Genomic DNA, 72,089 nt, shown 5'->3' with positions numbered 1-72,089 from the left:
AACCCCAAGCCAGGTGCAATCCCTCTCCCTGTCATTTCCATCCTTCTCCATGTGTTTCCTGCACTTTGTTCTCTTTTCTAATGTCTTTATTTTCTCTCAGGTTCTGTTTGGTCTTCCTTCTGCTCTCTATTTTTCTGAAATTCTTTGCTGTATTTCATCTGCTCCTTCTGATGGCCAGGACTGCAAATATCACTCCAACAAGCTACATTATTCCAAGATTCTTTCAATCCCTTGAAAATCTTATGAGAACCACTGTTGACACACTATGTTGACACATTATGTGAGGGAGAGTGTGCTGAAGAATGGAAAATGTTGATAGATATGGAACACCTGGTGGTGGTCTGATGGGAAATTAAACCTTGGATATGGGTTTTTGTGTGTCTCCTAGAGATAATAATTAATTGTTGCTCCCTATAAGCCAAGCTATAACCTAAGAAAACAGCTGAAAGTATGGGGCTTTCCAGAGAGGGCTGAGGAAAAGGTCTAGTCCATGTTTACCTGAATCTTTAGGGCCTGATCCTAAATTCTCAACAGCTTCATTGCTCCAAGCATGTGCAGAATCCTCGTTGGGCACAGTCCTGGAGTCCTTACTCAGTAAAAACTCCCACTGAAATCAATTGATAACTTTCTTTTAGTAAGGACTTCATAGGTTGGCCTCCTTGTTATTTTAGCTCAGCTACTCCTCCTGTTACTTTTCAAAATACTGAGCCACTAGTTTATTCCAGAAAAGGAACCTAGGGCTTGACCCTACAAGCATTTACTTCTGTGATAAGCCCTGGGTATGCTCTGTTGACTCCACTGTATCTGTGACCAAAAGCAGAATTTGGCCCATTCCCATTGATTTTGCTGTACACCCCATCTTATCAATTCATGCCAAACCTTCAATTCCTCACTGTATCCTGGCTATACATTCTGTGAATCTGTTAGTCAACATGGTGTTATTCAGCAGCTGAGATTGGGGAGTGTACGTTATTTTTACCACCTTTTGAACAACCTTTATTCATTCTCTAATAAACTTTTTTAAAGGATTGTGCAATTGCTGACATAAGCATGAGTGCAAAATCAGTGCCACACTCACACATACAGAACCAAAGAACCTGAAATACTCTTCGCCTGTCCTAGTCACTGATCTTTCACTCCACAATGAAAACTTTGCAAGGTTTACCTCTCTCTCACCCATGAATCTACTGTAGGCAGAGGTGATCTGGTTGCCAAGAGGGATGGCAAAGGGTTTTGATCCAGAAAATGAGATTAGTTCCACTGCAGTACATGGGAACTATTAGAAGGGTGGGGGTTTACCAGAGCATGGCTACTCGTCTTTTAATAAAGTAATGAAATGGCCTTGTATCATTCAGATGAACATAATTTCCTCTGGGACAGAACTTTGGCTAAGAAGTTATAATTAGATATGAAATCTTCCATGAGCCTTTGAAAAAGAACAACACAGCCCACCTGGAATGGCTTAAATAAAAATTAACAACCTCAGGTGGAGCTGAATCCCGTGTTTGCATTTTCAGTTAATCTTAAATAAAAAATGTAGTAATGCTAATTAGGATTGTTTCCAGTGGATACTAGAACTCAGTGAAGCAAACCGTTCCTGTAATGACATGAGATATTTTAATAAGAATAATGTGTGCATTGACAGATGTTTTCTTTACCATAACAATTTGTCCTGTTAACCCCATGCTGTATTATTAAATGGAGCAGATTTGCTTTCCCTTGGCAGGCTCTGGGATAATGCATCAGTGTATTCATGACCCTGTGAACACTGTGTACACTGGATCTAGATTCCACAGCAAGGTTCTCTACGTTAGTTCTGCAGCATAGTGTAATGCCATGTCCCTGTGTGGGTCATCAGTAGAGGGGACTGAACCTAAGACTTCTGCATCTAAATATATGAGTGTCTACTGCCCAAGCTAAGAGATTCATCTTTGTCAGCCAAGAGTGTAACAGGCTTTCATATGTGCACTAGACACCACTAGAAGGAGACAGAGTGCCACATTGTGTGAGGGCAGGTTACAACAGGTTTGCTGAATTCAGCAATGAGCTAGAAACTCTAAGGAAGGGTGAAATGCCTAGAAACCCTTTAAGAAAATCAGCCTTTTATTTTTTAAATCAAATTATATGCAACAATATAAATTTGACACTGAGGTCAGAATGGTTTTAAATCAGCCTTGCACTCACTTTGTACAGGTGGAAATGACTTGGCAAGGTGCAAAGTCACAGAGAATCAGGGGTGAGAGGAAAAATCTTGCCCCCTTGTGTGCCAGCTGAAAGTGGAGTTGTCTGGAACTCAATAGCCCATCTTGATTGTTAGCGCATAATTGTAATCCTGCATGGGGATTTCTGGCAGCACAAAATCTCCCATAAGTGGAGAGAGTCTCCTCCCTCCTCCCCCGTTTGAACTCAATCCTCTTGGTCCCTTGGTGTAGGGGACATTTTGGAGTAGGAAAGGGTGGCTGGCACACACACTGCAACTATCTTTGCTGGTGTAATGCCCACTGGTGGGATGGTGGAGGTGTTACACAAGAGCTCTGCTTAGAGCAGGACTGAGGTTGCTCTAAGTTTTATCAGACTGAAGTGGTTCCCTGACTGTCCCCAGGATCATACGTGTGAGGGGAAGAAGAGGTAGCAGAAAGTCACTGTTGCCACGTACATCCCCAGTCTGCCAAGCACTCCTGTGGTGCGCCTGGGATTTTGGCCCCTCAGGCAGTGCTTATATGAGAGGTAGGGGAAGAGAAAGGTTTGCAGTACCAGCAAAAAACAGTTTTTTAAAATTGAGCTGGTTTCCTGAGGGACAATCTTTAAACACCGTTTTACCAAAGCTGCTGCTCCCATTTTAAGCACCTGGGGCCTAAGCATAAGTTATTAAAAACTCTTAAATAGACTTCCAGAACAACACTGATTCACAATTGTTGCATATATGTACAAACATGCCTCATACAAGCCAATAAATACAACTACGCCAGAAGTATGTACAGGGCCTATAGTACCTTTCAGAAATAATTTACTTTTATCCAACCATTAGGGCAGGTTTTGAGTCTTTTAGTCATTTGTCCTTTATTTTTCCACCTATCACTGTGAGAAAAACTTCAAAGCTAGCAAACAAGATAAAAGAGAAGAAAAAACCTTGCCAGAAATGAAACAGCAGGTCAGTCATAAAATAGGAAGCTGATCATACCTACATTTTCCCCCTCTGAGCCCAGTAGACAAATAGCAGCATTTCTCAGTGGGATAAGAACCTTTCCACATTTCATGCACATCTAACAAAATACATTCATGTTTCTTCTTTTTTTTCTTCTTGACATTATCTCAGCTACTTTTGCGCCAAACAATTCCTCCAATATTTTGCAAACACACGTATGGGATGAATAGTACCCAATGGGGAATAATTCAAGCAGAGTTTATTTTAAGGTAACCTTTGCAGAGGATTGTGAATGCTGCATAGATAACAAGTAAGAATGATCTACTCTTACTAGAAAAAAGAACAGGAGTATTTGTGGCACCTTAGAGACTAACAAATTTATTAGAGCATAAGCTTTCGTGGACTACAGCCCACTTCTTCGGATGCATATAGAGTGGAATAAATATTGAGGAGATATATATACACACATACAGAGAGCATGAACAGGTGGGAGTTGTCTTACTAACTCTGAGAGGCCAATTAAGTAAGAGAGAAAAAACTTTTGAAGTGATAATTGAGATAGCCAAGTACAGACAGTTTGATAAGAAGTGTGAGAATACTTACAAGGGGAGATAGATTCAATGTTTCAGCCATTCCCAGTCCTTATTCAATCCTGAGTTGATTGTGTCTAGTTTGCATATCAATTCCAGCTCAGCAGTTTCTCGTTGGAGTCTGGTTTTGAAGTTTTTCTGTTGTAATATAGCCACCCGCAGGTCTGTCATTGAATGACCAGACAGGTTAAAGTGTTCTCCCACTGGTTTTTGAGTATTATGATTCCTGATGTCAGATTTGTGTCCATTAATTCTTTTGCATAGAGATTGGCCAATGTACATGGCAGAGGGGCATTGCTGGCACATGATGGCATATATCACATTGGTAGATGTGCAGGTGAACGAACCCCTGATGGTATGGCTGATGTGATTAGGTCCTGTGATGATGTCACTTGAATAGATATGTGGACAGAGTTGGCATCGGGCTTTGTTACAAGGATAGGTTCCTCGGTCAGTGGTTTTGTTCAGTGATGTGTGGTTGCTGGTGAGTATTTGCTTTAGGTTGGGGGGTTGTCTGTAAGCGAGGACAGGTCTGTCTCCCAAGATCTGTGAGAGTAAAGGATCATCTTTCAGGATAGGTTATAGATTTCTGATGATGCGCTGGAGAGGTTTTAGTTGGGGGCTGAAGGTGACAGCTAGTGGTGTTCTGTTATTTTCTTTGTTGGGCCTGTCTTGTAGGAGGTGACTTCTGGGTACTCGTCTGGCTCTGTCAATCTGTTTTTTCACTTCAGCAGGTGGGTATTGTAGTTTTAAGAATGCTTGATAGAGATCTTGTAGGTGCTTATCTCTATCTGAGGGAGTGGAGCAAATGCGGTTATATCTTAGAGCTTGGCTGTAGACAATGGATCATGTGGTGTGTCCTGGATGGAAGCTGGAGGCATGTAGGTAAGTATAGTGGTCCGTAGGTTTCCGGTATAGGGTGGTATTTATGTGACCATCGCTTATTAGCACAGTAGTGTCCAGGAAATGGACCGCTTGTGTGGATTGATCTAGGCTGAGGTTGATGGGTGGGATGGAAATTATTGAAATCATGGTGGAATTCCTCAAGGGCTTCTTTTCCATGGGTCCAGATGATGAAGATGTCATCAATGTAGCGCAAGTAGAGTAGGGGCGTTAGGGTACGAGAACTAAGGAAGTGTTGTTCTAAGTCAGCCATAAAAATGTTGGCATACTGTGGGGCCATGCGGGTACCCATCCTGTAGCCAACCCTCTCATTTAAACATCTGTTTACTTATACTTAGGACTACTTTTTCCTAGAAACACCCTCCCACATCTTAAATTACAAAATCTTAAATAAGTAAAATTTAATGTACAGCAGTTCTTTCTTAGACCTTAGCACACTGTGCACAACATGACACCCAGCAATCCTTTCTCAGAGTCATATTTGCATATTTGACTATTTAGCATTTATTTCCAGCAGTGCCAGCTGTTGGCAAATTCACTACAGAATATTTGAGTATTAAGAGCAAGCAATGGGATTAATAAATATAGGGCTGTTGGCCTTTGCACAGAACTAAATGCTAGCACTGGGATTTTCCCAGCCTAGAGAAACATGGACTAAAGCAATCGTCATGCCTTTCATGTATATTTTGACTGTGCTGTGTATGAGCCAGCTCCTGCTCCCATTGGTTTCAATGGACAGTTGTACTGACTTAAATGGGAACAGGAGCAGGCTTTTGGTAAAAGGAGATAGCTGAATAAGGACTGTAGGAGCCAGCCCTAACACTCAATCTGCATTTACTTGTCAGCAGATCCCCAAAAGGGTGGGACGGGGGGGACAATCTGCATGTGAGCTTGTCCCCACAGCCCTCTCCTCTTTCACACCTGGCCTTCCATAAGTGGATCCATGTGTTTTGATCCCACTGATTGCTCTTCACCTGGAGATAGAGAAGATGGTGGTGGTGTAACAATTGGAGCATAGCAGGCCTGCTCCAGTGGTGAGTCCAAGTGAGGAAAGTGGATGGAAGCTTATGAATGGTTCAGTCATCTGTATTAACAAATGGTGATGGAAAAAGGTAACAGAAGTCCAACTGCGATTATTACATAAGATTGTTTAAACAAATTAGTAAAAGTGAAAAATAGAAAGACTAAGTTAATCTAAACAAAAGGGCTTTACTGATATAATTCAAAGACTGTGTTGAGACCATACCTGGTAAACAAGAAGAGTGTTGTACTGGAAGTTAATGGACTATATGTGATATGTCAGAAGTTAGGTCTGCTGGTGAACAAATAATGAGAGGATGGACTATTCTGTCCATTAACCCCTTTTTCAGAGGTCTTAAAAAGAGACTTTTTGGGCTGAGGACCTGTGAACTGGCAGGAAATTCCTGAAGGAGGGAAAAGGCCTGTAGACCTCCACCCTACTCCCCTCCAGGGACTTCGTCCTTCACCTGTGGCCCCAGAAGGTTACCGCATCATCTTCAAGTCCACACCTTGGCACTTCCTCAGGGTCACGTGGTCATCACCACTCCATAAACCAGAGACACGTGAGATCCTGATTATTTCGCTTTCCCTTGCGTGTTCCCCTTTCTTCATCACTCTTTTCCTCCTATCTTCTTGCTCTCTTGGCTTTCCATCTGATTTGATCTTGAGGTCAGTTGTAGCACATGGCACCAGCACAATCAGATGAGACAGCCCATCCAGCTCTAGCCAGCTCTGCCCAGCCTGAGATAGACCAGTAGGAGAGGAGCCAAATCAACCAGATGACACCCCAGACCAGGAAATAAACCAGAGCTCAGAGCAGTGCTGTTGTGGCAGATTTGCCAATCCAGAGCATCCGTCTGTGACTGACCTGCTGCTGGGAATTCTCCATCAACAAAAGCTGTATTTTCTCCACCTTACTATCCTGTTTTTTCTTCCCCTCCTGTTGGTTGGTCAAAAGCAGAAAAAATGACCATCCTTCACAATACTGTTTAATGTTGGACAGTGACAGAGTCATGCTAACACTGCTGACTCTTCAGGCCCATTTATTCCATCTCAATTGATGTAACAGTGTCATAATGGCGGCTGCTCCCTTCCAGGATGGGAGAGGGAGGCTGGCTCATTGCAGCATGGTCCAGCAGTCATCAGTTTTAAGTATCCTTTTTTATTTTTGCTGCTGGACATGTTAAGATTAAGCGTTCATTGACATTATGCCCAAGTTCCCCCCCCCCCATGCCCATTTTAGGTAACAGTAAGGAATCTTTGAAGCACCGACAGAATTTGATAACATGCACACTTAATCTTTTGAATAAAAGATATTATTTTCATACAAAACTAAAAATATTTCTCGTGAAAAACAAAGTAGCCTTGTTGTGCATTACAAATTGTTTATTTACTCTTTCACTGGCAAACCATAACTTACAGTTCTCCAAGGAATAATGATTTTCCAGCTCTGAAAGCCAACTTTCAAAATGCCTTTATCTCATTTTTTAAAGATGTGGATTTATTGCAAAAATTTCCAGTGGGAAATGCAGCTGGAGCCCTTGGGCAAATCATTAAGCTGCAATAAACAACTCTTTTCAAATGTCTGGATTTTTTAGATGTATTAGGAGCCCTTAGAAATTTGGTCAATAAACAAGATATATTGAATGCATCCCACTGTAGGTGTGTCCCAATATACTTGACTCAATTTGATGTTTCTCTGAGCTCAGTTCCACAACTCCATTACTGAAAACAAAAATTCTTGATTTAATGTGAAGCTTTTTTTTTCTGCTCATAAAGATTTTGAATTCTTTAAGGAAATGTACTGGCTAGGATTAGCCTCTAGCTTTCCCATCACTGCTCCACTTGCTCAGTTTTAGCCCGAGGGAGTTTTGTCTTAACTATATTTGTTTTATACCTTTGAACTATATCTCCCCTAAGACCTCATATTTACAATTTTAGCATGTGACAGCCAAATCTATCATTCAACAGAAACGATCATTTTCAGACAATCTAGTCATGATAAATTGGCTCTGGTTTTGCCTGATTAACTAGGACAATATTGATGACACTGACTTTTGAAATTTTGGGTAAATAATAGTGTTATTTAGCTCCACTATAATGTAATAATTCTAGTGCCTGACTTTTATCGAAGTTGATGTTTTGATGCTGCTGTATGTACCAAATTACAATGGGAGAGGCAGAGCTGTCACATAGGTTGCTCCATCTTATCTGAGGCCTGATCACATTCCCATATTAAGTGAATGGGAGTTTTGCCATTATTCTAATGGAACTGTGCCCTTACTTAAAAATGCTCTTCTTAAGGAGATTAGGAAAATAAACTCTAAATGGTGCCATGGAGGGATTTCTAGATTGAAAATTTACCAAAGGTTCTGAACTCATGAATGTTTTATTATTAATATCACAGTAGAGCTATTGTGCTAGACACCATGCAAACATGCAGCAAGAGACAGTCCCTGCCCTGAAGGGCTTACACTTTACATAGACAAGACAGCCAAAGAGTGGCAGGGGAAATAGAGATACAGTGACTAGAGCTGGTCAGGAATTTTCTATTGGAATGAGTTTCCAATAGAAAATAGCCTTTTGGTAAGATTGAAATTTTTCATTTTGCCAAAAGATTTCAATTTTGCAGAAAATTTGATTTTCCATTAGGAAAATTGAAATGATGGCTCCTCATCTGCCCATCTGGAAGGCTCTTGTCAATTTCACTTTCTGCCTAAGGGAAAAGCAGGTGGCTGGGCACCCTGGCTCTCCAGCAGCCAGGCTGAAGTGGCTGTGCAGAGCCTGGGTGCACAGCCTCTGGCAGCCTGCCTTGAAGACTCTTGTCAATTTCTCTTTCTGCCTGAAGGGGGAAAGTGAAGTTGCCAAGAGCCTTCCAGGGAGGTACCCAAAAAGATTCCCCTGTAATTCTCCCCAAACGATATTTTTCTGGAAATCCCTTCCCATGAAAATTTTGCACTTTTAACTTTTCATCCTGATTTGGGAAAAATGGAAAAACATGTTTTTCAAAACATGAAGATTTTCACAGTTGGAGATTTCTGTTTTCTGGCTAGTCATAACAAGGATTTGTCCAACACCACATGGCAGCTCAGTGGCAGTGCTGGTTGCCAAACTCACATCTCCCGATACCCACTCCAGTGTCCTAGTGGTAGGACAGCTGGGCAACCAGCTGTGGCTGGAACAGGTGCTGGAGCAGGAGCAGGAGCAAGCACAGACTGAAGCCAAGGTCAGAAACAGGAGCATCCTGGAGCAAAAGCAGTCTGTCAGAATAACCAGGTAGCAGAGAGCATCCTCAACAAGGTTGCAACATTGGACTGCATTGCCTTGCTTTCATCAGGAGCCTATATACCTGCCTTGGGGTCACCTTTCTAGATCCTGGCTTATGGACTGGCTGGTCTTTAGGACTTGCCAATAATTATCTCAAACGAACACAAGAACACAATTTACTGATTAACCTTATATATTTGCACTGAAAAAAATGTTTCCTTTTCTCACTATATCCATTCACTCCTGACCCTTTCTGTAAAGAGTGGATTGTTGCCTTGTGGTTTCAGGAGAAGCAGGGAAGAATGTTTACCAAATAATAAAATGTCTCAAATATTATGGCCTGGAAAAGTATCACCCTGGATCATGCCCTGCTCTCACCTACTGTAAATCTGGACAAAGGCCATTGACTTTCATTGGTCAAATGTTGTTAGAAATCTGAGTACTTAACCCTTCTCTTATTCTTTCTGTTTTTGATCAGAAAAAGAAAAAACAAAAATGCAGAAACAAAGAGAGGACGAATTGATTCAGAAGATCCATAAACTGGTGCAAAAAAGAGATTTTCTTGTAGATGATGCAGAGGTGGAGAGATTAAGGTAAGGATTGAAAGTGCCTGAATTTATTTCAGAGACTTGGCCGGCCGAATAGAGTACCTGATACTATTCTCATTGTAGTGACAAAATTTCTATTGACTTTGGTGTCTTCAAACATTACATAAGGCTAAAAGCCTCTCTCTGGGACCACATGAAATGCATTCAAACTGAATCACTATGTCTTTTTCTCTCCCTATTCCATAATTTTACTTAATCTTCTGCTCATGGCTACAGAGGATTTATGTTCCTTTGAATTTATTACAAGAAAATATCTGAGCCCTTTACTGTTATGAAAAGAGCTGGGCTAGACCCACTCAGGCTGGTCTACACTAAAAATTAGATTGGCCTAGCTATGTTGCTCAGAGCTCAGAAAAAGTTTGCACCTTGAACACCACAGTTATGTTGACCCAACTCCTGGTGTAGACACAGGTAGGTGAGCAGAAGAATTCTTCCGTCGCCCTAACTACTGCTTCTCAGGTTATATTCCCACAGTAGAAACACTACAGCAGCATAGCTCTGGTGCTACAACTGCACCACTGTAATTCTGTAGAACAGACACACCTACTACAGCGATGGAAGAGGTTCTTCTGTCACTGAAGTAAACCCACTTCTCTGAGAGGCAGTAGCTAGGTTGATGGAAGAATTCTTTCATTGACCTAGTGCTGCCTATACTGGGGCTTAGATCAGCTTAACTACATATCTCATGAGTGTGAATTTTTCACACCCTAAGTGATGTTGGTCAAGCTAACTTTCTAGTGCAGACCAGCTCTCAGAGAGGTGGAAGGAAAAACCTTTTCCATCAATGTAAAAAATGTCTACACTATGTCGCTGGAGTGGCACAGCTGCAGTGCTGTAGCTGTGCTGCTGTAATGTAGACGTGGACTTAGGGCTAGTCTATTCTTGAAACACTACAGCAGTACAGCTGCAGTGCTGTAGCTATGCCACTGTAGCATTTCAGTGGAGCCACTTCCTACTGTGATGGGAGGAGTTCTCCCATCACTGTAGTTAATTCACCTTCCTGAGAGGCAGAAGCAGAAGAGTTCTTCCATCCACCTAGCGCTGTCTACACTGAGGGATAGGTTGACTTAACTATGTCGCTCAGAGGTGTGGGTTTTTCACGCCCCTGGGTGACGTAGCTGGGTTGATTTAACTTTTGAGTGTAGACCTGGCCTTAGATAGGGGAAGTAAACTTGAAAGAGAATTCTAACAAGAAATGATTTTCATACATGTATAAACTGGTCTTTGCACAGTCATAATGCTCATGTTATTATTAATTATTTGTATTACTGTAACACATAGATGCTCCAACCAAAATTGAGGTGTTATAAACATGGTAATGACAGTTTGAGTCCCAAGGAGCTTAAAGTCTAAGTAGCTCAGACAGGCAAAAGGTGGGAAGGAAAAGAGAGGTGAAAAGATTTGCCCAAAATCAAGCAGGAGATCAGCAGCTGAGCTGAGACTAGAACCCTGACTCCTAGGCCTGGTCTAAGCTGAAAAGCTACGTTGCTCAGGGTATGAAAAATCCATACCTCCAAGTGACATAGTTAAGCCGACCCAACCTCTAGTGTAGACAGTGCTAAGTCGACAGAAGAATTCTTCTGTCAACCTAGCTACCACCTCTCAGGGAGGTGGATTACCGATGTCGACAGGAGAGCCCCTCCTGTCAGTCTAGATAGTGTCTTCTCTGAAGCGCAATGGCAGTGCAGCTGCAGCTGTGCCACTGTAGCATTTCAAGTGCAGATAAGCCCTTAGTTCTGTGTATGAAGCATCATCTGTAGCCAGAGAATATAAAAGGCCTCAAAAAAGCCATTCTACTAGACTACTGAAAATACACTCAATACAATTGGAAATGCATTAGTGCTCTCTATTGCTCACATGCAACATTTATTGGTACATTTACTTTAATAAATCTGATTTTTCTACACTAAACTGAAATACTTCTTAATCAATATGCACTTTAATATTGAAAAAATGGAATAATAATGAAAATTCCATGAATGCTAAAGGCTAGCAAAGTGATGTTAATTTCCTTAAGGCCTGATCCTGCCATCCTCACAAAACCACAACACTAGTTGACTTCAGTGAGAGTTCTCGTAGCATGAGACAATAAAATCAAAATCTTCACTTAGACAGGCATTTAAACATAGAGAGCATTATAACACACCATAATGTTCCTTTGCTATTTTTTCTAGAAGGAGCCTAGTTTAGTGGTTAGAACAGGGGTGGGCAAACTTTTTGGCCGGAGGGAGACATCTGGGTGGGTAAATTGTATGCAGGGCCATGAATGTAGGGCTGGGGCAGGGGGTTGGGGTGCAGGAGGGAGTGCGGAGTGCAGGAAGGGGCTCAGGGCAAAGGGTGCAGGAGGGGACTCAGCAGGGGGTTGGGGTGCAGGAGGGGTGTGGGGTGCAGCAGGGAGCTCAAGGCAGGAAGTTAGGGGGCTCAGGGTAGGAGCTGGGGTGCAGGAGGGATTCAGGGTGCGGGCTCCAGTCTGGCACTGCTTACCTCGAGCGGCTCCAGGATGGCAGCAGCATGCAGGGGGGCTAAGGCAGGCTCCCTGCCTGCCCTGGCCCTGCGCAACTCCTGGAAGTGGCCAGCATGTCCGGCAGTGGCTCCTGGGGGTGGGGTGGAGTAGGCAGCTCAGCCGCGCGCTGCCCTCACCTGTGGGTACCACCCCCAAAGCTCCAATTGGCCACGGTTCCCCGTTCCCGGCCAATGAGAGCTGCGGGGGGTAGTACCTGCAGGCGGGGGCAGTCCACAGATCCCTCTACCCTCCCCTCCCCCAGGGGCCACAGGGACATAGTGCCAGCTGCTTCCGGGAGTGGTGCAGGACCAGGGCAGGCAGGGAGCCTGCCTTAGCGCCACTGCGCCATGGGGCCGGCAATCCTGTGGGCCGGATTTAAAGCCCTGATGGGCTGGATCCGTCCCACGGGCTGTAGTTTGCCCTCCCCTGGGTTAGAAGGGTGGGAATTGGGATTACAGACAATTGGGTTTGGTTTTTAGTTTGGACATTGATTCGCTGTGTGACCTTTTCAAGCCATTTAACTTCTCTGTGCCTTGGTTTTCCTACTGGTATAGGCCCTGATTCACCAAAGCATGTGCTTTACTTAAGTGCTTTGTTGAATGAGGGGCATAGTGGGGCTAATATTTGCCTGTCTCTCAGGATTAAGCAGTGAGCATTAGAATGAAACCCCAGTCCCACTGAAGTCAATGAGAGTTTTGCCACTGACTTCAATAGGGCCAAGGATTTCTCTCTCAATTCATTAAGTTTCTAATGAGCTTTGAGATCTTTAGATGAAAAGTGCTAAATAAGAGCCAAGAACTATTACTGCTATTAATAAGATTCTTATGGATCTTGCCTTTACACAAGGCACTGTTTCTCTTAGTTATGTAGAAATTGCTGCTTTTTCTTCTACAACTTTTTTTCCCCTTTCTCTTTTTGCACCAACAGAGAGCAAGAGGAAGACAAGGAGATGGCTGAATTCCTGCGGATCAAATTAAAACCCTTAGACAAAGTAACACGATCGCCTGCCAGTGAGTTTAACATTTAAAAACAAATGGGAAAGAAAAAAGTCTTTGAAAAACTCTGGCAAGGAAGGGGATAGATTTTCAAAGGCACAGAGGGCAGCTAGACACCCAACTCCCACTGAAAGTCAATGAGAGGTGGGCTTTTGCTCCCAATTGTATCTCTGAAAATTTTCCCAAAACAGCTTAGATCAAAACGAACTAATATAAAAATATAAAATTCCCCCCCAAAACATGAAATGCCAGTTTCTGTTTCTAGCCATTTCGGCTGAGATTTTGAAAATCACCTAGTGAACTTGGATTTCCAATTCTTATCAACATTAAATCCATATGTGCTAGGTGGCACCTCTCTTGATAGTAAAAAGAATGTGTTTTTCAATCATGTTAGTTCAATCAACTGAGCTTAACAGGATTTAAAAAAATCCTGTTAAAATGCAGATTAATGTGCTTGAAACCATTTTATCGGGCTGCGTTTCCGCCTATGAGGAGTCTAGAGTTTTAACTACTGCTAGCATGACTTCCTACGTGATAGTGACAGTTAGTCTATATGTTAATGATGTTTAACTGGGCTTTTCAGTCAGATAAAGCCAGCTTGCATGAGCTAACACAATTGAAAGACCCACCCTTTTGTCTATCAAGACAGGAACTACGCAGGTTGGAAGGTATCTTGAAAGTCTTATACACTACAATACCATATGTATTAGGGATATGGGTGTAATATGCTCTAGGTCTCTAGACAGGACTTTGTAACAACCCAAGAAGGGACTGCTATCAGAGAAGTCTTCCCGGGCTTTACACTAAGCCTAGTGCATGTAATTGAATAGTATGTAAAGAGGAACTGGAGTAAAGCATGAAGGTTCTGAGTGTCTGACAAAACCATATAAGTTGGGCACATCATTACCTACTGAAACCACATAAGGAAGGTATGAAGGAGACATTTAATTACTGAGAAGTCTGGCTATTTTAAAATGTACCATAGTTTCAATGGAAATACAATCAATCAAGTGCCAGCCACTGATGTTCTTCCTGAGTCCAACAAAGGGAAAGTGCTGTTGTCAGGGTTCTCTCCCCACTCAGAACTCTAAGGTACAGATGTGGGGACCCACATGAAAGACCCCCTAATCTCATCTCTACTAGATTAGGTTAAAAACTTCCCCAAGGCACAAATTCTTCCTTGTTCTTGGAACGGTATCGCTGCCACCACCAAGTGAGTTAGACAAAGATTTAGGAAAAGGACCACTTGGAGTTCCTGTTTCCCCAAACTATCCCCCCAAGCTCTTCACCCCCTTTCCTGGGGAGGCTTGAGAACAAACAAGGTGAGCACAGACCAGCCCTTTGGGTTTTTAGGACACTAAAAACCAATGAGGTTCTTAAAAGCAGAACTTTATTATAAAGAAAAAGTAAAAGCAGCACCTCTGTAAAATCCGGATGGAAGGTAATTTTACAGGATAATCAGATTCAAAACACAGAGGATTCCCCTCTAGGCATACTTTAAAGTTACCAAAAAAAAAACAACAAAAAACAAAAAACAAAAAACAAAAAAACAAACAAACAAAAAAAAAAACAGGAATAAAGCTCCCTCTTAGCCTAGGGAAATTCACAAGCTAAACCAAAAGATAATCTAATGTATTTCCTTCCTTACTTACAATTTCTAATCTTAGATGCTTAGTTCAGGTATGGCTTTAGGAGATGCATTTTCCCTGCCCTGGTTCCTCGCTGTCCCAGAGAGAACACACAAAGAGAGCACAAAACAAAAACCTTCCCCCACAGATTTGAAAGTATCTTCTCCCCTTTTGGTCAGGTGCCAACCAGGTTATTTGAGCTTCTTTACCCTTTACAGGTAAAGGAGGGGTTTTATGCTACCCGTAGCTGTATGTTTATGACAGCTGTATATGAACATTCCAAATCCACAGACACTCCCACTAGCCCAAAGATTTATCCCTTTTCAGCATCCTGGCTTATTATACACATTGGGAGATATTGAGGATAACATTGACCAATGTCAGTGCCAGCAACATTTTTATTCAGCAGAGAACAATCCAGGCTGACAAGCAAGCTATTGTGAGCATCTGATATATGGCACCCTGGAATCTTACAAAGTAGAGCCATTGAGGAAAGTAGAAATCTGAGAAGGAGTCCAAGGAATCAGTGGATACTATCTGGCAGCCCTGGAGACTGAAGTACCCACTCATTACCCTACTGTAACAGAACACTTCAGTTTCCAGGGCTGCCAGATAGTATCCACTGATTCCTTGGACTCCTTCTCAGAGCAGTGGGTGTTGTCTGGGGTTCCCTACTTGGTTTCTCCTTTCTTGTTCACTCATTTTAACCATATGATTTACACCTAAATCCCCCATTTTCAGTTTGATGTCTGGATTCTGCATCCCCTCTCTCACCTGAGTGGGCAAGCCTTCTGTTCCTTTGGTGGGATCAGTCATCACATAGGCTGGTATCTTTCAACATCACTAAGAACATTGTTCAAAGAATGTAAAATAAACTCGGTCTAGAAGGTAGGCCTGTGTGATACTGCAGGATACAGTGTGATGAAAGCAGAAGGAAATAGTTTGGTCTAACTCTAGATTTTAATGGTGTCCTGTTCTGAATGTCACAGGTACCCCAGCAGAAAAGAAGGCAGAACCTCCTCCAAGCAAGCCCACCGTCGCCAAAGCAGGAATAGCTATTATTAAAGATTGTTGTGGGGCCACGCAATGCAACATCATGTAGCTCCAGTCTCTCTACCAATTCTGTCTTTTTTTCAAATGTTTTCATTGGATAAAACAGTAGGGTGAAAGGATTTTAAAGCATCCTGATATTTGAATCAAGAAATACTGTAAACATTACAGTAATGTACTGAATGTACCAATGGTGAATCCTTCACTGTTGCATGGATCACTCAATGCGCATGCTTAAAATAAAGGAATATATATATAGCAGCTGTCCAATGACCAGAACAGATAGGTAAAAATAGCTGAAAAGACAAATACAACTCTGTGGCAAAAGTGAATTAGAAAAGTGTATATTTTACCAAATAATGTTTAAAATAGCGGTTTTAAAAATTCAGCACTTTGTAGGATTTGTTATACACCTTTTTTCCCTTGGCAAATTTCATTCAAACACATGCCAAGGTCTGAATATAAAAATGTCCTGTCTTGGCTATTTTTCAGAATGAAACCTTAGGGTAGCGATACTGAATATAGTGCAACCAATAGATGAAGCAAATTTAGTACAACTGGTGTTGCATACAAAATATTTATTGAACTAGTACAACATTTGATTACTTTGCTGTGTAGTTTCATTTCCAGTTCTTCACAGGGAACAGATAAGAACAACAAAGATCCTGCTCATTGGCTTGTATTTTATTATGGCATTTCAGTGACCCTGTGGTCAAATGTCCTATGTGGCTTTTAAACAACCCAATTCAAATGGAGATTACCTGTCCATTTGGAAATTGGTTTCTGCTAAATTCTTAGCAGGCACAGCTATAGTTTTTGGTGTAAATTCAAACACTGCATCGTTTATTTGCTTGCAAGCCCTCCGCCTTGCAGAGATGCAATAATACTGAGAGTGCAGCCAACTATTAAAACCACAACTAAATGCACTATGAGATTATGTATCACAAGCTCAATAGGTTGCTATCCACAAGGGGAGAAAAACATGACAGCAGCAGGATCATTTAACTTATGAAGCAGGGTGCTGAAAAGGGCTATTAATCAGATTCTTAACGGCCATGAGAAACATTAGCTGCCAAGTATTATAAAAAGACAATACATCCCCAAATTCTGTCTTCAAGATTAAAAATAATAAACATAAAAGGTGAAGTTTTGGGTACTAAAAAGATAGCAATACATAAAACAGTGGTTTCAAAACTAAGGGAAAAACAATTAGGTCTGATACATTGATGTTTCACATTTCTATTGGTATGCAGATGAACACGTGTAAAATATAGTTGTCCCTTTACTAGCTGTCAGTAAGATGGTGCATCTGTGTGACTAGTATACCATATTATAGGTGTATGTTGTGATGGGTGTAAGTAGTTAAATGAAGATGTTCTGATGTGAAAACATTGGGGTTTAAAAAAGATAATGGAATGTTCCTAAAAGAAAAAGGTTTTTCAAGCTGAACAATCGTTTCTTAATACTGGATAAGCAAAACATTACATATAAACCCACAAGAAGTAATAGTTACAGCAGGGGAAGCCAATCAAAATATCAGTGAGTTACGTAATTAAAGGTAGATGTTAAACATTTCTGAAAGAGCTGAAGCAGTGTCTAGTTCAGATTCAGAGATGTAAACATTCAAAATAGTATAAAAACCAAACTGCCTGAGCTGTATTGGTCCAATATGTAGCATTTACATCTCCAAACAAACCTGTTTCACTGTCACAGACTCTTTTCAAGAACCATACTACAAGAAGACTAAAGAGGAGCAGGCCTAAGAAACAAAGAACATATGTTACTTCAAAATGTACCTTAGGGATCAGAAATAAGGGAGGAAAAAATATTAAAGTTTTCCTCGAGACACCAGCAGCACTTTAAATATTTTAATCAAAATACTATATGGATGTGCATGTGTGCTGACATATACCTTCAAATTCACCTCTGGAGCTGTCAGAATTTGGTGTATCCAGATTTGAGTCAGGTTGGTTGCAGGGTCAGTACAAAATGTGCATCAAAGCAGAGAATTGTTTATAATCTGAATAAACTTTAAGGAAAATGCACATGAAAAAAAACCAGTCAGACTGTGGACAATCAAATAACCCCCCTGAAGTTTCTGATACCTTCTCATTGCTTTGGACCAGTCCCTCATTCTCTATCATGCGCAGTGTCTTAAGAGAAATATTGGATGGTTATAGTATATTATATATATTATTAACAGGGGTGAGGAAGAAGGTAAGTAATGTTAGGAGTGGGACTTGCTCAAGAAGTGTCAAATTTAAGGTCTGAGAGAGGAATCAGCTATTTCATACACCTCTTTGTGTATACTGGTGAATCAGGAAAGCTGGGTGTCCTGAATAATATGCTAATCACAAGGCTGCAACTGATAGAACGAGAGAGATGACTTGGAGATGCGGGATGGGGGGGTGTTAGTAGGAGTATTTAGACTTTCTAGTAGATGACTGTCCTTGGTCAAGATAGGAGAGATTGCTGGGGATTCACATCTAGGAAGGTCAGATTCTCTTGAGGGATGGGGAGAAATCAGCAGGACTTTCCAGATGGGAGGTAGGCCTGGACAGCAAATTCAATTAAAAGAGAGCCCCAAAACAGACCTTTGTGCGATTGGGCATTCGTGATTGGGGTACATCTCCACAGTAGTGGCAGTAAAACACCTTATCACAATTAAATTAAAAAGAACAAGCACAGTGAAGAGAGCTAAGCATCTATGAACATGGTTGTAATCAGGCATTTGCAATTTGTGTCTTGAGGGAACAGAACTAAAGTATCAGTAATGAAAGTGATCCTTTCATTTTCAGAATTTACAAATCAGATCAGTTGGAAGGTCTGATTTATCAGTGAAGTCTTAGTTTTATCTACTTTTTTATCACGTGGGTTGAGTAAGGCATAGAAGTTGAGTGACTTGTCCAGTGTTAATCAGTGGCTCATTTAGAAGTAGAATCAAGGACCCTGAGGGCCACAAGTCTTGCAATGAATTACTAGAGGGTGCATAGTCACATTTTTCACAGCTTAACTCTACTCCCTCTGAAGTCAGTGGAGATTTCACCTTTGGACTCCAATCCAAGCAGATTTAGGCTTGGATGCTTGTGCAAATACCACCCATTTTCTTTGAAAACTGGACTCATACAGTGTAAATTTCAAGTGAGGGTTCATAGCCATTTAGCTCCTCAAAGTTAGTAAGAGTCATGTGGCTAAAACCCATCGCACAATATCTTGGAAACATACTTCCTTCCATGACTACAGCTTTTTAAAAGATACTTAGCTGAAATTTTCAAAAGCAATTAATGATTTTAGATGCCTCAGTTTTGGGGGGCCCCAACTTGAGACATTTAACAGAGCCTGGTTGGTTGGTAATTTCTGAAAATCATGTTGCTTAAGGTGTGTCAAGTTGGGCACCCAAAATCATTAGTCACTTCTGAAAACTGTGGCCATTTATCACCATTTGAATCAAGTTAAATACCAACGCATTGGAAAATCATAGAAGTTCAAGAGAGAAAAGACATGTTAAAACATCAAGTATATCTGTCCAGGGACAATTGCTCCCTACAGCTACACTAGGTTACATTTTGTGAAGGATTTTGCAGTCCAAAAACCCCACTGAAAATGATGAAACTCTACAGCAAAGTAGAGATAAATGTGTTTCCAAATAAACTAAGATGTAGTGTTATCTAAAACATTTGTTATTTTTCTTCAAGCTACCAAGAGCAATGAGTGGTTGTGAACTAGAGTAGGATGTACATGTCTTGTGCACAATCTCCTTCCAGAAAAGTTAGGTTAGCTTTGTGCAAAAAAAGAATAATTTTATAACTTCATATAGTTTGTGAAAGAAATCTGAAGGGCTCTATTCCAATGAAAAAATGCACAATCTCCCACAGATTAGACTCCATAGAAATCAGTAAAAAGGAGCCACTTCCATGACTTTTCCCCTCAACTAGCACTGCAGAAGTATAATTTGCCATGTCCCAGAAAGATGCAGAAACCAACACAATTCCCAGCCCTGTGTTCAACCTCAGTCATTTGCAAGGTGAGGTGAAGAAGGGGACAAGGGCAGTAAAGCCCTCAGTGTCCAGCGGTACCATGCCAAGATTTATTTTTTATATAGTATATGACATTGGCCCAACAGCAAATCACTGGCTCTTCCTGAATCAGAGAGATGGTTTAACAGCAGCCAGGGGAAGGGGTAAAGTCCATCAGAGGCTGCAACAGTCTACACTGACTGGTGTTTTCACTAGGGAATTACATTACCAGTTCTACCTGCAGTCCATTGCTGTGTGTTCTCAAGATCCAGCTATATAGTGGTCCTAAAACGACATACCATGGTGGACCGCAGATAACACGTGGGAAAGGAGGAATGATGATGAGGTCAAGGGGTATTGTTAGAGGATCCTGCTGCTTTTTCTATATTATTACCACCATTGTTTTTCCAGCTGAAGGAATCACAGCAAAATGGTATGTGCTAATGAATTAAGTGTTTAGTTTATTTTACTCCCATGTTTGGAGTAATAGTGTTCCAGAATTTGTAAGAAATATCTAACAATAAACTGATTTTATTATCAGATTAATTCAACTCATTTTAACTGAATATATAGGAACAGGAGATCAGAAAGATGCAAAGATAAAGAGAGAGACATTTTTTCCCAAATTACAATGAACCAATTCAATCCAACTCTAGAGAAACTTCTCCTACACAACTCTCCTTGTAGGCTGGAAGTGACAATAATATACTAAACCAATATATATTGGATATGTATGATACATATTAAATAGATTACACCATCAAACACTTGCCTTGGCTAATCCTACTAGGAGAACAAGACATTGTTAACTAGTAGCTACTGGTAACTGACACAGTTAACCCTTTCATAGGTGTCACCCTTAACAGAAGGGTATTTTTTTTTTTTTTTTTTTTACACATGAATACTTTTAGGCCATCATCCAAACCCACACAATTACATCCTGAACAGCAGTGTATGCAAAAGAGGAAAGTTATGGAATAGCTGTATCTTTTTGTGGTAAATGGAGCTCTATGTGTTTTATTTGGTTGGTGCTCAAAAGTTTATATACGATTGTCAAGCTTTGTTCACACTTCATATTTTCCCAAATGGGCTTAAAAGCCTTTCTGCAATCAGCTAAATGGACACAGTCAGTGAGATGTTTCTTTCCTATTTTCCCAATATGTTATCAGGTTCGACCTTGCCACATGTTGTTTAGTAAAAAAAAAATAATTAACATTGTTTTGAACTAATAAAGTGTAGAATGACTGGGTTACTTGATAGGTTGAATTTTGAACGGAAAGGTGTTTTTTGCATCCTACGAACACATATGTTTGTTTTGTATTAATTGCAACTTTGTGTCCTGACTCTATAACTGACTTGTGCGTGATCTTCAGTGGGAGTTTCATGTATAGAGCAGCTACAGAATTAGGCTTATGGGAAGTGAGGTCCCATAGGGAAGGGCTGTTTTTTTAGCTATTCATCCTTTACTCTGTAATGAGTAATGTGGAATCATAACTCTAAATCCAAACACCTTGAGATCTAGTGGAATTTAGATCTACCTCTGAAATTCACAGATGGCTCTTTCCTGTATAGTTGGCCAAACCAAAATCCTGAATCAACAGCTCCTGAAATTTGAAGAAGTTAGCTTCATATCCAGAATTCACTTCTGGGCCTTTTCTTTACAACACACAGGGCTGAATCAAATCTCTGGATCTGAACACACCCACATATCAGGGAAATTTAGATCTGCATTCCAACTTTGTGGTTTAGACTCAACCCAAAAATTAGGCTAACCAGAGAATGATTATTTCTCAGGTAGCGAATGTGTAGCTTCTAAAAATGTCACAGACTTTGTTTAAGGGAAATATGGGGTTGAGTGTGTAAGTGTTGGGGTGTTTTGATATCCAATTAATGTGTACTTCTAAGCAAGACTCTACTGAGTCTTGCATCAAAACATGAATCCACATTACTGCTATTTATTAAGTAACAAAAATGAACAAACTGGACAATCTATAGTTATCAGTTAGGAATATTCAGAGAAGTGTGAACAAACCAATTGTTCTATGTAATGTTGTCCACCTACTGTAATGTTTGTCTCTCTCTATATCTACATTACAGCTGAATTTTTTCTTGGTGCTCCTGCCTATGAAATAAATATTTGTTTGTGCTTGCAAGTCAGCTCTAACGTTTATATGATAACAAGAATGTTGCTGTAAAAACAATTATGAACACAACAAGCTCTAAGTCATCTGTGAACAGTTCCTCATCATTACCAACAACCAGCACATGACTCAGGGTGATCGGTGATCATTTTCTATCTGTACATTGTGCACAAGCTGTCTTGTAGCTTACTGCTTTCATCAGAAATCCCAGCTCTAACCAGCATTTGCACACAAGCAATTTTGTGGATTTAAGGAATTCTGCTCCCACAAAATCAAATCCTGATTCAGGAGCCTTTAACTGAAGGGAGATTGATCACTACATGAAACCAGTATTTAAACCAGAAAGTATGCTTTATTGAGTCGGACAGAGCACTATGGTGGCTAGCAAGGCACACTGTGTCAATCAAGCCATCCAAGAGCTGAATATACACCTGATTCTTAAAACCATGGGGCCAGATTCTCAGCTGTTGTAAACTGGCTGAGTTCCATTGACTTTAAAGAACTTACACCAGTTTAACAGGACCTGAAGATCTGGTTCTATGTTTTTAAAAGGAGGCAGTTGGACTTTAATGGACCTATGCCAATTTATAACACCTGAGATCTAGCCCATGTTTTCCTTGTGAATCATGCAGAATCAGGAAATAAATAGGGGTGCTTTTGTCAGGTTGGACCCCAGCAATGAGGAAGGCTGCTGGGACATGGGCTATTTTGGGAAAGAGAGCGATCTGGGCAAAAAAATTATAATGAATGATTTGATTAACTTTGCCTCCTCTTCTCTTTGAAAATTACCCGCAAACAGATTGCTGCTTTCTCAAATGTATTCATTATGGCCAAATAATTCCTGATCTGCAGATTGTTCATGAGTTTGTGGTGAGAATATTATGCGTTTGTTTTACAGTTGCACCAAGACCATAGCCCCACTGCTCTGGACGCTGTACAAACAGAGAGAAAGAGTCCCCGCCCCAAAGTGCTTACAATCTAAATAGAGAAGACAGACAAAGCATGGGAGGTGAAACAGAAGCACAGAGAAGGGAAGTGACTTGCCCAGGCTCAATGGCAGAAATAGAACCCAGATCTCCTGCCTCCTGGTATACTGCTCTATCCACTGTACCATAGTACCTCACCTCAGAGAATCACATTGTTTTTATTAGACATACAAGATCTTATAGTATGTTTCTCTTCCCTGATTGAACGAGAATTAGGTTTGCAGTATGAATTAATGTTCATGATTACAAATTAAAACTATGCTCTCCATAAATATAGTGCAATAATGACTTACTGCTCACTTAATATTTGCTATTTCCATGAAGTTTCCTGCCTGTTTGCTAGAATATTCATGGAAAGTGAAGGCAAAGGGGCATGAATACAAAATGGATTAATTAAAAAATCCAAATAAGCAGTCCCAGAATATCCTTTTTAGCAGCATTCACCCAGCTCTAGATTAACCTAGATCTGCCACAGCAGTGAAGTTGCTGAGCTTTCCCAGTAATCAGAGCTCCAGCCTCTCGGACAGGGACTAAACATACCAGCCCTCCTTTTATTATCATAGAGCACTGCCCCAATTAAATATAATTAATATAATATAATAGGTGGAGATATACCTATCTCATAGAACTGAAAGGGACCCTGACAAGTCACTGAGTCCAGCTCCCTGCCTTCCCTAGCAGGACCAAGTACTGATTTTTGCCCCAGATCCCTAAGTGGCCCCCTCAAGGATTGAACTCACAACCCTGGGTTTAGGAGGCCAATGTGCAAACCACTGAGCTCTCTTCCCCCCCCTCCCCCCCGACAATTTAAAATATTTTACTGTGAAGAGGACAATGAGGAGGGTGTTAGTTGGGTGTCTTCTCAGAAACTAAGTTCAAAGTACATTTGGTCTGAGACACATGCTTTAACAGTCTGAAACAGACATTGCTGACACAGATGTATCAACAAGGTTGTCATGTCCACCAGTTATTGTTCAAGTGTGGCTCAGAACTGCAAGGTAATGATAGAGGCATTTGGGGACACCTACACAGCAGCTACCTGTTCTGGAGCAAACTTTCTAGTGCCTTTCTCTAACTTTGCTGTGACATGTACAGGTACCACTAAAGGCCAACATACATCAGTCAGATAGGCTCATGGGATCATGAAACAGGGATCCTTACCAGAAGCCCCAAAAGTACTCTGATCACCCTGGAAAGCCTCAAAGAAACACACACACATTGGCTAGATTAGGACTGAAATTGGTGAGACACAAAATCCCACTAGTACAGTGAGCAAGTTTTAACGGATATCTGCATATCACAGTTCATAATAAGTGGCCTCAAGGGGCACTTTCATGGTGAATTATCTGATCACCAAATTGACTATTAAAGAGCACTTAATCTGTAATCTAACCAGTTTGCTGGTTGTTTTCACTTTGTATTACATCTTCTCTTTAAAGGCCTGTCTACAATGAGGACAGCACTAACAGTGTGTTGGCAGCGGTAGTTTTGTAACTGTTGCCTAGCCAGGCATAGTTTTTAGAAAATGGTAAAGCAACATGCTTCTGCCAGTCTAAAGCATTTCCCCTCCAATGATCAGGCAAATCATACTTAAAACTGATTATCCTGGGGGGAGAGTTTAAAACCATGTTTAAGATCAGTTTCATTAATGTAATCTTGCCACTAAAGTAGATCGTGTGAGTGCCTTGAATTGCTTTGTGCCATTATTAATGACTGTTGTGTTCATTACCAGTACAGAACCACATAATCCCAACAGTTTTCCACCATTGGGCAAATCCTGGCCTCACCTCCCAGGCTGCCTAGTGGCCAGCAAAAGTAGTACAACTCCTCTGCATGAGGGCCAGGATGGAGGGAACCTGGACAATAGGGTCCCATATCCATGTGTGCTATGGAGCTGTGCTCACTCAGCAGGAGCTTCATCCACCCTACTCTGAAGGTTTGGTGTGTGTTTGTTTTTTAAATGGGCACATGGCTAATTAATCCGTAACTATGTGGATGCATATGCCAACACCTTCCTGATGTGGAGACTACTGCTCTGCCGCCTCTGGGAAAAGAATGTTGTCAGCCCTCAAGGAACTCCCCTGCACAAGGCTCTGATCCAAACAGAAAGACCCAAATTCTGCTCTCAGGAGTGTAAGACTGGAGTGAACCCATTGAAGTCAATGGAATTCACCCTGTAAAACTGGTGTGAGGGGAGAATTGAGCACGAAGTGCTTATATGTATCCTTGAAGACAACTCCAAGGAGACTTGGTACGGTCATTTCTATGACTTTCAGGATTATTTCCTTTTCAGCTTTACTATTTGTGTTTGAGTTTCCTTGCTAGTGGGAGTTTTCTACAGGTACAATGCATTGGTTTGCTATACTTTGGTTTAGCTAGCCAACTTAAGCCACAGAAATGCCTTTGATGCTAGATGCCTATATAGTTTACTATCAGTAGAAAGGAAGAAATATGGAATTGGAGGTTGCACACTAGTTGAGTCTGTGAACCTTATTTCTGCATAATTTTAACTCATTTCCTTCAGAGGGTGATTCACTTAAAAAAGAAAACAAGAAATGTTTTTCTAGTTAAAAAGGAAACATATGTTATGTATTATAGATAGACGATCCCAGACACCTGAAGTAGATGGCAAAAGAGGGTGGCCTACATAATGCACATGCATACTCTCCTTGCATCTTTCCTGCTGTCATTTCTATCCCCCTCCCTTTACCACTTAGTTTTTCTGATTTATTTACTTCTGCCTCTTTCCTTCTCTGTTCACTTCTTCCCCTTATCTCATTATCTGAGGCTGGGTCATTGTATAAGCATCTGCCGTCTTCATCTGTCCAAGGTCCACCTGCTTCCATTGCTTCCTCAGGGTTTCTTTCCTACCACCCTCTGCTGTCACATTATTTTCACCAGGATCTCTTCATTCATTCTCTGTATGTGTCCAAACCAGTGAAGTCATGCTTCCTGGATTTTATCAGCCACATGAACTTTGACTTCCATCCTAATACTTCAATTTAGAAATCTGTCTCTTTGTGTAACTCCTTTTATAGAGCAAAGACATCTCATCTCAAACACCTGCTGGTATTGAACCTGCTATCTCTTTACCACCAATGCTTTTGCACCATTGTTCTACACAGTTGGGCTTTCTATCTCAGTGGCATATACTTGTCAGACAACACTTGAGATGTTATTCCACACTCTTCCAGCACTCCCCAGTCTGGACTATATCTCACATTCAAGCTTGCCATCTTCTGTAACCCAGCCACCAAGGTACTTAAACTGGTCAGCCTGGTTTAGCTGTACTCCATTAACCTCTATATATCCAATTTCCTTGTGGCACCTCTACTGACACACTCAGTCCTAGTCATGCTCATTTCATCCCATGCCTACTTAGCTGGTCATAGCACTGGTTTACTATTTCCTCTAGGACTTCTTTTGAGGAAGCCATTATTGCTATGTCATCTGCATATGGCAGTCTCTCACCTTTTCCTATTGGGATCTTCCTGTTGACATAGTCCATCAATATAACAAACAGCAGAGGACTGAGGGCTGGCCCCAGATGCAGTCCAACCTTCATTTCAAAGGTGCTTCTCATTCTAAAACCATGTTCAAGTGATTGTTGTAGGTGATCTATATAATGCATTCACCATAGTTATTAAATCAGACGTTCCATATTTCCTCAGCACTGATACAAGCATCCTTCTCTCCACTTCATTATATGCCTTTTTTAAGTCTATAAAAGCCCCTAAGCTATCCTGTTAGTACTCTAGCCAATTCTCTATCACTTGCCAAATTACAAGTCTACTAAACAGAAAGTGAACCTAATAATTACCGAGTAGAGTATTCAAACCAACTTGCGTGTGAGTGACTTTAAATTAGGCAAAGACAATTTGCTCATCTTAATTATGGTATCAGGTTTATTTAAATTTCTTTAACACCACATACATTTGGACCTAGATTACTTGTTCATATCCCTTTAAGAGTCTAGAAACAAAGACGCCAAACCTAGTCCAATATCAGCAGGTAAACAAAGCTGCCTTTATAAAATACTATAAATATAGAAGAAATATGCTCCACAAAATTAGACATGGTGGTTTGACAGGGGAGTTCTGGCCATGTGGGGAAAATAGAAGAGCTTATACTGCCAAATATAAACAAATAAAAGAGACTGTGGCTACAATGTTATTGCCTATGGATAGCACATGACACAGATAAATGATGAAGGTGCACAGTCCACTATAAACTTACTTATATTTAATAAAAACAGGTACATGGGGAGATTATATATTGGATGCAAGTTGGTTCAGTATATTGCAGCTCCCACGGGAATTTCAAAAAAGAATATCCCTTCTGAAGCATAAGACAGCAAGATCTACATCAGCACAACCAAAGTGACAAAGCTTGTCTTAGAGGAAACAGCAGACCAAGTTTTATTGTGATTTACAAACACTCATTTTAAATCTCAACATATTAACAGAATGAAAGAGCTCACTTAAAGGGGCTGTGAACATGATGGCAGATTTGAGGTCAATTTCATACACGTGGGGTTTTTTGTGTGGATTTAATCCTTTATTGGATTGTTAATGTATGTATGTGCAGACAAAGACCGTGATGGGCACATTTTAACAAGTCAACAAAAATGATGTTGGTTGCAGAAGTCAATTTTTGGTCACAATCTTTATCCATTTCAATCTGTAGCCCTAATATGTTAATAAATAAATTATTAGTTGTGCTTTAATAGCATTTTCCATGCAAAGACTGCAAATAGCTACAGGCCTGATTCTACAAAAGTCAAGAGATATGCAATCTACAGTGATGAGGGTCAGAAGTACAGTAACTCCCCACTTAACATCCTCTCGCTTAACGTTGTTTTGATCTTACGTCCCTGCTCAATTACAGAACATGCTCCATTTAAAGTTGTGCAATGCTTCGCTAGAACGTTGTTTGGCTGCTTGCTTTGTCCACAGCTGGCAGCCCCCCATCAGCTCCCCTATGCCCCCCCTGCCCCACAGCGCCTCCCGCCTGCCGGCAGACCCCCAGATCAGCACCTTCCCCCTCCTTCTCCGCCTCCTGCCCGTGGCAATCAGCTGGCTTGCAGCGGTCAGGAGACAGAGGAGTGAGGGGGAGCCTGCACGCCGTGACCTCACTCCTCCCCCCTCCCTCCTGAATGCTGCAAGCCAGCTGATTGCTGCGGGCAGGAGGCAGGGGAGGGAGGGGGGAGGAGCGTGGATGCGGCGTGCGGAGTAAAGGGGAGGGGGAAGAAGAGGCGGGTTAAAGGTGGAGGCTTGGGGGAAGGGGTGGCGTGGGCAGGCCGAGGGTTGAGCCCCCCGGCCCCTGGTGCTTGCAGAGTAGGGGAAGCTGCTGCTGCGCAATGTGCTTCTCCTAGCCTACAGCACCTTCAGCCTCCTTGCCTGCCTCATTGTCTCCAGTGCCAGTGGGCAGTGCCTGTGTGGGGTAAGGTGTGGACACCTCCCAACTATAGTACTGTACTGTACTGTATGGCAAAACAAAATTTCCCTGGAACCTAACCCCCCATTTACATTCATTCGTATGGGGAAAATGGATTTGCTTAACATCGTTTCACTTAAAGTTGCATTTTTCAGGAACATAACTACAAAGTTAAGTGAGGAGAAAGAAATATATTTGTGTAGCTAAGGGATACTGGTGTAAGCTTTGCATTACAGGTAAGCTGTTATTCCTATTTTGCAGATAGATAAACTGAGGCACAGAGGTTAAGTGGCTTGTCTAAGGTCACACACAAAGTAACTGACAAAGATGGGACCAGAACCCAGGAGTTCTAGATCCTAGTTTCTTTTGCTACCTACCAGAAAACACACACAATGCACAGGGAAACTGATGAATCAGTTGCCATCTGCATGAAGCACTTTACACATGGAGCTGTAAACTTTGTATACTAGCCCCATCAGTTCTCTTTTGCAGTCATCTCAGTCTGCAAACAATTTTGTGCTGAAGCGTTTCTGTGCTTAGTCACATAATGCCCAATGGGAGGGAATGTGAGAAAGTCTGCACTATCTGAATCTGTGAGATGTGCGGCAAAACCTAATTAAATAATTGCTGTCTTGTGGAGGGCTTCATTTTAGGGTTTTGGCTTCCTAGGTGATTGCTGCTTTAGCTAATTGCAGAGCAGCTCATGAAACCTCAAGCCAGCAGAGAGATGATTGTAGCTAATTCCAAATTCATTGTGAGTTAAAAACCTCGTTCCACCTACATTGGTGACAAAACATTATGTATTCTTTTATCGCTTTTTGCACAAAACAGATCTCCTGGCTGGATTCCTTTTTTGTATGCCATTTTAGTTCAAAAAGGCTGATTTGAAATTTCTATGTCTACAGCACAGCCAGGGGTGGCTCCCGGCACCCAGCGCACCAAGCGTGTGCCTGGGGCGGCAAGCCGCGGTGGGCGGCCTGCCATTCGCTGTGGGGGCGGCAGTCAGGGAGCCTTCTGCGGCATGCCTGCGGGAGGTCCGCCGGTCCCGCAGCTTCAGCGGCAATTCGGTGGCAGGTATGCCAAAGCTGTGGGAGTGGCGGACCTCCCGCAGGCATGCCGTCGAATGCGCGTTACCAGCGGCCCTCCTGCAGGCGTGTCGCCGAAAGCCGCCTGACTGCCATGCTTGGGGCGGCAAAATACATCGAGTTGCCCCTGAGCATAGCATATGCTAGTACTCTGAGAGCTGTGTAAACAGTCTGAAATGCCTCTGACTTTGTATTGTTCTAACCCCTGTGATACTGAACAAGGGACTCGTTCAACGTGGCATCATCAAAACAGATGACACATGCACCGAACAGCCACAAGAATACTGTGTGCAGATCTGGAAGCCCCATATCATATTTGGAATTGGAAACGGTACAGAGAAGGGCAACTAAAATGATTAAGGGCACAGAACAATTTATCTCTGAGGAGAGATTAAAAAGACTGCGGGGATTTGATAGAGGTCTATAAAATCTTGACTAGTGTGGAGAAAGTAATAAGAAAATGTTATTTACTCCTTCACATAACACAAAAACTAGAGATCACCCAATGAAATTAATAGGCAGCAGGTTTAAAACAAACAAAAGGAAGTACTTCTTCACACAACGCACAGTCAACCTGTAGAACTCTTTGCCAGGGGATGTTGTGAAGGCCAAAACCATAACAGGGTTCAAAAAAGAACTAGATAAATTCAAGGAGGCTAGGTCCATCAATGGCTATTAGCCAGGATGGGCAGGGATGCTATACAATGCTTTGAGTGTTCCTACCTTCTATTCGCCAGAAGCTGGGAGTGGATGACAAGGAATGGATCACTTGATGATTGCCTGTTCTGTTCATTCCCTCTGACACACCTGGCACTGGCCACTGTTGGAAGACAGGATACTAGGCTAGATGGACTATTGGTCTGTCCCTTTCACCAGGCTGGGGCAGGAGTGCAAGAGGGGGTGCAGGCTCTGGGCTGGGGCAGAGGAGTTCAGAGTGTGGGAGGGGGCTCCGGGCTGAGCCTGGGGCAGGGGGGTGGGGCAGAGAAAGGGGTGCAAACTAAGAGTTTGGGTGCTGGAGGGGGCTCAGGGCTGGGGGTGGGGTGCAGGAGGGGGTGGGGGTGTGGGCTCTGGAAGGGGGTGTGTGGTGCGGGATAGTGAGAGTGGTGCGGGCTCTGGCTGGGCGGCGCTTACCTTGGTCAGCTCCCGGTCAGTGGCAGACTCCCTACCTACCCTGGTCCAGCACGGCTCCCAGAAGCGGCCAGCATGTCCAGCCTCTGGAGGGGAAGGGGCAGGCGGTTCCACGCGCTGTGCCTGCCTGCAGGCACCGCTCCCACAGGCCACAGTTACTGGCCAATGGGAACTGCGGAGTCAGCACTCAGGGAAGCGTGCAGAGCCCCCTGCCCCCTCTCCCCCCTGGGCAGCAGGGATGTGCCAGCCACTTCCAGGAGCTGCGCAGAGCCTGGGCAGGTAGGGAGCCTGCCTTAGCCCTGCTGCACCACCAGACGTTTAGTGGCCTAAAATCTTCCCATTTGGCTTCAGTAGCCTCTGGGAGATAGAGCCTGATTCCAGGAGACTTCTGGCAAAACCAGGAGAGTTGTCAACCCTTTAAAAAAAAAAAAAAAAAGTGTGTGTGTGTGTGTGTGTATATATATATATATAATTATGGAACAGCTGTTGCAGTTTTCATTCAACTACAACAGCAGTTTTAGAGAATCCATTTGCTTCTACCCACCTTCATTTCTCCCACATTTAAGAGCAATAATTTATGGCATTCATCTTGTTTACCTGGGTACTGTATACAAGTTCTCTATTAATCTTGAATTAAGTAGCTGCAACTAAAATTGCTCACTTTACTATTGAAAGTAGTTCTTATTCATTCAGGACCTATTATGTATATGAAGCAGCCTTTGTGCCAATAGCATATAAACACCTGAGGAGGTTTCATGAAAAGAAACACATAATTTTAAAAATCCAGACTAGTAAAATTTCAGGACTTCTGGTATGCTCATCCAGCTCTTCAAAAACTGCACAGGGGATATATTTATATCTAAATTGCATAATTGGAATTTTAAAGAATTTCATGGGAAGGTTTGCTGTTGGTTTTAATCTGGGTTTTTACAGATCAAACATTTTACTGCTTTACTTTGCCAGGATGACTGAACTTGGTGACAGTGGGGGGGTGGGGGTAGTAAGCAAGAATTCTAAGATATTTGTCTGTTCTTAGGTAAATAAGGCAAGAGTTATATGCTTGCTTGAAAATTTTATTGACACAACCGTTTGGTCCCAACACACAAAACAGCACTTGAGCCACAAAAGAAAGTGTCTAACAAACAAGACAGCTATGAAAAACATTTTTCTTCCTCCTCCCACCCCGAGAAGATATAGTGCACATAAGTTGAGGGCTTCAGTGACACTTTTTTTTTTTTTTTTTTTTTTATAAACAGACATGAATCTAAATTAGTACAATTAATTTGTAAATTAAAGAATATCATGGTCCTAATTGTTTTGAATCAGTAAGTCACATCATTCAATTAGCCTCTGGATAAAAAAATATATTGCAATTCAATTGGCTATTTTGTTACTCTATGAACACAACTTCCCCAAAATGTATTCTATTACTTTCAAACAGCAATTTAATCAGAATTATACATGAATCAAAATAGATATATATATATATATGCTGACCTCCATAAATGGTATAACCACCACATTCACATAAACATAGTACAGAGTTGTACCTCAATTTTTCCTCTATAGTATCAATCATTTGGTTTACTTAGCACTCTGGATGATTTGTAATTGCATCTCATGAAAATATAGTTTTACAATTTTTTGCACACACTACTGAAACAAAGATCTAAATGATCACTGTTAACCTTACAAAATCCATGTAAGGTGATAGCAGATGTATTACATTTAACTCATGAAATTATTAAAAGCATTCTAAAAAAATTTACATTCTGTTTTTGCTTTCTATAACACTATGTCTGTAGAGGTTTAATAAGGACTCAAACACTGTGCCATAATGCTCAGAAAAACTTCCAAGTGTTTCCCTGTATTCATAATGGCTGTAAGTTTAGTATTGGTAATACTTGGCTATATTTAAAAGATTTTTTAACAAAATCTGACTTGTAAAATTCTGTCTATAGCCATTATTTCGTGGCATTTTCAACTGCTGGCTATGAAATCTGAGCCCACTTTTCATCTCTCTTGTACATTACAAAATATAATCCATCTAAAAAAGAAACCATTCAATCAGTGGAAAACCTTAGGTATACGTTCTTTCAATTTTACAGGAAATTTAGTCTGCCTGGCAAATACAACCCATTGTAAATGCCAAGTTTACCCAAAATGGGTATAAAGCCTCACTCACAGGACATTTCAGCCAACTAGAAATAAGGTCATTCCCACTGGTTTACCTCCGTTCCAAAGGCTGGCCTTTCCAAAAGCCAACACAAAATACCACAAAAAACTGAAAAAAGCTTCCAACACTAGAAGTAAATATTAGAATAAAAACAGACACAGTTAAAAGACAATGCGACGAAGAGTAAGCTTCCCATTTACCAAACATGCTTAAAAAATAGAAACAAGGTTAAGCAGAATAACCTTGGCATTTCCACATACAGCTAGAACTTTCCTTGCAAGTGGAAATAGCATCAATACCTTCCATCTTATAGCACTTTACATCACCTGCTCTACGATTCATAATTTATGCATTAAATGCATATTTTAGAAATAATGGAATCTTCCTAGTAACCTCATTTCCAGACACAATAGAGTGTCTTCATTTTACTTTAAACTCATGACACCAAGACAATCTTTTTTCCTTAACCCAATCCATGTCAAACTGGAACTAAACATAAAAGGGAAGCTTAAAACATCCTCAACTTCCTAGAAAGCTCCTCAACGGAACTGAAAGTTTCACAAAACATTTAAAACAAATTTTGCAAGAAATCCACATAATCTTCTACAGACATCTTTACGTGAAAGGAATTACAATGCAATTACAAATCACCAGAAGTTGCACATAACACAAGCTTCCCCTCAGTACAATCAAAAACCCACCACACTTTGTCATTCCAATCCAGTAACGGTTAAAATTCCTCACCAGGCTTTTAAAGACAGATCATGCATTTTATTAATACTGTCTGAAACAATCAGTAAGCAACAGCCTATAGAATATATTATGCTACATGTAGGATTACACCACCGATGAGGCTTAAAGAAAATAAAATCCATTCCACTTTAGTTGAGCATATTTTGCTGTAACTGAACACCATTGGTTTATGGGGGGGAAGGGGGAGGGAATAAAACTTGTTAAGAATAATTTAATGAATACTGGAAGTTTTTTCAAAATAATAAAAATAGTTTGCCCTGCTGACAGCTGTGATCAGTGTAAAAAGAACAAAATCTTCACAGAATACATCTAAATACAAATTAAGTGACTTCTAGGCCTTCTCATTAAAATACATAAGGGCTACCAAATAGCTATATTTTTGTGCAGAGTCCAACAGTATTTGTCTTTCACACTAGAAGAAAATTTAAAGCTTGGTTACAGGTGCAAGTGAAAAGTTTGCTGCCAATTTCACTTTGTTTTTGTGTTGCTTTTTGGCTGGGCTGTCCACTGCTTCCTTGCTTAGTTGAGTTTCAGAAGATTGGTAGGGAGGCACTGAAGAATTCTCTGTGGCACCAGATACCACAGGGCCACTGCTCAAGTTTCCTTTTGCTACTGTGGTAACAATTCTGTTTTTTTCTTCTTCTGTTAGAATCATCATCTCTAAAATAAATACAACAGCTAAATTATTTGCAAATATTTTACTTTCAAAATCAGATTCTTTTACGGCTATGCAGGAGAATCACATGATAAGAGTTCTCTCTGTGCAGAAGTGTGACTAGCAGATTTAAGAACCACAGCACTCTGGTTCAGTTCTCATCTCTGCTGTTAATTTGATATTTCGTTTTAACACTAAATATTTGTCTCGGTTTATCTATCTGTAAAATGAGTCTAATTCACAAACCACAATAACTGTCTCAAATACTTCATATGAACTACCGTAAAATTACTGTTAAAGGGCTTCTGCAGGTTGCTAAACTACTGCCATGTGCCACTGTAATGATGACTGCATTTTAATGGAGGAGGAAGTGATTCCTGTAAATTCTGCATTTACCTCACAAGAGCACTGTCGATTAATTGTTTGTAAAGCACTGACAGCTTCAGATGGAACACCTCCATATAAGGTACAATATATTGGAAGCAAATCCACAAAAAGTCAGCGGATCATGATCAGCCATTTGTTTGATGTTTCATTTTCATACTTTAAAAAAAAAGTTATCAGTAAAGTCTGGTAAGTACCATTTAGGCTAGGTCGACACTTAAGGTGAGGTGTAGAGTACAGGCGCTACATGTGTAGCTACGTGTCACAGTGAAAGGCTCCAGCAGGGAAAGGTTCTGGTAGTGGGGAGGCAATGGGACAATAAAATAATAAAAGCAGCAGTGTAGACAAGGGAGGTACTGCTTAAGCATATAGAGAGCCACATAGCGTATATAACCTAGGGACTCAGGCACACTGGGTACTCTACTTGCCTAACCCGTCTCTCACCACCTACACTATTTATACTTATTCTAGCTGGCCATGCAGTGTCTGTACTCTACATGCCACTGTAAACGTAGACGTATCCAGATACCTGCCTATGGCTACTAACTCTTACCAGAGAGAGGTGGAGTGCGATCCTCAAACTGAATGAGGTCTGCAGACTCAAGAATGACTGGATCAGGTCTCAGTTGTGGGGATGGTAGGCAGGAAGGAACTGGTTCACACAAGAGGTCAACAGGTGATGTATTTGTGAGGCAAAGGAGTTCTTGTTCCGTTTGATTAGAAACTGCAAAAATAAAACGATCTTTCAAAATATCACCAATTTTAAATATCAAAATGCCATAGTAAATATATTAATAGTTGATAAATGCCAAGTCTGCAGCAAAAATGCTGTAAGGGGATTCATTGACTAAACCCAAACTGAAATTTGTTCAACCCAAAGCCTGACACAAACCCCACATCCTTGTAATATGACCTGACGTTTGCCAAGCTTGGACCCTGAGAGCGAGGGGCAAGGGAGTAAGTTCCAGAGGAAGAGCCTTTAAGCAAGAAAGTCAGCTGCCACACTCAGACACTATTTCCATGTAGAAATACCAAGCTTCTATCAACTATTGCAAGAGGACATGTTCTCTTAAAGAACTGATCCCTAACCAGGTAAGATGTTAAAGAACATATTTAATTGCATCTTGAACAAGGCCTGGTCTACACGTAAAAGTTGGATGTAACTATGTCAACCTATCATAGGTGTGAAAAATCCACACCCGACCGACACAACTATGCTGACCTAACCCCCAGCGTAGGCACAGCTATGTTGTCAGAAGAATGCTTCCACTGTAGCTCGGGGAGGTAGATGAACCCCTTCCATCAATGTAGGCTATATCTACACTACAGGGTTATATACCAGCATAGCTATGGCAATATAGCCAGGCCAGCATAGTCTCTGTAGTGTAGACATACCCTGAATCGGTAGTGAGTTCAGGGCACATTATCCTACTCCTCACAGAAATAGTCCTAGTAGGTTCCTCCCAACATCAACTAAAGCATCTGTCTCAAGGGCCATTCTATTACAGTAATCCAGCATGGAGGTGACAAAGGAATTGGTAACCATGGCAAGGTCCGTGCAACAAGGCCCAGGCTCCTGGCTACCTGCAGTTGGAAAAAAAAGACTTCACCAACAGAACTACCACTGCTATTAGCAGATGTAGCAGCAGCGAGGGAGAGCTAAGGCTGCAAATCATATGCAAAAAAGGAAGTACTACAGCTGAACGTCAAGGTACAGGTACTCTGCTCATGGAATCCCCTAGTGGGCCATCATCATTTGCATTTAATCTCGCTTTAGCTTATCTTCAACTTCCTTTGAGGCGAAGGGAGTTAAGGGAACTCATCTGAAAAAAGTTTTCTGCAACTTGGAAGATCAAACCTCAGGAGCGCACAGAAACAGGCTCCACCTCACATAAAGAGGAATATATGTCTAAGACCTTTGTGAAAGAAGTCTGATAGCTTTAAACTCCTTACATCACAGAAGTTTACTTCAAATAACTAAGTCACACAGCTCTTTCGCCAATACTGCTTTCAGTGTATTTCTCCACAGACTGAACAACTTTATTATATACATTAAGTTTGCATTACCATCACTAGGTGTTCCTAGTTTTAATTCCATTAATGTAGTGGATCCTAGACTCTCCATGTGTCCATTACTGTCAGTAAGTTGATTTCCATGATCATCCACATGATCAGCAGGGGAAAAACTGGGTGAGCTAAAACGAGCTTCAAAAAAAGGCAAGTTAATTGGCCTCTGATCACCTCTAAAAAGATACTTGTAAACTTCAGTGTGATAGTTGGCTTATAAAGTTCAATTGGCTTACTTACTTTTCATGTCATTCTTTAGGACTACAATTCTCTTATGCCCGTGTCCTTTGATCCAGACCACCTATAAGACAAAAGTACAATGTAACCAGAGCGCACACACTAACCTCAACACCTAATCCCTACTACTCCCTACTTCTCACACACTATGAAAAAAGTTCTAAAGGAATGCAAGCTAACTCAGACTATTCACATTAGATTGCCCAATTAAAAGTCTTGTCTTAATAAATAAAAAGAGATGCTAAACATCACAACAGGATGTCTGAAGCTCATGCATTTTTCAGCCCCATATTTTCAGAACAGATTGGGGAGCTGTTATTGTAAACTGCTCTCCAAAAAGATTGGTCATAAACTTTTCAAGTAAACTAAAGATTTTTTAATATCTTAGAGCAGGGGTGGACAAACTTTTTGGCACGAGGGCCACATCTAGGTATAGAAATTGTATGGTGGGCCATGAATGCTCACTAAATTGGGGGTTGGGGTGCGTGAGGGCTCTGGCTGGGGGGTGCAGGCTCTGGGGTGGGGCTGAGGATGAGGAGTTCAGGGTGCAGGAGGCTGAGACCGAGGGGTTCGGAGGGCGGGAGGGGGATCACGGCTGGGGCCGGGGCAGGGGGTTGGGGCATGGGAAGAGGTCAGGGGGGCAGGCTCCCACCGGCACTTACCTCAAGTAACTCCCAGAAACAGCGGTATGTCCGCCTCCAGTTCCTACGCGGAGGCGCAGCCAGCAGCTCTGCACGCTGCCCTGTCTGCAGGTGCCGCCCCTGCAGTTCCCATTGGCTGCGGTTCCCAGCCAATGGGACCTGCAGGGGCAACATTTGGGGTGAGGGCAGCATACAGAGCCCCCTGGCTGCCCCTACTCATAGGAGATAGAGGGGGGACATGCCGCTGCTTCCAGGAGCTGTGCGGAGTAGGGCAAGACCCCAACCCCGCTCCCCAGCTGGAGCAGGGCAAGCCCCAGACCCCATTTCACGGCAGGAGCTCGAGGGCCAGATTAAAACGTCTGGAGGGCCGGATGTGGCCCCTGGGCCGTAGTTTGCCCACCTCTGTCTTCGAGTGTATAAACCAACTAGCTGACATTTGAGATTCCACACTAAAATTCAAATATGTAGCATTCCCATGGCTTTTAGATTAGTAGTAAGGGTTCAAAGTTACATGGCTACTGGGACATTATGAGGTAAACCTAGCACAATAAATATGCAACTCAGCAACTGCAATACATTGTTTCTCTTTAGCAACTATAGGAAGAATCAATTCTCACTTGGTGGATGCCAACAACATTTTTGCTCCATAAAGGAGTGGGGGTTTTATGGAATTTTTACTGCATTTTTATTTACATATGCATTCATTTGATTCAAACAATGAACACACTGAGTAAATATGGCTGTCTGTTGACCAGTCCAGTTCAGCAAAATTGAGATTGTTAAAATATGTAACATGTCTAGTATGCATTTCCTTGTAACTATAGCAGCAGATCATACAGAGTATGAAGCAGAATTTCAGTTGCATAATGTATTTAAATTAAATGTGCTAAGAAACTGTTACTGAAGCCATTCAGGAATCTTAAATTAATTTAAGATTATGATGCAGTAATAAAGTTCTTCAGACCTGTGGAATTGCTCCCAAGAGCTCTTCTAGACTATTATATCCATATATTTTGGGCTGCAACACTTCTCCTGTATATTTGCTATATGCTGTTGGGAACTCGTGAAGGAAGATCTGCTGGTAGTGGTACGTGTGAAGCAAGGACCTCACATTCTTTGCGAACAAATACAGATTTGTAAGTTTCACATATTCTTCTGCCACATCATTGGTAAAAACCTGCACAAAAGCAAAGCAATGTCACCATACAAACTTATGCTTCTGTTAGTCACAGTAATATCCTTTGAAAGTACAAGGAAGCCCCACATACTGTATCACAACTAAAGCCAAATAAAGTGAGAAGGATTTAAGTATGGTTCTGAAAACCAAATCAGCTTTCCTAGTAGTTTCCATACCTCAACCAAGTAAGGCAGACTCTTCAGGAGTTCAGTTAAGGTCATAAATCCATATTCACATGGATTAAGGGGAGCACTGTGGATACTTTCATAATGCCTTTTAAGCTCATCAACGGAAAGAAAGGTGGTTTCATCCCAAGACATCATCAATACCAGTAGTTGTGCAGTCAGAGTACGTAGAGACTTTCTATTTATCAGCTGAATCTGTTTACCAGATTCTGTGTCAGCAACCTGAAGAATTTTGATGTTAAAAAAAACAGAAGAAAAGTGAATGAGTCTGAGTTCTATAAAATAGGTTAGGCCTTTCTGGATATAAACATTTTCCATTAGATAATCTAAACTGTAAAAGAAAAAAGCTTTCTACATGGAAATATTTTGACCTTGGAAATAATTCTGCTGCAGTAGTTTTATAGTCTCTGGTGCTCTATAGGACAAAGCAGTTTACAGGTCTATGTATTTTCTTTCAATCAAAAAGTCAAAGCACCAATTCTCTGAGCAAAACACTAAGGAATTTCAAAGGGAGGGGGAAACCCAATGATTCCCATTGCAATGAAATGAGGTAAAAATATGAATTAAACATTCAATCTTGATATTTGAAAACAGTTTAGACAGGGAATCTAATGACTTTTGTTCTACAAACAGATGAAATCTAGGCTTTTTTTTTTGGTAAATAAAGACACTAAAAACAGTTTACCTTCACAACGTGGCAAAGTTTTTGCATTAAAGCTAGAACTGAGCTGACATCATAGTCATGAAGGCGCAATGTGTAACCAAACGTTTTACTGTATTCTGTAAGTAAATCAGTCATCATAAGGCAGTTGTCTTTCTGAGATCGCAGCAGTTTAACTAACTGGGCTGCTAGAGCTTTGACCCGTTCCACCTCTGTCAGAGTCAGAATTTTTTCCTCTCCGCATTCTAATACCTTAAAAAAAAAAAAGGAAATAAAATAAAATAAATATAAAAAAAATGAAGTTACTTACCTAAACTGACCAGAAAACCCAGTAACATTCAGTAAAGGATATTAGATATTTATGTAACTATTTTACATAACGATTCAGCTACTTTACATAAAGGTATCTACATGAAAGCAAGCAGAGTTAACAGACATTCCTCAAGAGAGACAATCAAGTAAGTCTTGCTTAAGCTATTGAATTTAGTCTGCTTTTATTGTCTAAACTAAGTCAAATAGAGAAAGTAAATAAAGTTTGTTGTGAACTAGATTTTTAAAATTCAGTTTCAATAATTCAAGGTTATTACATAAAAAAAAAACAAAAAAAAACTTTAAGTTTAAGTCTTTAACTTGATAGCATCCTTTAAATAAATAAATAAATAAATCAAAACAAAAACAAAACCACTTTCTGTGGTCTATGAAAAATAGTAAATATAACTAACCAACCAAATATAATCATGAAAGGTTAGAAGTGCAGGCAGATACACAATTCACAACTCCTAGTGAAGTTAATTACCTGGAAATAGCTCTTGATGATAGTAAGAATACAGTCTATTCAGGTGTGATCTGAAAAATGCTTAAATATACCTTAACATTTCTAGAACTTACTTGCAAGACATCTGGTATGGCTTCAAAAAGTTCAAGTAGTTTGGTAAACCCATAATAAGCAAGTTTGCATTGACGGCCAAAGTGGTGGTGGTAAGAAGGAATAAATTTATTAAAGGGCATTCGGAAATGGGGTTGATGACGCAGCAAGTCAACTACCTCCTTAGAGAATTGCTTTGTTCTTTCAATTTCTTCCTGGGTACGTTCTAAAAGTGAAAGACATTAAAACAAAGTGAACAGCCACAGAATAGTTAGTTTACAAGGCAAGAAAGGGTATATAAAGAAAATACAGGGCATCAACATTAGCATATTTTTAGCTTTGTATCAGCCACAAAAATTAACTATTTTTTTTTGTTGGAAGAACTTGCCTTCATGTTTACATATTTACTTTGTAAAATAATAAATCACGTGGCAATCACTGTGCAATATTTACTAAGCAAGTTTTCTTGTCTCATACTCCAACAATTTCTTCCCCTCTAGCCATCCTGCACAAAGTTTAACTAAACTCAATATTACTTAGTGCAATGAATACAAATAACATAACATTCCATTTATTCCATTACAGAGATTTTGCTTTTTAAATGGCTAGGATTATACATAACGACCTCTCAATCATGGGATTATGATAATATAATGGCATAATTTGGCAACAAGTACAGAAGAAAACCGTCAAAGGAGAGGAGAGGGACAACTTCATTCTACATTTGGATTTGCTTTACCCAATTAGCTAATTTGAAGTTATGTGAGAATAGAAAATATACTGGCAATAGTGAAGGCAGAATGTCATTTTTATAAATTAATAAACTATTATTTTACAGATCAAAATGATGATATGGCCATACCTCTTTTGGGGATACAAATTACCATTTCATTGTCTTGCTGAGACAAACAGATAGTTGTATCTGGAATTTCTGATATTATATCTGCCAACTCACACACTCCATATTCAGTAACATCCCAATCTTTAGAGAAACACCTGAATAGTTTAAGAAGAAAATGGTAAAGCAACTTCAGAATGTTGATGTATTTTACACAGGACAATTAAATGTGCAAGTTCGCAATCAGTTTGCACAAACAAAAAAAATAGAAATATAATTAGTTATCAAGACAGAACAAGCACTTCAATGAAATGAAAGGCATTTTCACATTGCTAGTGACATAAGCACTTAAGAACCCATAAACCCAGGAGACATTTGTAAATCAAGTGCACAAAATCAAATATTCCTATTAACCTCAGAACTAAGTCATACACTGGTGCTTCAGATGCATGTGGAATGAAGAGTGAAGTTGTGTATACCAACTACTGGGTGCCTCAGACTGATTTAAATGATAAAAATGAGAATTTAAAGAACGTTAGTTACTTCACTAATCCAGAACTTTATATAGTAGCTTTGGAGTTAAAACAAACAAACTTTTCACAAAACAAACTAAAACAAGCAAACATGGCATATTTTCTTGTACTGCAAGAAGGCAGCAATTGCCATATATAAAACTTCATGTGCTACAGTCTCCTGAAGACATGTGTCAGCTGCTTCCTCCTGACTTCACACTAGGGAAAGTAACATGCTGAGATTGATTTCAAAAAGATTCTGCTAATCTAAGAATATCAGAGAGATGGAATGTTACTGGCAATGTGAAGACAGCACTAATTCCTCTTGGATTTTTGCCCATTATTACTCCCCTAATCGATCAGATACCCTTGCTAGAGCTATTAAATTATACTGTTTTTAACTCCCCCCTCCAATCCCTTCCTCCTCTCTCCATGATTGAAAGAAGACAGTCTCTTTTTCCACAAAAAAAAAAAAAAAAAAAAAAAAACACAACGCAAAATAGCATCTACTTTCTCAAGCTAGTTTGCATTACAAGTATGCCACGCATTGCGCTTAAATGATTACATTTATTCACCATGCCTTAAGGAGTAAGTTAACAAGATACAGTACCCCAATTTGAAGTAGCAGTTTTAAGACAATTGAAAAATTAAGTGCTAAAGTAATGCTGCACTGCATTCCAAAAAGTTCCTATAGTAATAATGGACTATTTTCAATCGTTTCTAAAATCTGATAAATTCCACCTTCTGATAATCTAACATCACAATGAAAAGGCAACAATGTAGTATGTTTTTGTATTAGAATTCTGAGTGCCAACCCGTCTTACACTACACTTTTAAAGAAAAGCAGGTGCAAATGTGGACAGCAGATGTCTTGATATTTGGTAAAGACAAAAACAACTTACCAGTGATAAGCCTGTAAGAATTCTCTCACAATAACTTGTTTACTGGCCTGGGATTTGAGAAGTTTCAATAAGTCTTGAGTGAAACGTTTTACTTGGGCCCTGTATGTTAGGGTTAACAAGCGTTTAGAGCCCATGCCAAGAATCTAGAACATAAAAACAATAATAAATCTCTTAACAGCATAAAAGCCAAGCAGTGATTTCTCAGCACTGATCACTTGTGACCTCCTGCCACCCTCCATAGTAAATAACGTTATGAGCTATTAGGTAAAAAGGAGGACAGACTGTGGTAAGAAATATCAAGTGCATGACTATAAGAAGCTCTCTTTCCATATACTTCCATATGGAATCATGGATCATTAGGAAAGCACAAATAACGCTTCCTCCAAGAGAACTGTCATACCTGCTGTACAGGTGATTTAGTGGAGGTTGTTGTAAAATCCACAATTGTATGCTTTCTCTAAGACCAGCTAATGTTAACAAACACTACTAAAAAGCTACATGTGTCCAAAAGATTGCATAGGATTCCCTGATCATTCAAACACTATTACTTTATAAAAATCAGGACTACTCAGTTTCAGACAGTCCCAACTAGTAATACTGATGCTCTGCCTAAATGCAGGTGAGAGTATTATCCAAATAGCCAGCTAACCAAGGCGGCTGAAGAGAACACCACAAGCGTGAAGACAAAAAGGAGACTTCACGATTAACTACATAACCTCAAGTTTGAGCTTCTTGAGTCGACCACTATAGATTTAGCTTAGTAAAAAGAAGGTTTAGCAGTGACTTGATCACAGTTTACAAGTACCTACATGAATAACAAATATTTGATAATATGCTCTTCAATCTAGCTGACAAAGGTATAACACGATGCAATGGCAGGAAGTTGGAACTATATAAATTCAGATTGGAAATAAGGCTAAGTTTTCAAATGTGAGGGTAATTAATCATTTGAACAATTTACCAAAGTTCTCCATCAGTGGCAATTTTTAAATCAAGGTTGGTTAATTTTCTAAAAATAGACTCTAGGAATTATTTTGGGGAAGTTTTATGGCTTCTGTTATACAAGAGGTCAGACTAGATGATCACAATGGTCCCTTGTGGCCTTGGAATCTATGAAATTAGATCTAAGAACTTTACATATATTCATAAGTTCTGAAAACACAATAATAGCTGTCATGGTTATAATCTCAAAAATAAATGAACTGGTAAACAACTGAATCCTAGGTACAGACATCTCCTTTGGAGAAATGGACAAGGTAGGTGAACAAATACATTCTGTGCCAACCACTGACACACTCATGAACTCAGCTGATTCAAGCTGTGAATATATGTGTAAACAACAAAAAAAAGTGACATTGAACTCACTTGTAATACATGTGGCACTGCTTCTAGTAACTCCATTAACTTGGAATACCCATAGTCAGACACACGACACTGCTTTGCAAAGTGATGATGATAAGTTGGGATGAATTTACTGACAGGTATGATACAAGATGGTTGGCTTTTAAGTAGATCTATCACTTCTCTACTGAACTGAATAAGCTGTGGGTTACCTACAGGGCTCTTCGAACGTAAAAGCCAAGGATCTAGAAGGAGAAATTTTTTTTTAGAATGAGATGTTCATTTCAGATAGACATCATTTTACTAAGAGTTTATTAATACTATTCCTCCACAAATGAGGGAATATCTAAATAATTTTAGAAATGTTAATATACACTGAAAACACCTTAAATACTCAAATTTTCTATTAAAACCTTGAGGACAATTTACTGTATGCAACTAATATGAGCACCTTTTGTTCAAACAGAACTTTTCTTCAAGACGGACACTTTAAAAAACAGACTTTAAAAAAAGTTATGAAGACTGAATAAAAAGGGTATTAGTGCTAAATAATTTAACCACTATTAAAAAAAACATTATAGTGAAACAGAGTCCTTCCTTTACTGCTGGCTACCAAGTTGCAGAGAAAAAGCCAGATAAAAAGTGTTATCTACCTGTAGTTGGGGGTGGTGGTTTGTTGTGTATCCACTTAACAACTTTAATGCTGTTTTGGGCAGTGGCAATATTAACTCCAGGAACACAGGTGATAAGATGCTCCAAGGGAACACCTCCCTGGCCTTCCTGCACCATTTCTAGATCACTGAACTCTGACGTATAACAATCAGGAAAGCTTTAAAAAACAAAAGGTGAGAACAGAAAAATTCCAATTACTAAAATACAATGANAAAACAACTTACCAGTGATAAGCCTGTAAGAATTCTCTCACAATAACTTGTTTACTGGCCTGGGATTTGAGAAGTTTCAATAAGTCTTGAGTGAAACGTTTTACTTGGGCCCTGTATGTTAGGGTTAACAAGCGTTTAGAGCCCATGCCAAGAATCTAGAACATAAAAACAATAATAAATCTCTTAACAGCATAAAAGCCAAGCAGTGATTTCTCAGCACTGATCACTTGTGACCTCCTGCCACCCTCCACAGTAAATAATGTTATGAGCTATTAGGTAAAAAGGAGGACAGACTGTGGTAAGAAATATCAAGTGCATGACTATGAGAAGCTCTCTTTCCATATACTTCCATAACAAATCATGGATCATTAGGAAAGCACAACAAACGCTTCCTCCAAGAGAACTGTCATACCTGCTGTACAGGTGATTTAGTGGAGGTTGTTGTAAAATCCACAATTGTATGCTTTCTCTAAGACCAGCTAATGTTAACAAACACTACTAAAAAGCTACATGTGTCCAAAAGATTGCATAGGATTCCCTGATCATTCAAACACTATTACTTTATAAAAATCAGGACTACTCAGTTTCAGACAGTCCCAACTAGTAATACTGATGCTCTGCCTAAATGCAGGTGAGAGTATTATCCAAATAGCCAGCTAACCAAGGCGGCTGAAGAGAACACCACAAGCGTGAAGACAAAAAGGAGACTTCACGATTAACTACATAACCTCAAGTTTGAGCTTCTTGAGTCGACCACTATAGATTTAGCTTAGTAAAAAGAAGGTTTAGCAGTGACTTGATCACAGTTTACAAGTACCTACATGAATAACAAATATTTGATAATATGCTCTTCAATCTAGCTGACAAAGGTATAACACAATGCAATGGCAGGAAGTTGGAACTATATAAATTCAGACTGGAAATAAGGCTAAGTTTTTAAATGTGAGGGTAATTAACCATTTGAACAATTTACCAAAGTTCTCCATCAGTGGCAATTTTTAAATCAAGGTTGGTTAATTTTCTAAAAATAGACTCTAGGAATTATTTTGGGGAAGTTTTATGGCTTCTGTTATACAAGAGGTCAGACTAGATGATCACAATGGTCCCTTGTGGCCTTGGAATCTATGAAATTAGATCTAAGAACTTTACATATATTCATAAGTTCTGAAAACACAATAATAGCTGTCATGGTTATAATCTCAAAAATAAATGAACTGGTAAACAACTGAATCCTAGGTACAGACATCTCCTTTGGAGAAATGGACAAGGTAGGTGAACAAATACATTCTGTGCCAACCACTGACACACTCATGAACTCAGCTGATTCAAGCTGTGAATATATATGTAAACAAAACAAAACAAAAGTGACATTGAACTCACTTGTAATACATGTGGCACTGCTTCTAGTAACTCCATTAACTTGGAATACCCATAGTCAGACACACGACACTGCTTTGCAAAGTGATGATGATAAGTTGGGATGAATTTACTGACAGGTATGATACAAGATGGTTGGCTTTTAAGTAGATCTATCACTTCTCTACTGAACTGAATAAGCTGTGGGTTACCTACAGGGCTCTTCGAACGTAAAAGCCAAGGATCTAGAAGGAGAAATTTTTTTTTTAGAATGAGATGTTCATTTCAGATAGACATCATGTTACTAAGAGTTTATTAATACTATTCCTCCACAAATGAGGGAATATCTAAATAATTTTAGAAATGTTAATATACACTGAAAACACCTTAAATACTCAAATTTTCTATTAAAACCTTGAGGACAATTTACTGTATGCAACTAATATGAGCACCTTTTGTTCAAACAGAACTTTTCTTCAAGACGGACACTTTAAAAAACAGACTTTAAAAAAAGTTATGAAGACTGAATAAAAAGGGTATTAGTGCTAAATAATTTAACCACTATTAAAAAAAAAATTATAGTGAAACAGAGTCCTTCCTTTACTGCTGGCTACCAAGTTGCAGAGAAAAAGCCAGATAAAAAGTGTTATCTACCTGTAGTTGGGGGTGGTGGTTTGTTGTGTATCCACTTAACAACTTTAATGCTGTTTTGGGCAGTGGCAATATTAACTCCAGGAACACAGGTGATAAGATGCTCCAAGGGAACACCTCCCTGGCCTTCCTGCACCATTTCTAGATCACTGAACTCTGACGTATAACAATCAGGAAAGCTTTAAAAAACAAAAAGGTGAGAACAGAAAAATTCCAATTACTAAAATACTATGAACATACAATAACCAATAATCCCCTCCATAAATACCATTAATATAAAGGATACATTTCTTGCACAAAGCACTTTTTAGACATCCTATTAACAAAATTTTCCTGTGAATATTTCATAACCAAGACACAGCTTAGATTTTGTATGCCTTTAAAAAAAACAAAAAAAAACAAAAAAACCACAAACAAACTTATTGGAAACATTTTTTTAATCCACAATAAAAACAGTCTTTATTCAACTGCTCCCAGATTTTTTGATAAATGAAGCTGAAGAGAAACAGCACTTCACCATGTTCATAAAAGTTTCATTAGAAAAAGAGAGGAGATAAAATCCTTACCATATCTATTCATACATTAAAAGAAACACAGTTAAGCTTGTTTACCTTAGTAAAGGCACGGTGCCCTCATGGGTCTGCAGCAGACTGTGCACTTGTGGTGCAAATGTCTTCAAAGACAAAATCACAAAAGGAATTTTGTAGGAGTCTGGATCAAATTCATGTTCACTGTAATGACAAGAGAAGTACTTAACTATGTTTACATCATGCTCAAATTGAAGAAAGGTGCATATAGGTACAAAACTAGTGCTAGCTGGAGAGAAGGTTGAGAAAAAGCTAGAGCGTGGGAATTTTCACACTTTTCACAGTATAAACTACATTAGTCTCATGGACTACCTCCCCTCCCATTCACATAATATTTATATGGCAACTACAGCAATTGCTTAAATGGAGAAGTAACATTAGGTACTCCTGGGGGGATTTTGCTCCATTGCGCACGTGCGGAATTAATGTCCACTGCAGATTTTTTTTTTTTTTAAACTCTGCAGAAAATACATTCTGCTGGTGAGGAGCTTCAGTTACGCCTTCCACCCACCAGGGGCTGCTGTGATATCAGAACAGAGGGCAGCTGGCTCACCGGCCATGGTAGCCAGAGAGGCTGCATTCCTCTCAGCCCTTGCCCACAGGCCCAGGTGAGGAGGCACAAGATATTGGGGGGAAGAAACAGACACAGCGGGGCACATGGGATTGCTGGGAAGTCTCACAGACTGGGGTTCAGAAGAGCTAGTGTGGGGACAGAGTAGGGCAGGGGCTCAATGGGAGTGGGGGTACATATGGGGATGGGGAGGAGTTGATGGAAAGAAGGGCGTGCAGGGGCACATGGGTTGGGGGAGGAAGTGTGGCTAGAGTGGGGTGCAAGGACACATGGGGAGGGGAGGAAATGCAGGGACAAATGGAAATGGGGTAGATGTGCCTGATTTAATGGGAGAGGCTAGGTGTTAGCTAGGGTCTGCATGGGAGAGGCTCCCAAACTCCCTAACAACCCCCGCCCCCCCTCCGGCGAAAAAAACAAAAACACCCTATTTCATACTTCTCCCACCCACGCCCAACAACCCTCCAGGTTCACTCACAGGCTTCTTCCCAGCAATTACCTCCCTCTCCCTCCGCTCTTCCATTATCCCTGACTCCCCCAAGCTTTTGCACTGCTTCTGAGGGGTGCAGGAAATTCATTTAAACTACAATACAGAAATGTATTATTACTCAAAGTTATGTATTATTTGCCTAGTTAGTTAGGAATCTATCTGTCAAAAAACATTTCCACTTTTTGTTGTCTGTATTGTTACAGACATACTTGTTGACAGGCATTTTGAAATAGTTTACCAAAATAACTGAAACTGACGTGATTATATTGTATTATTTTGACAAATAAAATAGGCAGAATTTTGCAAATTTCATATACTGTATGTAGCTTTTTAAATTTTTTGGCACAGAATTCCCCCAGGAGTAATTAGGAAGACATTTCATGAACTTTCACTGTAGCTGTCGTACTGTGACTTACCAGCTGGATACAATGAGGAGAGCCAACACCATGTAACAAGCCAGCTATCTGCATGCTACTAGCAAATGCTTGGTTACCAACTTTGGTTGTTGACAACTAATCCTATTTCACAGTTTGTCACTGAAATAAGTTTAACTTTGACATAACAGTGAAGTTTTCAGGTCATGATGGGCTGCCAGCTGACTAAAGATAGCTGGAGTGTAAATTAAGTGGAATTATCAAAGACTTCACAATTATAGTCCCAGTGAAAAATTAAACAATTCTTTTTCACCGCTATCAAAAAATTTCCCCTCTAACCAACAATGGGATTGAGGTTTGCATTTCAGTCTCAACATAACAAGCCTATTTCATCCTCAGTAATTAGGCTGCAATGCATAAACACCACATCCTCAAACAGATGAGCCTACTAAACCATGATACTAACTTTGATTTGAAGATGGATGTTCTGCCATCTCTGCTCTTTTGTTGATTAGTCCTTATGATCAGACACTTGAACTTTTAATATGTAACAGTGATTAAATCTGCTATGAGATATACATCCCAAAAGATGGTTCATTTTTTTTTTTTTTAAAGGTACAAATTTAGTATAAGGACAAATCAATTTGATAAACTTAATCTTTTTTCTGTTTAAAAAAAAACCCCAAAACTATTTCATACACAGCCTACCTAAAGTCTTTATTCAGACAATGCTGCTTACAAATGGGCTCATGATATTCCAGTTCTTCAAATATTATAGGACTGCAATTTGCTGATGAGCCATCATGAGACTGTGAAGACCCTAAAGGACTCTGCCGGGCTTGGCTGCTGGGTAAGAGACACACCAAACGTCCATTTCCTTGGTCACGGATTGCCACAGTATCAGTTAATTTATACAGATCTGATGCTATTAACTTGTGTCCAAATCTAAAATTAAAAGTTTTAAGTGTACTTTAGTCATAAAAATAGACATTCAATGTGCAAAACTAGAACAAATGTTCAATTACAGAATGCAATAATAAACTACAGTGTAAGAAATCATTCAAAAGTAGATTACAAGCTACTCAAAATTAACCAATAGGCTAATTTAAATCACAAGTCTTTCCATCTTGGAAGAAGCCAAACTAAAGAGATTTTAAAAAACTAGTTATGGGAGCCCAGTTAAAAATATTTGTGCAATACTGCATACTGTGTATGCAGAGGCTGATAAAGAGCAAAAAGTTATTTTATGCCTCCATTGTAATTTACTGTACAAGACAGGAATTGTGAGTTTCTGAAAAGAGTAATTTAAAACAAGTGCAATTTAGAACCTACTTTTTTTCATATATTTCTGTTAACTTGAATATAGGCAGACAACAAGCAGGAGCATCCTGAAGAATGGACATTGTTTCTGAGCTGAAAATATAATTTTGAAGTGTTATAAATAAATATCTTAAACTTTTCTATTTAAATTATCTACATAATCTCTAGTAGCATTCAAATATTCAGTTACTTCACTTATAGACATAGGGAATTCTTTCATTACTAAATTATACCACTTAATTCTACTGTAGTCAATAGTATTAAAATGGTATAAGTGAGAGGATGCCTTTAGTTTAAACTCCTCACATGTAAAAATGAATATTGAACACTAGGACTCTTCAGTCTACTATGATCTCAAATAAAGAAAAGTATTTAAGTGAGCAGAACCCACTGGCATTCTTGACAGCTGAAAATGATGGAACACAACTTAAAGGCAGGAATTAGGGTGCACTTAAATTACATCTGTGAATAATACTTTTGGATATTAGGCATAAGGAGATCATGGGACAAATACTGTTATATCCAGGCAATGCCATGGAGGTCAATGCACTCCAGAGAAAGATATAACCACATGTATTAGACTCCTGCTCTCTAGTCTTGTTATCTAGGAGACTTTTCTAAAGGAGTTATTGAAAATCTTGCATGTACGGTAAGCACCAGATATCTATGGAAAGTAATACTAAGGCTACATCATTAAAAGTTATCAATTTGGATTAAATCTTAACTGTATTAAAAGATGGCTTGGCCAGGAAGAAACAAAGGGTATGACAATGCAATAATGAGAATTAATAAAATGGGCAACTATATGTGATAAAAACTAGTTTGCTAGAAAAATCAACCCTCTCCCCAAAAATTTCAAGGAATAATGAGCACCATTTTTTCTTAAACCTAAGCTTTTTTTGTGTGACAAAATAAATATTTTTCCTTCCAGTGGTTTCTTTCCGCATAAAAAGTATATAATGCAAGATAGAAGAGAAAGTATACTTCTTCAATTAGAATCCTCTCAACCTTCTAGGTCTATAATCTTCCATAAATAAAATGAAGGGCTGTATCTTACATAGAGCAAAGACACAAAAAACCCACAGCAAAACATATTCAGGTGTTTGTTTCTTAGACACGTGAACTTAGTCACACAATTAAAATGGGGTGGAAGGGAGGACTCTCCTCATACAATTTTTCCAGGAGGTGGGGGGGAAGGTTTTTGGCATCTTTATTCTTTGCAGTAAATCTGAATTCTATACAAGTATAAAATCTAGGTTTATTGATAGTCAAAAAAGTTAAATGACTGAAAAGGATGAGTGAGATTTAACTAACTGAACAAGCATATCCTAAAGTTTCTGAATGCCATATACTTTAAGAAGTGAACATAAAATTAACTTTTCTCTATGACTTAGGTGATATAGGTGTAGCTAAGGAACTGATCCCAGGAGAAGGATGCTTCTACATGAAGATCTGGTATCTTCAGACTTTATTTGGGATTTCTAGATTGCTTAAATTTAGGTAGTGTTGACCCACATAATACACAGTAAGACAGACTTTTTTCATCTTGTCTAAATGTTACATCTGCTAATGAACTTTAATCAGCTGGCACAAGCTATATTTTGCTTATTTTGTTTCCAGTTTTATTTCACTTAGTATTTTGACTTTGACATCTACAGGAACAATCCGTAGCCAGCAGACATAATCTAACAATTGTCTAGGCTGCTTTTTACCTAAGCTGAGATAGAGATTTATTAGCAGCTCCTGTAGCTAGGGAGACCTGGATCCTTTTGCTGCCAATTTTGTATCTGTGAAGGTTGTTGACAGCACTGATTGCTTCTTGTAGATTTTCCATTTGAATTATAGCCTTCAACTGATAATCTGTATGAGGACTGAGCTCCACACTCTTTACCTGAAAGAAAAAAAATGAACATACAAATTCATCACAAAAGATTAACCTGAGTCAACTGTCATCTTTAAATATAGAAAAGTAGACTAGAGAAGTGTCAGATTATTTTATGTAACTACCATAAACTCTACGCATAGTTTCTTTTAAAGCTGTTATTAAGTGGAAGGTCACAGAAATGGCCTCTCCCTGGAGTTTTATTTTCTAGAATTGACAGTGAAATAACATCTACCTTCTGTTTCAAGTCATTTTTAACGTGATTCAAAATATCAGCTCAATATTTAGACTGCACATTTTAAAATTTTGAAGTGGACATGAGGAACAGAAGTTTTCAGGGTTGGTTTTTTTTTATTATTATTATTATTTTTAATTTCAATTAATGCTTTGAGCTATCCAAACACATGGGATAGCTCAAAGCATTAATTTAACTCTTCCAGTGACCCTGGATGTACATTTTCAGAATTCTATTCTCCCAACGAAGAAAAAACATGAGCTCCATTTAGAGTTTACATACAAAGCCTTTAGTGCACAGACCTATAGGACTATACACAAAAGAAACAGTTAAGGTAAGATGTATTATGGCATGGTAACAGGAAATACCAAGTTCTGAGTGCCAATATTTTAAGGTATCATTAGATAGCTGGTTTCAGAGTAGCAGCCGTGTTAGTCTGTATCCGCAAAAAGAACAGGAGTACTTGTGGTACCTTAGAGACTAACAAATTTATTTGAGCATAAGCTTTTGTGGGCTACAGCCCACTTCTTCGGACAGCTGTACTCTGTACCTCAAAAGTAGAGCACACAGGCTTGTGGAAAGGAAAAACAGAACTCAAAAGGGATTTTATCCTTTACCTTGCCATATCTAGAGAAGATTTCTTGCAGAATTTGCTGCAGTTCCTTTCTGGACAATCTGTAGTCTATATTGCTGATCTGAATATCTGCACCATTTGCAAAAGGATCAAGACAGTCTGTACCACTGGTGTGATTTACAATATTGAAGGCAAGTGGAGATGATCTGTTTGAGAGGTTTGGAGACATACTCCTAATTAAAACAAAGATATTTTAGTATTATTCAATAAATATGACAATTACACAATTATCTCTCTCTCTGTGTTAAAAGTGCAAATAAAAAAATAATTCTAAGCATGGATTAAGTAGATAAATTTGCGAGTGTCAATGCATTTTGGTTTTGGTACATATGCATTTAGTTTACATGGCTAAATACAGAAGCTGAAAACTTCTTTTTTCCTTTAAAATCTCAAAAGACAATCCTGGAAAAACACTAAAATCTGTCTAAAGACTGATCAACATGGACAGCATAAGGTTTGGGGTTGGATACAATTTTTGTCCGCAAAATGTACTTTCTACTTTGTGTTGAGAGAGTTATACTTGTTCAAACAATCTATAAGCAGCAAACGACCAGAGTTTCAAAGATATTTAGTGGGGTTTTGAAAATCCCCACACACACCTAAGTACCTATCTGCATCTTTAGGCACCTAAATATCTTTGCAAGTCTAGGCCCCAAATGTTTAAGAAATGGAATGCTTCTGAAATACTGTGAACTCTGCCACACACATACCAAGGAGATAAGGATTTACAGGGAACAGCTGACACAAAGTAAGTTTAATTAAAAAGGTAGTCTCTCCTGTCTTATTTTTAAACTGAGTTCTGTTAACTGCTACCACAGTATTACCAGATTAGCATCCTTATCTACAACATGTAAACGTTAAACGGAAATATCTGTTGTACTCAAGTCCACATACAGATATATGGACCTGTTTACTTATACATTAGAAATAGCCTAACACCAACCCCAGACTCCATCTCCCAGATAGGAGATGATGCTACATCATACAGATACTTACCGGGATGACCAACAGCTCTGAGACATGAGCAGAGGACTGAGCTGTCGTGATGCTGTCAATTTACTGAAAGCAGATGGGTAGCTGACCTGGAATACAACTGCATCTTTATCTTTTTTCTCTATAGGAGAGTTGGTAATGCTTCTAGAAGCAGGGGTGTCTTTTCTATTTAAAAAAATAAATAAATTATCATTGAGTTGCTCAATTTTACTACATGGATTAACTTTAAAAACATTATTTTTTCCTTAACATACTTCTGACTGCATTTATAGGTCAATTCTCCTATTCCTGTGTTTTTGGTTGCCAAGCACATAAGATTTGCTGCATTAGAGTTTTGTGGAGAAAGAGTTTCCTCTCTTAACTGGTCTTGCTGGTTTTCAATTTTTCTGATGGTCTTTGATTCAAGGCGGCACAGCTCCTTAAAAAGAGTAAAACACAAAGGTAGATTAGCCACTAAAAAGCTACTACTCCTTTTCTTCATAAATCTTCCAACTTTATGTAAAGTAAAATTAAACTCAAGGCATAACTTTGTAGAAGCAGCCAGGTGTGTTATGTTTTTTTAGAAATAAGATAGAAAGAATAGTAAACAGTATATTGAGGTACAGATTTTCACTGCAATTTGTATTATTAAGTTCTGTGCACACTGAATTTTTCAAAAATAGCAAAGGCTCATTCTCCTTCAAAGTATACCTAAAAAAATAAAATAAAATAAAATAAAAATAATTAAAAAAAAATAATAGAGGACAAGAACCAGACTTGGACCCCTGGTTAGTAAAAGTTGTTAGCACTCAGACCTGGACATGGATGTGAGGAGAAGGCAGAAAATGAAACTCTATACTCCTTTTGAAAAAGCACCACCCATCTTCCTCCACTGATTAAAGTCATGCTAGCACAGGGAGGTAAAGGTAAAATCTGGAAACATGAGAAGACCACAGCAGGACAGAGAAGAATGATGGTACCTGTAAACTTTTAACATTTGTGGGTTTTGCAGCAGATCCATGTGTCTGCAATCCCTTTCCCGCAGTGGTTTTGGCATTGGAAGACTGATCATTTGAATCTTTGCTGAGGAGGCACAGTTTTGGGTTCTTGTTCACTTTTTTTGGAGACTTCACCTTTTCAGCTCCAACACAGTTTGAATTTTTTGTTTCATTGAGTTCCTTGTTTTTGGGGGTAAAAGACACAATAATCCTGTTGCCAAACACATCTTCATTTTCCATTCGCTTATGAGCACGTTCAGCACTTTCTTGATTTGAAAAGCGGAGAATTGCACTGCTGCCAGAAATGCTCAACACCTTTCCTCCACAGTTATCTGACAAACGCCTGAGTCTGTTGCTGACACTTTTGCTGTCTCTGTTTGTTGGCAGGTTGTAAACATATAACAGTGTATGGCATGACTGTTGGGAAAAACAAAACAGATTTTATTTGGTTAAGCAGGTCATGTAAGGACTTGGTCATGTAAAACCAATATTTAATATACCAAGATCTAAAATATCAGATACTACTTTTTAGGTTATTTCACGTACACCAAATATACCAGCCATGATGTGAACCAGGTTGTCATTAGGTGAACAATGAGTAACTGGATTGCTACTTGTATTAAAATGAAATAATACATCTTAATCTTTACATAAGTCATTGATAAAAATAGATATTGGTCATTTAATGATTAGGGATCAGTGCTTAGGTGTTCAGTTGAAATTAAGACCAATTCCAAGAAGGTACAGCCTTATGAGAGATAGCAGTTCTGCTGAGAAGTGTCCTGATATTCACCTACTTCTCCCAAAATCAGGGAAATAAAGGTCAATATACACTTTATATTTTCTACAATGTATGCAACAAAAAAAATCACTTACTGGCATTTTCAATGGTAACCTTGGTGGCAAGTCTGAAATAAATTCTTCAAACCTGATAAGCTCGTGAGCATGATGTAAGAGTGCTTCAGAAGCTTGATTCTTATGTACCAAGATGATCTGGAAACCATGCCGGTGTCTCAGGTCACTGAGTTCCAAAGCAAAGTTTACATCAGCTGAAACAGAGACCCACCCACCCAAATATTAGTGGTTAAAAAGACTACTTTAAAAAGCTCTCTCTGTCACCAAAACAGCATCAACAACAAAATCTTTCAGGGAAAGAATAGCAACGGCTATAAACATTCATGGTAGATATTTAATCAGCAGTTAGTATTTAAGAAATTTAGAAATCAAGGTTTTCTTTTCAATAGTAACATTTAACAATTTAATCAGGAGGAGTTAAACTGGTACTGTATGTTTCTGTAGCACATTTTTTTTGCTTAAAATGGAATATTATAGCCTTAAGTGAAACCCAATGTAGTACATATCATACAGTTCATTAAATAATTGTGACTGTAAATTTATGGGTGTATGTTGTATTATTCGTCTGTAATGGTGAGGCATTAAATATATCTGCGTTCATTATGCTTAAAGTTTAGAGAGTTTACATAGAGTACTCAATATAATAAAACTTATCTGAAGTTGACACTTAAGTCTCCTAGCAGACACCATTATTATTAAGAGCAGTCTATGATAGTCAATGTGATGTGGCAAATAAGTTTCCATCCTGGTTTAACAGAAGCACTAAACAGTAATATTCATCTTCTCATAGTTAAAATTACTGTGTTATCTATTACTGGAACTCATCATGAATTCTCACTTGAGCACTTTGCTTAAAATAGTGTGGATTCTAAACAACTTGGGGGAAGAACACTCAGTGTAACGTCTGAAAGTTTGACTGGAAATTCTCAACAGGATTCTGTTCCCCAGAATCTTGAAAGAACACAGTGAAAGGTTTTATGCAATGTGATTAATATTCTTACTTGATACAAGGACCACAGTAGCAGGTGCAGTGTGTGTATCAGCAAACCTCCTAAGACTCTGTCTGAGCTTGTCATCAGCTGCATTCTTTGCTGTAGCATTGATGTGTGCAACAGTCACCTGCAGAATTAAAGGAAGATGCCTTAAGGAAAGAACTGAATGTGAAGACTGGTAACTGGCATTAACTGGTAACAAATCTGACACATTTTTTAAAAACACATAATAGGGATTAGCCACTGAAAAAATTGCGGAGTTTCATGTATTTTAAGCAGTTAATGCATGTTGTATAGATAATGATAAGTGTGTACAGTATATAAAAGATATGAACTAGAACAAAGGTTTCCGGGGGGGGGGGGGGGGGGGGGAAGAGTTAGAGAAGTTGTAAGAACTTCAGAGTGGTTAAGAAATGCCTTTTTTTTTTCCTTTAAGGACAGATTCCTGTTGAAATAAGCAGACCTAACTAATTCACCTTGGAGCACCTAATTCTGCACCTAACTTTATCCTTAAAAGAGAAGAAAGAAGGTACATACTCTTAAATGTATAACTGAAGAAATTATAATACAGCAAACAAGACTGTTTTACTACTGATATAAAAATTAGCTTATTCAGAACAAACCCCAGTTCAGTATTGCACCTATATTTTTATTGAGATTCAGTAAGAGGGGGGTGTATGAAGAGGGAAACACTTTATACCTTGCATGGAATACCTGAAGTTAAAAACTGTAAAATAATTATGCACAGGAATTATTGATAAACAATTGTATGCAGCTTTGTGATTTTCAGCTTATTTATCTGAAGAGAAAACATACACCAATTGCTAAACTATTAGCATTGCAGTGAACAAAAACAACTTGTCACAAGGGTTGATGGATACACATTTTTGTAAACACAAAAGCAATTGATAAGTGTCAGACTTCCTGAATATATAGAGCCAATAATCCAAAAAAAGAGAACCGAACTACTGTTCTCATAGAAACCAAAAGACAGATACAATAAAAAACAAAAACAAACAAAAAAATCACGCACATATTTTTGACCATTTTAACAAAGCATAAGTCTACCTGTGAAATGAGGGAAAAGAAAGGGGAAGCCCGACACAACATACATAAGGGACTTGCATTAGAAGAAAACAGACATTTAGTCTGTTTAAGGTCTGCTCAATATGTTCCAAGATGAGTGGATAAGATTTACTGAAACTGAATGCTACAATGCAACTGAAATGTGAAATATTTAAACTTCAGCATATTGTATTAGTGATCAAAACTTTTGTTAGGTAAATGAAGTCACTACTGAAGATTGTTTAGTATTCATAAGGTAAGCCTTGAAGGGTTAACATTTCACACAAACTGGTAACTGATAAAGGGAACTGACCCTTGGAAATAAGTCAAATCACTGATTAACAATAAGAACAAATCAATTAGATTAATCTGGGTATTAAAATCTCTCAAAAAAGGTAACCAAGCAAGTTTGCCATGTTTGATAATTTACCTATAAAGGTACCTTTTGAATTACATTGCTGAATTGGACTTCAGCAACAGTTTTTATACCATTGGTCTTCAAAGTGAAACACTTCTATTTTCTTTGTATCTTTGTTATTTAAAGACACACTTCATTTTTTTTTCCATTTTGAAACAGTGGTACTTCAGACACTGTTCTCTAAACATTGCATCAGTCTTTCAAAAATGGTAAATTTTCTGAAAGAATTGTCATGTATAATCTTACTTTGTCATTTTCAGAATTTCAGTACACACTAATAAATTAAAATCAAGAAACAATTCAGCCACGTACTAGTTTGGACTTGAATATGCCCAAACACTGCACTCAAAATACAAATTTCAAAACAAAATGTAGTCAATCTCCCAGAGATTAGACTAAATGGATTTAAGACATACATGACAACTGACATGATTTATATGCCTAGTTTTCTTTTTTTTTTTCTAGCCATTACTATACCAGCAAAAACAACAGAGCCCCGCAGTACCATCATAAATAAAGATATAGGAGTAGTTTCATTATAATTAGGGCCCTATCAAATTCACAGTCCATTTTGGTAAATTTCATGGTTATAGGATTTAAAAAAAAAAAAAAAAAACAACAATCTTAAATTCAGTTTCAGATATTTAAATCTGAAATTTCACAATGTTGTAACCGTGGGGGTCTTGACCCAAAAGGAGGTTGTGGGGAGGGTTGAAAGGCATGGTAGGAGCCCCCGGCCGGGGTGCCCCCAACCCTGCCTTTCCCTCACTCCGGGCCCAGCACTTGAGGGCTAAAGGGGCCTTGGGCTGGTTCTGTGTGCGGACACTGGAGTGTCCATGGTGTGCCCCAATCACGTCACCCTGGGTGGTTGCCCACCTGTAAGGCCAGTCTTACCACTGTAAAAGCGACAACCCCCCACCCCCATACCATGCCAACCTCACTTCTGCTGGCAGTGCTGCCACCTTCAGAGCTGGGTCCCCAGCCAGCAGCTGCCACTCTCCAGCTGCCCAGCTCTGAAGGCAGCACAGAAGTAAGGGTGGCAATGCCATGACCCTTCCCCCCTCAACATTATAGCCAGATTTCACGGTCCATGATGTATTTTTCACAGCCATGAATTTGGCAGGGTCTTAATTATAACTCATCCCCTCCACTTTAAAAACCCAATGACAGAAGTCTGGTACTCCCTATCACATCATCTAACCCAATCTAAGCAGGCTAGTTGCCAGCCAAAACACAGATAATTTTTGAATGCCCAAACATTACAAAGTAGTAAAGGTGGTGATGGTATATCATTAATTCAGAGAAAAACTTACAAAAGTATTAATGTTTAAAAAACTAAACCAAGGAGATTAGAATGCAAGGTAATTTTAAGGTAAAGCTTCTTAAAAAGTGTTTCAAAGTGTAGAAATGTGGAGTAAAGGAGTCCCAAACAACACTAACTGTGCTTCAATGTCCCTTCCACCCAGTGCACCCTCCATTTAGGAAAGGTTCAATCAGCGACAAGTATCAATTGACCTGTCATCTCAGTTGGTGATCTAGTTGCAAATTCTGTGAACTGTGCTAGAGATGTTTCTTAAATTACCAAATGAAACAAAGATTCTCCCAAAAACAAAGTTAGAGAAGACCGTCCCACAGGTAATGAAATGGATCTTAAAAAAAAAAAAAACAAAATTTTGGGGAGGTAGCTGTCATGTCTATTTTTTCTTAAGAAAATTAATGCATGTATAAATTCAGCTAGAATCATAACTTCTATCTTCTCCAGTGAAACTGTTTTAATTAAAAAAAAAAAAAAAAAGACTTGCTTCTGTTCATTAAAGATTATCTGCATTATTTTTTTATATGGAATGCTTTGAGCGAATAGATTACATTTCCATACCTGGCAGTTGTTCAGCTCCTGAATAACTTCTTTATTTTCTTTACTAATGTCACATACACAGATGAATTCTGCCTCCCTGTGACCTTTAAAAAACTTTTCACGAATTCGTTGTACAACTGCGATAGCTGAACGGCCAGTCGGAACAGAACAGTTTTCAATATCCCAAAAGACTCCAATGGGGGGCAAGTTCTCCAGCACCTGGCCTGTTATTGCAACTTCTGGAGACCCTGTAGAAATTTAACAAAAACAGCCTTTACGTTAAACTGGGAAATGCTGAGACTATGATACTTTGCTAGTTATAAGCATAAAAAGACAACGATATAAAAGATGGGAAGTTTCAGATGTTAAAGAATGACGGGCCTGGGAAGACAATCATGAAGAAATATAGGCAGGAAAAAGAACGAGGAGTACTTGTGGGCACCTTAGAGACTAACAAATTTATTTGGGCATAAGTTTTCATGGGCTAAAACCCACTTCATCGGATGCATGCAGTGGAAAATACAGTAGGAAGATATATATATATATATATATATATATATATATATGACAGAGAACATGAAAAAACGGGTGTTGCCATACCAACTATAACTAAACCAATCAATTAAGGTGGGCTATTATTAGCAGGAGAAAAAAAAAATTTTTTTTGTAGTGATAATCAGGATGACCCATTTCCAACAGTTGACAAGAAGGTGCAACAGTAGGGGAAAAATTAGAATGGAGAAATAGTTTACTTTATGTAATGATCCATCCACTCCCAGTCTTTATTCAAGCCTAATTTAATAGTGTCCAGTTTGCAAATTAATTCCAATTCAGCAGTTTCTCGTTGGAGTCTGTTTTTGACGTTTTTTTGTTGGAGAATTGCGACTTTTAGGTCTGTAATTGAATGACCAGGGAGGTTTTAGCCCACGAAAGCTTATGCCCAAATAAATGTTAGTCTCTAAGGTGCCATAAATACTCCTCCTCCTTTTTGCTGATACAGACTAACATGGCTACCACTCTGACAGCTAGGAAATTGATCACATCCGAGCACCTCCAAGGTTGTAGTGCTCTGATGTGTAAGGATTCTTCATTAAAAAAAAAAAAAAAAAAAAAAAAAAAAAAAAAAAAAAAGATGTTTGGGGTATGTCTACATAGCAAAAAACCCATGGCAGTAAGTCTCAGCCCAGGTCTACAACTTGGGCTCATGCTACACGCTAAAAATAGCCACGTAGACCATCTAAATTGTTTAATTGTATCTGAAGTAACATTTCACAGCTAAAAATTCATAATGAATACTGAATTAGTACTGGAAAATAAATATTTAAACTGTAGGATTTAAAATGCTGTATCAGAGAAAGCATCCAAAACAAAGAAAACTGGATTGGAATGCTAACTCTGGGATAAGTGGTTATCAAGAACCAAGGAACTACACAGTAGACGCACGGTTCTTCTACAGGAAAACAAACTAAATTGAAGAACAGATGTGAGGCCTGGAATTTGCTATTATGGAGTAGGAGGGACAAAGATAAGTTTCTGCTCTTACAGAATGGCCACAGGAAAAGCTTCATCATGTTTACATACACTCCCCAACCTACAATAAGCAGAAACCAAAGACAATGGATGATGAATTAAAGGGACTCCGTACAGATGGTCAGCGATTACAATGTCCAAAGAAGTGAACACAGAACTGACAAAAAAGAATAAGTGCCAGATAACATGCAAACGTCATCTTTTCCGGTGGACTTTTGGTTATGATGTCTGATGAGTTATTCTTCCATGGATTTGTCAGAAATCATACCTTGGAAAAAACATAAAACTGAAGAAAAAGCCTAAAATGGCTACAGCTGTTTGCTTCCCAAGCTGAAATGACACAGCTTCTCACAAGCTGAGCAGAAATAGACAAGAACTGAGAGCTGGACTGTCAGCTTGCCACTCAGCACTCCTATTAACCAAAAGACTGGGGGAAAATCCAAGCTACAGAGACTATACTGGCATAACTATGTTGCTGTAGCTATGCTGGCATAACCCTGTAGCAGAGACCCAGCCTACACCGATGGAAGGGGGTTTTCTGTCGGCGTAGGAATACCACTTCCCTGAATGACAAAAAAAACTAACTATGTTGACAGAAGCACTCTTCTGTTGACATAATAGCATTTATACTGGCGGTTCGGCCCGTTTAGCCACATCAGTCAGGGACTTTTTTTTTTTCTCCTTCATACCCCTGAACAATGAAGCTATGTTGACATTAATTTTCAGTGTAGGCCAGGCCTAAGTCTCTCAAGTCCATAAGGGAAGACAACAGTATTACCAGAATAAGACTTGTCATACCACCTAAATTGCAAACTGTCAAATTGAGCTGGAGAACATATTTGGCATACCACTGTACATATATCAGTTTATACAATTGTCAATAGTCTTTTTAAAATTTGCATTATAACATATAGTAACTATACCAGAAGCGCAAATATTAAAATTTTACAAAAATATACGAATATTTCAAGTATTAAAGCAATATCATCAACCTGTACATAGTCCATTTTGGAAAAGTAGGTTAAGGTAGGTTTCTGGTATTACATCTAATCTAAATACGCTCCAATGTTTCACAATTAACTTTCCTTTAAACAAAACAACAACAACAAAAGCACCACCACAATGTTTTCTTTCCTCATACTGCTATGCAAAAGATCCACACAAACAATATGGAAAACTAACTATACAGTAGAAACAGTATATACACAGAAGGATCCAATGAACAAAAAAATGTATTTTTTCCATTTAGTCTCTCTCATAACAAATATCTTCAGAAAGACATGCAGTTTTTAAGATAACCTTTTGAATTTCAATGGTATTTTAAGGAGTGTATCTATTAAATCAAACAAATGTGGCTTACCATATTTTTGTGGTGATTTGCCCAGGCTACTTGCCAGTAATAAACTTGTCTCTTTTCCTGTTCCTTTGGTTCCGCAGCCATTACACATTGGGATAGATATGGGTGCAGTCTGCGTACTGGGAGGGGGAATATTTGGCCAGATTTTAGCAGCATCAATTAAGCTATTTCTGGTTGGCTGTTGGAGCAATTTTTTTCAAAACACCAATTAGTTTAATGTATAATATTATGCATTAATTTAACCTAGAACATTTTGTATTAATTTTTACTCTTCATGTCAATGACAAAACAACCTTCCAATGGACTGGGAGCATAGATATTAATCTGGAAACTAATCCACAGTAATATTAACCCATTGAATGAAGTGTGCTCATCTCACAGACTTTTCTTCCCTTATGTATTCAGATCTAACTTTCAAAAAGTGACTAGTGATTTTGAGTGCCCTTCTCAACATATTAAAGAAGCACCCTTTTCGGAAAGTGCTAACCACCTACCCTCTGGCAAAAAAAACACCACCAAAAAACAAAATGCCCAGGCCCTTTTAAAAAAAATCTCAAATTGAGCATACAAACATGGAGGCACCCAAAATCACTCACTTTTTAAAATCTTGGCCTCATTGTTTAGTTCTGTGAAGTGATTTTCTATGTATAGTTTTACATTAAAAACAGACCAAACCTGAATACCCCAATTTACATTTTAAATGATGCCTGGTATTACAAGATGTGGAATAAACTTAACTATACTTCACTTCTGATCTTTTGTTGAAATTCAAACGGATTTTAAATTTGAATTTAGTTAAATTAAGTGTACTAAATTGGTACTGAAGCATAAAAATAAATTATAGATTAGAAAGGCTGATCTTAGTGCTCAAAAAAAAAGCTTTCCCAACTCTTGAGATGGATCCATCTTGATCAGTTGCCCATGCTGGATACAGATTATCTGCCATGTAATCCTTCACAGAATCACTACTAATGGAGTGTTTTATCTGGAGCTATCAGAACAGGTGAGCAGCTCCTTTCAAAACTAGAAGAGATTCTGTTCAATTATTAAAGAATCTGGGATACACTTAAATAGTGTGATAACCTGCTTTATCTTCCCATGAAATTGAATGCTATCTCCATGAATCTCCCACCTTCAGATTAAGAGCAGGCTTCTGATACCATGGCCCTTAAACTACGTATTAACATCAACTAGATAATTCAAGCTGTAGGCCACCAGAACCTATTTTGTCTCCCAGTTAACATTCATTATTTAAGCACTTACAACATATAGCACTTTAAGAAGAAATGTGAAATGTACAAACCTTGTTTAAACATTCATTACAGTAGTGAGAGCCCTTTAAACAGACCGAAGGTGCCACATTTAGGTGCAAAGAGTTGGTGCATACACGTGATGTTAGCTCCGACTGTGTAATATGCTCCTCCAAGTGCCCTGTAGCCCCACTTGTAAATTCGGAACAGGGAAAATAGCCAGAAGATGTGCAGCTCTGAAGGGCTGGAAATTGATGCAGTTTGTGCACATTACCATGACAGGACTGGAAATGGAGTTTTCCACAACATGGCAGATGTTGACAGGAAGATACATTATTTTCTACGCACATGCTGGGGAAGTCACTTGCAATGCCTGCCAAATTGCTTCTAGCTGGAGCATTCTTGAGTGAAGATGCAGACTGATAAGCAAACCCTGACCCTACTTGACAAGTAATTGTCCCAGTGCTTGGAGAGTCTAATATTGTGCCAGGATGAATCAAGCTACCACCACCAGCACCACCACCAAAATGCATCTTATGAGTACAAGAGGAGTCAGATCCATGAGCACAGCAGCTTACTTTGGGGCTAGGTGAAAGCTGTATTTGCTGTTGCTGAAGAGAATGAACATCAGGAAGTGGTACTGCTGGAAAGAGTTTAGAGCCAGCATGAAGAGGAGATGAAGCATCCTTCAATTCCACAACAGCTTTCTTGTTCTCCATGTAATCTTTCTGGAAAAAATAAGCCACATAGTTACATTCAGGGGCATATCTCATGTATGAGCTAGTCGTTTATAGTAAAAAACACCCACACACACACATATATACATACATACATATACACACACACACCAGTTACACTTCTGACAGTGACAGAAGCCAGGAACTTATAACGATCAAGAGAACCATCATTCCACCAGCTGCACGTGTTGAAATCCATAAACTCATATATAAATTGTATGCACAAAACCAATGGGATGAATGTTTTATAGTTTTGATATTTCCCCAAAACCTTGGGAGACAAAAAAAAACAGTGGCTGAGATCAGCTACTATGGTTGGAGGTGGAGAAGGAAGTTAAGACAATTATTACAGATATTCTGAAATTGCAAAGCAAGCAATGTTACAGTGATATACAACCACTTCTATAACGGTAAATTCTAGCTGACTGGACGGGAGAGGTAACAAAAAAAAAAAAATGGATAAATATAACAGGAACATATAGAATTTACTTAGGCTTTGGATCAAGTCCCTCTGAAAAGGCTATTAAAGAAGACTGGTAGCCATGAGGTGAAAGATGAATACCTTAAAAAGAACAAAAAACAGATAGAAGACAAAGTATGAACGCAAACATACAGATAGAAGACAAAGCAATTTTCAACACACAGATGTTGAATGCCCCTGGTATTAATAAGACTGATGTTTGATACACTTAACATTATGGAGGCTGGGGGGATAAACAGTAGTTCTGCACCCCAAGCCACTATAACAAGATGCATTATAAAGAACAGAAACACATGGTGTCAGAACTGCTGACATCACATGTTTAGGTTAGCCAAGACTGGATAATGTGAGGAGAGCTACAAGAGGTTATCAAAATTAGTAGCCATCGATTCCGAGAAGATCAGTTGGGTATTCCTATTTACTGTTTCCCATAATACAAGAGCAAGATTAAAAAAGACAAACAATGTAATATAGATAAAAGGGAATACACTTGCATGCAACATATATTGTGGAATTCACTACTACAACTGTTCAGGCAAGTATCTTGGTAATATTTTTTAAAGGATTAGTTTCTAAAATCTAAATGGAGTTTGAGGCATTTCTCCCCCCCTCAAGAGCCCTAGATGATTTGTAACCTGGATACTCAAGTCTGCCCCCCTTCGTGTGATGCCACCTCTGTTGCAAATGAAAGCATTAAAAAAACCCAGCCATTTCCATAAGGTGTCATCAAACCTCCAACTTACTCTCCCATCTTGGTCTGACAAAGACCAAATTTGTTGGAAGTTCAGGACCAGGCTCATCTATTGCCCCAGTGTTTTACTGACAGGTAGATTGAAGATCTATGTGGTGGCTGGATAATTCATGTTATTTTAGGGGGTTAGACATTTATAAGAACAACATCTTGCAGTTACAGTAATTAACATATAAAAACTTAAGACCATCTTTATGATTCAGGGCATAAATCGATAACCTGTGGAAGTCAGGAAGAAACCCCCACTCCCCCCCCCCCACTGTATAATATGCACAATTTGGTGTACTCATCTGTTCCTGTGTATCAGTTATGTTCTTAGTATAGCAAAGAATTACCGGTTTTGCACTGAAAGGCGAAGTCTGTTCAGTGGTAGAAAAGCAATTAGAGAATTTCCAGAGCCATGGTTTAGCATCGTTATCTTGTCGTTGAACCCATCCAAATGATCTACTGCAGAGATTCTCCGTTCTGTTTCCTTCCATCATACAGCCATACAGAATAGTTCAACATTCTTTCATCCCTCCTTTCTTTCATTCTTCCCACCTGTTAAAGTTGTGCATATTTTAAATATTAATACTTTAAAACATAATAAAACCATGCTTTTGTCTTGATTATGAACTGCAAAGTTGAAAAGTCAGTAGATCTGCACTGTTTGCATTCAATTTAATAAACTGGTTGGACACAGATTAGATTTATTTCTACAATATGAATTATTATTGTAGCTTACGCCTGTATTTTAAAATCGGAACCCAAAGCACTGGTAAGTGAATGGAAATGTTACTTAAGTTCATGGTGGCTTCTGTAAAATACACAAAACCACTTCAGCAACGGATATCTAGCAACGCTCTGTGAACAACAGATACTGCTACTACAGCCCTGTGCAGGACTATTTTTTTAATCCCACTCCCGTCCTACAATACCCACTCCCGCATTGTTTCTGGCATTTTTATCTGACTCCCACCCGCAAAAAATCTTAGATCCCCAAAATCCTACAAGAGAGACAGATTTCCCCATGCTATTTAACAAAAAGAAAGAAGGGTTGGTTATTATACATTGTGGTAAAAATTGTTTCTAAATTCCATGTATATATACACACATACATATACATGTACACATTATATATACACAGAATTATATATACATGGAATTCAGAAACAATTTTTACCACTAAAAGAATAAAATAAATCTTGCTTAAACCATGTACAAATATACTTTAACTCCTGTTATAACAGACATCAAATCTCTTTTGATCCCTCACTTAAATGTAAGTATGAAAACCTTTATTTAAAAAAAGGGGGGGGGGGGCTTAACACTGCTGAAATTCTATTTATGACAAACTGATGAGAGATTTAGTGTTACCTGCAAATTAGTGCAGTCTGGGTTTTTTTGCCTACCCAATTCTGCCCACAACGAAGTAGATTTTACCCGCTGCCACTATTATGGCATCCAAGTCCTGCTGCAGGGCTCTAATTGTTATGTCATCCTAAACCACAATCCAGGAGCTAGAGTTTCATGACAGAAAGTCCAACAGGAGAGTACAAAGAGTGAGTGCAATGTAATGAAAAAAATGAAGGAATACAAACCATGCACTCTAAGTACTCAGGATTTATACAGACCTTTACCTAATGAAAGCTCTTTTACTAATCCTCAACACACACACAGAGGTATGTAAGCCTACACTTGATCTTAGCTCATAGAGCCAAGACTTCACAGAGTCACAAAGAAGCTAAACAACTTGTCCAAGACCCCACAGCAAATTACTAGACGAGCTAATGATTAGAAATGCAGACTTCCTGACTTCCCACCCATATAGTCTCTTCAACAGAGGCCATGCTGCCTCTGCTCTTTAGTTACATTTATGAAAGTTTAGCCTTCAATGGGAGAACTGGCATTTACTCCATGTTAAAGCTACCCAGATTTGACAATAAAACTATATGAACTCTACTACGAACTGTAGTCTGATATCGGTCCTGTTCAAAATTAGATCAAGTTTATTAAATCTTGAAACATGGCCAGTTACTTTTAAGAGGACATTCGATTTATAAACAATTTTTAAAATAAATGTCTCGATCCCTTATTATAACATTCAAAATTATTAAAATATAAGGATTTTAAAAGCCTGATTTTTAGTGTTTTAGTGTTAACTTTTCCTTTCCCCTCTGTTTCGCTTCATTTAGTACCGATTCTCGAGGCAGTTTCTCTTCCGGGCTCACGCACTTAGTTCACACGCTACAGGGAAATGCTTACATCCAAACGAAAGCCTGGTTTAACTTGAGCGCGTCTTGAAGCGCAACCCAGAAAAACTGCCGAGGGTTTGTCTGGGAAATGGGCTCCCACTGAGCCCCGCACGGGCACATGGCCAGACGACAAGGGATGAAAACCAGCGTGGGGATCGCCAAGGGAAAGGGGTCGCAGCTCGGGGCGCACAAAGGGCAGCAGGACGTTGGAGGCTCAGGAAGCGAGCGCAGGGAGCAACCCCACCGAGAGAGACACCCCCCCCCGGGCTCTCCGGGGACCTGCTCCTCGCCCAGGGCAGCACCAGGACCTTATCCCGCCCGAGAAAGGGTCAGAGCCTCCCTCCCCCGCCCCTAGGACCAGGACCCCGCGCCCCCACGCAGGCAGGCAGGCTCCCCCAACGATGCCAAGTAGGGCCGGGCTTGGTTAGCAGGGGGCCGCAACCGGAGACACGGGAAGCCGCCCGTGCTCAGCCCTCTCCTAGCCCCGGATGCGCACTACGCTCCCGCTGGGCTTTCCCCAGGCCCGACGCCCGATCCCTTTGAGGCCTAGGTCCGCACCCAGGGTCTCTCCCACCACCCGGAGCGGGCCCTGCGTCCCGGCCCGCCTGATGCCGCTGCTAGACCCCCCGCCCCCCTCCGTCACCTGGGCCGCTCTCGCCACCTCCGCCGCCTCTCTCTCTTCACATCCCGGCTCCCCCTGCCCCTCACACCCCCTTTGTTTTCCTCCCCCCTCCTCTCCGCAGCTTCCGCCCCCAAGCGCAACACCCACTGCCGGAAATGAACTCACTGTCGTAAACTAACTGCTACTGCCGTAACACTCCTCCTCCCCTCCCAGGCTATAGCTGGGGGAGCCTGAAGGGGGCAGACATTTAATCCCCCTCCCAGGAACAGCGTTTGCGTCCCTCATCTGCCTCACAACTGCGTCACGGCAAAAACGGGGAGGCAGAGCCCTCTAGTCTATAGCAATCCTACTAGAGACTAATAGGGGCCCTACTAGGGTGAACAGATGTCCCGATTTGTATAGGGACAGTCCTGCTGTTTTACCCCCCACCCCTGTCCCGATTTTTACGTTTGCTGTCTAGTCACCTTAGTCCCTACACTGGGGGTTGGCTTATGGGGGAGTACCTGGCACAGGCCTCAAAACAGGGGTACTTGGTAGTTCTGCACCCTTACACCCTCTAAAAGAACAGGAGTACTTGTGGCACCTTAGAGACTAACAGATTTATTAGAGCATAAGCTTTCGTGGACTACAGCCCACTTCTTCGGACCTTACACCCTCTGCTACTCTACCCTGTCCCCTCCCCCAGGGCGGGAAGTGCTCAGGAGGCACCTGGTGTCAGTCAAGCCAGGATGCAGCTCCAGTACATTCACATTCCTATTGTAGTTTTCATGATCCCGTAGTAAAGGAAAGGACACCAGAAAAGAATTGTAATTAGGGAGCGGTAAAGGTGCATGGCATTTTACAAGACACAGGCTACACCGCAGTAGTCCCTGCCTTGGGGCAGTTACAATGGAACTAGGGTCTTGTCTACACTAGGGAGTAGCCTTCATTCAGCCGTTGGTTGCCAACAATTGGTGTAGCTATACTGATGTAGAAAAGGCCTCAGATATAGAAATAAAACACAGGGACTGGAAGGTCAGGATGGTATTGGAGAGATCAGCCCCGGAAAGATTCATGGGAAACACGTTTTAATGCTGTATTAGTAGTGGACAAGAAGAGGGAGGATATTCCTGCACTGCAGGAAAGGAGCAATTAGTACAGTGTTCAACTGAGCCATTACACATCCACCATACCAGTGCTTCTGGGTTGGCTCCATCAGTTCCTTTAGAATTTCCTTAAAAAAAAAAAAGTCCTGAGACTCATGGTTGCAAAGAATGCATTGCAAATGACAGTTTGAGTCATAAATAGTTTTGAGTAATAAAATTCCAACCGCCCTTTCATTTCAATAGGGTGTAAACTCAGAAACTAAACAATTTAAATATCAAAACGGTTGATTTTCTGCTTGCTGTTCAACTGTTGGATTGTGGGAGGAGTTTGAGTAGAGCATCAGGACCTTATCCCACCTGCCCCAAGGAAGGGTCAGAGCCTCCCTCCCCAACCCCCAGGACCAGGACCCTGCCCTTCCAGCACCACCCCCATCTTTACTCCACGCCAATTTGACCTCTGAGAGGGAAAATTAGGGTTTACTTAGACAGTTTTCACTAGTTTAAATGGTGCAATTACCTAAGTAGGTACAGTTATATTGATAGAACAGTGTTTATATTGATCTTAGCATTTTTATATGGAGATGACTGCGCCCATACTTAAAGACTGAAATGCCACTTGTTTTTTCAATTGTAGCAGTCAAATAAAAAAAAAACTTTAATGTTATAATGTTACAATATCATGACTTCCTCTTCCCAAGATGATCAGTCTTGATGAATCTGGAATATCAGTTTTCCTTCAAATGGCTTGTGAACCCAAAAGACAAGGCTTCTCAGCCTTACCCTGGATTATTATAGTTTACAAATGCTGCCTGTTCCACTTTACAGCATCTTCCTTCAAGATCTTTGGCAAATCAGACATACCTTGAGTCATGCAACTCTGTGCAGTCAAGTTAGATTTAGGTCACCAATAGGGAGTGTGAACTTGGAAAAGTCCCACTTAATCCAGACATTATAAAAATATTTGGTATTTTCTGTTTCACAGAGACTGTTGGTCTTTGGCCCTCTAAAGTGTATATATAAAAAATCCAGACAGTTAAGACCACTTTTGAGGAAGTTGGTATGGTCTTATCTGGGGAAAATGGATTAAGAAGATACTACGTCACCAATTTACGGGAAATTAAATGTAAAAATATCTAGCAGGTAAACCCTAGCACAACAAAACCAATATTCATTCAACAGCAAAATAAAAATAAACTCAGTCTTAGAGATTTCATCATCTCCACTTCTCTGCTTATTGAAAAACAGACACATTTGTATAGTCTTCTTACAAACAAGGCAATGACAATAACTTTTATTATTATTTATTATTTGTATGGAAGTAGTGCTTAGAAGCCCCAGTCTTTGATCCAGGACCCAACTGTGCTATTTTGGAACTGGACTATAGCTCCAATAGCTTCTCTTCTGAAATCAGAAAAGCTACTGTAAAACTCATCAAAATGTGAGCCATTTAAGACATCAAAATTTTTAATTTTAAGGTCTGAATAATCATACAAGCTATTCTTACAATCTGAAAATTAGTGTACAAATGGTAACTAATTAATATTAAAAAATCAGCTGGATATTGGGACATTGGTCCCAATCTTGCAGACATGTACGTAGATTCTTTCAAACATTTTTTAGTAATTTAAGGGCAGAATTAAGGGCATTGTCAACTTAAGTTTTTTAAAATCCACTAATTTTAGAAACTTCCAGTGCTGGTACAACATCCTTTAATAGTTTGTCCTGAAAGTTAAAAAAAAAATACTTATAATTGTTGGGGGATTTTTTTCTCCAGATCTGTAGATGTTTATAAAGCTCTTAGTACAGGTGAAACAGACAAACTGATTATATAATATAAAATCCTTTCAAATGCATTAAGTAAGCAAACAGAAAAAAACAGAAGGCCAGATCTTGAACTGGTGTACATGGGTGATGCTCTGTTCATGTCAAAATAACAGCACCCATTTACATCTGCTGAGGATGTTTCCAAAATGATTTTGCTAACTTCTCTCAGTTATAGTTATCTTAGTTG

General features: G+C 39.5%; 2 protein-coding genes across 2 annotated transcripts in view; one reads left to right on the top strand and one right to left on the bottom strand.

The window, feature by feature from the left end:
- The window catches only part of BMERB1 (bMERB domain containing 1), a 92,294-nt gene extending 76,131 nt beyond the window's left edge, over positions 1-16,163 (top strand). Inside the window, exons 4-6 of the mRNA XM_034784559.1 lie at positions 9,404-9,518; positions 12,964-13,046; positions 15,649-16,163. Of these exons, the coding sequence (XP_034640450.1) occupies positions 9,404-9,518; positions 12,964-13,046; positions 15,649-15,761 (311 nt within the window). The 3' untranslated portion in view covers positions 15,762-16,163. The remainder of the gene's footprint in view (positions 1-9,403; positions 9,519-12,963; positions 13,047-15,648) is intronic.
- Positions 16,164-31,556: 15,393 nt separating this feature from the next.
- On the bottom strand, positions 31,557-69,095 carry MARF1 (meiosis regulator and mRNA stability factor 1). The gene is made up of 27 exons (XM_034783381.1): positions 69,015-69,095; positions 66,473-66,677; positions 64,222-64,896; positions 62,922-63,096; positions 60,053-60,279; positions 56,703-56,820; positions 55,723-55,895; positions 54,829-55,263; positions 54,124-54,287; positions 53,873-54,034; positions 52,860-53,049; positions 51,838-52,016; positions 50,138-50,218; positions 49,514-49,750; positions 47,398-47,517; positions 46,790-46,965; positions 46,160-46,380; positions 44,792-44,934; positions 41,165-41,298; positions 40,326-40,528; positions 39,462-39,689; positions 38,768-38,998; positions 38,379-38,591; positions 36,777-36,837; positions 36,537-36,674; positions 35,023-35,193; positions 31,557-34,090 (listed from the first exon to the last, which is right to left on the bottom strand). Exons 2-27 carry the CDS (start codon positions 66,617-66,619, stop codon positions 33,855-33,857), a joined length of 5,238 nt encoding a protein of 1,745 aa, XP_034639272.1. The 5' UTR covers positions 66,620-66,677; positions 69,015-69,095; the 3' UTR covers positions 31,557-33,854.
- Positions 69,096-72,089: the final 2,994 nt, after the last annotated feature.

The sequence above is a fragment of the Trachemys scripta genome, chromosome 10 (genome assembly GCF_013100865.1).
Source record: "Trachemys scripta elegans isolate TJP31775 chromosome 10, CAS_Tse_1.0, whole genome shotgun sequence".
Taxonomy (NCBI): Eukaryota; Metazoa; Chordata; order Testudines; family Emydidae; genus Trachemys; species Trachemys scripta.
The sequence above is the reverse complement of the archived record's forward strand: the minus strand, read 5'-3'. Positions and strand labels throughout refer to the sequence as shown.

Excerpts from the sequence above, each read along its gene's own strand:
- MARF1 (XM_034783381.1), bottom strand. The coding sequence starts at position 66,619 with ATGATGGAAGGAAACAGAACGGAGAATCTCTGCAGTAGATCATTTGGA. Across the intron at positions 56,821-60,052 it reads AGGAGCTGAACAACTGCCAG|GTGACTGTTGCACACATCAA; the intron begins GTATGGAAATGT and ends TTAATTCTGCAG. Across the intron at positions 44,935-46,159 it reads CAGTGCCACATGTATTACAA|ATTCTTGGCATGGGCTCTAA; the intron begins GTGAGTTCAATG and ends TTTATGTTCTAG.